We start from the raw sequence: 61,157 nt of genomic DNA, 5'->3' as shown, positions 1-61,157 counted from the left end.
CACCCGCAGCCCCTGGGTATCCACAGAGGATGCAGAGATCCACCCGCAGCCCGTGGGGATCCACGGGGGATGCAGAGATCCACCCGCAGCCCCTGGGGATCCACGGGGGATGCAGAGATCCACCCGCAGCCCGTGGGGATCCACGGGGGATGCAGAGATCCACCCGCAGCCCCTGGGGATCCACGGGGGATGCAGAGATCCACCCGCAGCCCCTGGGGATCCACGGGGGATGCAGAGATCCACCTGCAGCCCCTGGGGATCCATGGGGGATGCAGAGATCCACCCGCAGCCCCTGGAGATCCACGGGGGATGCAGAGATCCACCTGCAGCCCCTGGGGATCCATGGGGGATGCAGAGATCCACCCGCAGCCCGTGGGGATCCATGGGGGATGCAGAGATCCACCCGCAGCCCGTGGGGATCCACGGGGGATGCAGAGATCCACCCGCAGCCCCTGGGGATCCACAGAGGATGCAGAGATCCACCCGCAGCCCCTGGGGATCCACGGGGGATGCAGAGATCCACCCGCAGCCCGTGGGGATCCACGGGGGATGCAGAGATCCACCCGCAGCCCCTGGGGATCCACAGAGGATGCAGAGATCCACCCGCAGCCCCTGGGGATCCACGGGGGATGCAGAGATCCACCCGCAGCCCGTGGGGATCCATGGGGGATGCAGAGATCCACCCGCAGCCCCTGGGGATCCATGGGGGATGCAGAGATCCACCCGCAGCCCGTGGGGATCCATGGGGGATGCAGAGATCCACCCGCAGCCCGTGGGGATCCACGGGGGATGCAGAGATCCACCCGCAGCCCCTGGGGATCCATGGGGGATGCAGAGATCCACCCGCAGCCCCTGGGGATCCATGGGGGATGCAGAGATCCACCCGCAGCCCGTGGGGGAGGTGCCCATGCTGGAGCAGATGGATGCCTGGAGGGGGCTGTGATCCAGTGGGAGACCCGGTGGAGAGAGAAGGCCCCGCTTCCAGGCTGGAGCAGCCTGTCCTTGGAGCACTGCACCCCGTGGAAGAGAGACCCACGGTGCAGCAGTTTTGGGAGGGCTGTGTGCCCGGGGGAGGGGCTCACGCTGCAGCAGGGGCGGTGGGGCTGCTGCTCCTGACAGTGGACTCACGCCGGGGAGGTTCACGGAGAACTGTCTGTCTCCTGTGGGAGGGAGCCCACGGCCTCACAGGGGAACATTCCTCTCCCGGAGCAGCGGGAGGAAATCTCGGTGATGGACTGACCAAACCCCCGTGCCCAGTCTCCCTGCGCTGTCGGTGGGAGGGAGGAAGGGGCTGGGGGAAAAGGTGTTCTAAGGGCTTATTTTACTTTCTCATGATCCTCCTCTGACGCTGTTAGTAATAAATTCACTCTGCAACTTTAAGTTAAGCCTGTTTTGCCCTTGAAGTATTTTCTTCTGGTCCTTATCTCAACTAATGAAGCCTTTGTTAATTTTTTTTTTTCTGTCTCTCCTCTGCCCAGCTGTGGCAGGGGAAGGTGAATGGATGGCTCTTGTGGGTGCCCGGTGCTGGGCCAGTGTCAAATCACGACACCCTGCTTCCACTGAAATGACTGTCAGCTGCTATTGACTTCAGGAGAATGAGAACGAAGTCCCATGTGACAAATATTAAAATTATAGTAGTCCTAGACTTCTGAGCTTTATGGGAATGCAATTATCTTAAATATGGGCTGTTACTACCACCACAAAAAAACCCCCCAAAAAAACCAAACCAAAAAAGGGGAGGGATGCAATTACCCAGAGAGCAAGTGGCATGCTTTTCATTGATTAGACTGTCCTGTTTGATTACATTCCTCAGTATTTTTAATTTTCTAGCCCTAATTGCTGCCTTACATTTTTCTTGGGTCCCTTTGTTCTAATTCATCTGCTTTCAGGTCCAGATTTATTTTTTCAATCCTTTCAGATTCTCCACAAACTTATCCTGTCATTATGTGTTTTGTCTCTTCCTGCAGATGGTTATTTGACAGAAAGTTTCCATTGACTCCAGAGAATGAGTCCTGTGGTTCTCAGATGGAGAAGTTGCAAAATGGAATTGATTAAAAGGTCAAAAAACATTACTGTTGCAATGTCTGAATTGCTCCATCAAAATGTTAGTGGGACAAATGTGTGCAGATCTTTTCATGGGACTAATCTGGATTAAAAAAAAAATTCTATCTTTGAGATCAGCTTTCTGATGTTTCCCAACAAGAGAGACATTTTCTAATTACAGCTAGAAACTAGTCTTTCCTCTTACACTATTGTCAATTAGTAGTAGCTCTGGAGGTAATGAGGTTTCCTTAGTCTGAGTTACAGTAGGATTTAGAGTCATAGTGTTTGATCTGTTTTTAAACTCTGGAAGTTCTAAGTTGTTCAAAGTAGCAGTTTTGAAGACAACAGTTTCATTAGTATATCTAGCTAAGGTGAGAATTCTTGCAGAAAGTGGAAGTTACCAGAGCGTACCTGGGTCTTTCTACATGGGAGTCACTGATGGGGAGCCAGTGAGCATCAGCAATCCCAGCCTTGTTTCTCATATAGTACATGACACAGGAGAAGAGGTGGGTGTATGATGTCTCTTGCTCAGAAAGTCACAGAAGGCCAGCAAAGTCTCAAAGGTGATGATACGAATTTGTAAGGACATCATAGCTGGGGCTTGGCAAAAGGTTAATTCTCAGCTTATTTTCACAGCAGCCTTTACTGTCCTGTTATCTAGCCATCCTACAATAGGATGTACAATCTTTCTGCGCTACTTAAAAAACATCCCACAGATAATTATTGGCTGCTGCATCTTGGCTGTCTGCAGTGAATCTCCATGGAGACAACATAATTGTAGTTTTTATTGCCAGCTAGGTAAGCCCCACATGGTGCCTCCTCCTTCTGATTTTTCTAGCAGCAAAATGTCACTGAGCTGAATTGTGCAGTCCATGGTAAAACACAAACCTTTACTCCATGATGAAAGCAAAGCCTCAGTGTGTATAACCTCTGTGTCTCTCTACTCACTGGAGAGCAGAGAGAGTTAATTTATGTCTGTCTGCAACATCATTCATGAACTGAGCACTTGAATTAAGTCTCAAGACCCTAAGCAGGGAATTGTTTCTATCTTTCTTATGTGCTCTTGTAAGAGAAGAACTTGTTTTGGGATGTAGTAAGTCATTTTGTCCCACTCCTGGTTTAGATGGGCAATCAATGAGCATCAAGATTGTACACAAATTCTTTGTAGAGTTTGTATGTGTCTTGGGTGGATTTCAGAATGGACTTAAAGTTTCCTTCAAATTCTCATTGCAGATTCACAGAAGGATTGAGTCTGGAAGGGACCTGTGGAGGTCATCTGGCCCAGCTTCCCTACTCAAGCAGAGCCAGTTGCCCAGGACCATGTCCAGAAGGCTTCCAAGTATCTCCAGTGAGGGAGGCTCCACAACCTCTCTTGGTAACCTGTGCCAGCGCTCAGTCACCCTCAGAGTACAGAAGTATTTCCTGACGTTCAGAGGGAGCCTCCTGTGTTTCAGTTTGTGCCTGTGGCCTCCTGTCCTTAACTGGGCACCACTGGAAACTCCTTGGCTCCACCTCCTTTGTGTCCTCCCTACAGGTATTTATACACATTGTTGAGGTCCTTATCAAAACAGTTCCTGTCAAAACAATTTCAAAGGAAATACATTTTTTGAGGAAAATAATTTTGCCTATGGGTTTTAACAAAGCTGTTTTTGCATGAATCCTGGGAGTACCTCTATCTGTAGGATGTGTCATTGGTGCCTAACCTCCACTCTGTCATCTGGAACCACCTGCAGACCTGCCTTTCGATCACAAAGGAGCTCTTTGCTGCATGGACAGCAGGGCTGGCAGACACATGCATAGTTTGAGGCATAAATCTGAGGCATATTGTCACATAGAGGGTGAAGGGAAAGATGGTTAGAGCAGCCACCAAGCACTGAAGTAGTTTATGTGATTAGAAAGTGGTGATGTGCCAGATGAACTGGTGTGGTGGGCAGATGGCAGCCCATAAGCCTGGGGTCTTATTGAACCAGACATGCGACCTTGTTTCTTGAATAGTGAGAAGTACTCAACACGTTCTCTGGAAACATTTAGGGGTCGCTGGTGTTATTGCAGTTTATCTAAACTATTTGGATAACAAAAAGTATTTCCAGATAAATGTGACTTTGCATAATCTTAAAGCACTGTATAGAGACAGTAGAAATACTGCAGTTCAGTGGAACAGGAAAACTAAATTGTAAATGGCAGGACAGTCCACTTCTGTATTTTGCAGTGTCTAACGAAATGATAGATTTTAAATGTCAAAGGTAGAACACACTACTATACAATCCTCTAAAACACTTCTAGTTTGTCATTAGAATTAATTCACCGTTCTTTACCAGACTATTATTTCATAGCAACACTTGTGATTTCTCATATAATGCTGTTGCTTCAACGAAAGCTCCTTTGGATGAGTGTAGGCTGCAAAGTAGCACATTGCCAAGTTAGGAAATAGATCTTTTTCAAAATAAAGTCCTATAACAGGAGAAAATAAACACACAATGTTAAGGAGCCATAGAGGTCCCCCGAATTCTGTCACCACTGGAGAGGGAGAGAAATCTTTGTCTTTTGTTTTTCCTGGCTAGCAAGAGGAGCTGCACACAAAAGCTTCCCCCGATCCCTTTGGTCTGCTCTCACACTGCTGTGCACTGGTGTCAGGTCTGCTCTTACCTGGTGGGCTGTACATGCACACTAACTCCTGGCTTGGTGCCTGGCTGGTCTTGAAAAAAAATCAGGGTCTGCCCAATTGATGGACAGTGTTCCTGCATGTGTTCTTAAGGTGCAAGTCCTTACCTTCTTTAACTCTGTTTCATGTTCCTGCTTGAATTTAAATCTGCTCCCTTGGTCATGTGAGAACCTGAACATGGGAAAGAAAAATACAAGCAGGTAAACAGGCAGTGCTGTGTAATCTGGGTGCTGAAGCATGGCTGTCATCCATCCAGTTCACCTTCAGAAACAGCTCTGCTGGCTCTCAGGTGCCACACATGGCTGTCATGGCTTTGCCAGCAGTGTTGGTCCGCTCTGGCACTATTCACGTTCTGCTGCTGTTTTGGCAGACTTCTCACACTTTACTGAGGAAGGAGCACATACAAGGGAAGAAAAACAATGAATTCAAGAGCATGGGCTGCTGAAAAACAAGGTTCACTGCCCTCTCCCCTGTGATAACAATGCTGTGAGTAAAGCTTCATCACCAGTGTTATGTACAGCTATTGCAGCACAGGGCTGTCAGCTCTCGTTATTTAGAAACTCAGCAAATGGATTGCATTACTTCTTCAAACAGTCTTCTGAAATCAGGCTGTTGAACAGAGCAAGAGGCACCAGTGCAGCTAGAGACTGTCACATGGTTTGAATTGAAGCAATCATCTTTCCTCCACTCCTCCTGCAGCATCAAGGAGTGTCAGTGTTGGTGCACTACCAGGGAATCGAAATGCAAAATAAATGTGCCTTTTTTTTTCTTTTGAGTGGAAGTGTAGAACTGTTCAGTTGGTCCAGGGCTGAAGTAAAATATTCAGTTAAGAATAAGCCTCACAAAGACAAAAATATAAAGGAGACTATAGCATGCAGTGGGAGGTTTAGCCATTTTTTTGGGATTTCACAATGTCATGTGAAAAGTTTGAAGTTTGTGAAAACTCCAGTAGCATCATTGAACCAGTTCAATGGAAATTCCTGCCATTTTGTAGGGCATTTGTAGTAAATTACCAGACTAGGACTACCCACACATTGGGAAATTTAATTCTTATGATGCTCTACTGCCGTTATGGGTCCTTTAATATTTCAGCAATGAATTACCACTTAGAAAATAAAGCAGCAGTAGGATAGAATTCCTTTTGGCCATAAGAGGGCAATGGCTACAGAAACCCATCATTTAGCATATAGAACTAACTTAAGAATGATGAACATACAATGATTTCTGTTTTCATAACTTAACTTTTTGTTAAATGTGTGCTGAACTGCACTAGAATCGCAGTCCCTGAAATATGCTCTGTGTGACCCAAACGCAACACTGTTCATAACCAGTTTTTAAAACCTGTAGATATTTTGCTTCTGTGGGACTTCTGTGGTCAGTAGCACTTACCTCTACTGTTTGTTTTTGGTCTTCTGCTTAGGGATTTTGTAGAGCGCAAAAGATTTAAAAATAAAGTTTAACAGAAAGAATCTATTTGCTAACAGTGCCAGCCTCTCACAGTTCTAATTTATGATTAAAAAGATGAAAAAACCACTCTGAGTATAAAATCCTTTAGTAGCACATTGGTGCCAGTGCTGTCTTCATGCTACCATTTTGAGTTTCTTGTCCAGTTTACAGCTTGGCAGATACAGTTTGTCCTTTCCAGTGGCAGTGACAAGAGGTGGTGGATATGAAATATGACCATGTTTGTGTTTGGAAAAACTCAGGTATTTTCTGCTTAGAAAATGTTCATTTTTTAAGTGAAAATGAGAAGAAAGCTCAGTTAAGAATAATAGAAATAATTCTTGAGTTTTAGAAGACTGCCAAAAATCACTTCTTTTGAGTTACAGAATAAAACCTGAGTATACCTTCATTTTATTGCTCTGATGATGCATAATATGACAATTTCTTTCCCTAATGATACACTTTTGTCCCTACAGTCTTACACTGCTCTGACAATGCATGATGCTGCAATTTCTTTCCCTAAGGACACACTTTTGTCCTTACTTAGTGTTGTGTCTGGCATATTATGATGTAGAATACAGTTTTATATTAATGACTAAAGGTCAAGTTTTAGTTCTTCACATATTGCCTTCTCTGAGGTGTCATGTTCAATCAATAATGCTATGAACAAGTTGCTTCGAGCACATATTATTTTTTTCTAGTATTATTTACTTTTATTTTGGCAAACAAGCTAGACAGAGTGGTCTAAAACTCAAGCATGGATTCATTTTCTGCAGGTCAGCTTGTAATGAAAAAAATGTTTAAACTTGTTAGAGAGAGGCACATCAATGAAAGTTAAGGGGATTCAGAAGTCTAGGGCATTAATTTTATTAATCTAATATGGCATATATATGCTCTTTCACATGAATTTTAGTTTATCCTGTTTCTAAACCAACGAAATACTAATGAGGGGAACAGCAGTGACTTCTGGATGCACTCATTTTGTCTCTTTTCTAAATCATTGCTGTTAGGCAAAAACCCAACAGATATGCAATGCCATTGTAGGCACCAGAGACAACAACTTGAAATGCATAATGAAAATTCTCAGTTTATTAGATTTGTCCTTCTGTGATTAAAACCATATCTTAAACAGCAGACATCTGTTGGACAACTTACATGGTTCCTTTTTGTCTTGGTATGTGAGAAAATCCTGCAGGCTGTATTGCTCAGCCCCGGTATGTTTTGGATGCACAGGAAATTAAGCATATGCTCCGTGGTGGAGCTGTAATAACATGCAAGTTTGGTGTAATCTGTTGAAAAGAAAGAGTGCCATTCCTTGTGCTGTGCCCTATGGAAAGGAAAAGGGGGGAATGCTAGGAGCCTTCTTCCCTTGCCTGATCTCATGTGACACCTCTGGTTGATTGTGAATCAAGTTTGACAGAAAAAATAAGTGTGTGATAAGCAGCATGCTAAAATCAAAATAATCTTGCGTCTACTCCTTCTAAGCCTTGTACTGTGGCCATTGCATGAAAAGATCACTGTAAACAGAACAATGCTATGGAGCAGAGTACCACTCTCACTAATTTTCACAAGTGAAGCTAGACTATTTTTTTTTCCACTCAGTAAACATATGTCCTTCAGGCTTCCTTAAATGGGATACCTCTTTCCTTAGTAAAAGTATTTTTCTTCCTGTGAGCCCAACGAACTCATCTTTTGAATGGTGACTTCTTTGAAGCCAAAAGAGTAAAGTAGCACCATGGGCTGCCAGTATGCAGCAGGTTTTGTTTGTGTGTGCTTTCAAAGCAAGAAACACCTTCACTGTTTTAACAAAGAGTTTCAGAAATATACAGAACCAACTTTGTGTTTTGCAAGTAAGTATGCAATGAAGCCTGTGAGAGAGTCACCAGGGGCATCATATTTATTTGCATGCCCATGGTTCAGCTGAAATTTGAGTGCTACAAAGGTATCAAAAGAGATTAAAAGCTTTATGAGGTAGATTTTCAAAATTGTGAAGATTCATATGAATAAGGGCATATTAGAACTGATGGTAAAGAAGGCTTAAATCTTCATGTTTCAGGACACAAAATAGCCTCTATGGAAGCTTAGGAAGGAACTCACCTTGAGTCTAAAGATACAGTTTCCTGCTGAGACACTGGGGTCTTTGCCCCCAAATCCAAGTCAAAGAAGGACTGTGAAAGATTAGCAGGCTATTTTGATATGCTGTGAAGATTATCACAGAACTGTATCTCCATATACATCGAAGAGGACATACACAAATATATCCTGTCCTTGCTGAAAGCCTGGGAGCTGCCGGAAGTACTGAACCCTTTTTAGAGTGAATATTATTTTATCAAAGCACTAAGATTCAGAAATGGGGCTTTGTGCCTTTCCAGGATGTGGACAACAACTGAGGTTAGGCCTCTAGAGCTCAGGTCTCACATCAAGGTGCTGTGATAATACCAGGAAATGCAGAGATGAAGGTACATGCTGAGCACTTATCAGTCTCCTCAGGACCAATGGTTATTGCTGGAAAAACCAAAGTTAATGAAATACCAAATGAGTGGTGTCTTCTTCATTTCTTGGCCTTCTCAAGTTGACACTGGAGACCTATTGGCAAATCAGAATGCGATGATTCTAGTATCAGAACAGCTGGGTTAATTTTATATGCTCTGGTCTACCTGTTTTAGAGACCATGGAAGCCAAACTGGAGGATTTTATGATGTTTTCTTGTTGTTTATGGTAGGCATGAGAGAGGCCTAAGAGAATGCCCTCCCTAGTGCTTCTGGGCTCCAAAGAGTTAATTTGAACAGGAATTTCAGCTGGATTCACTCTGTTAGCTGTATCTAGTCTGAGTGATAGAGAAATTCCTTAGAGCTAAGCTGTGAGTGTAATGTGAAGAAAAGTCAACACGTGCTATGAGAAATCAGGGATGTCTTTTCCCAGTGTTTTTCTTGGTATGTTGTATGAATGAAGAGTTTTCTTCCTGAGACAGTGCAAGTGGTATGATAGCATGTAAGACAGCTGGCTTTAGAGCTTGGCAAGGAGTGAGTGAAGAAGGTTGAGAAATTCTCATCTGGGAAGTGATGAAGAAGTGACTCATTCCTAGCCAGTTTGGAGAACTTCTGTCTGATTTATAGGCCACAGGATAGGAGCTCCTTTGGGCTGTGTTCTACTGATTTTCATGAACTTAAAGGGGCTTATTTTTTATAAGATTTGGAACTTGTCTTTTACCAAAGTCTTCAAAACAACTGTTTGATAGGTAACCTGCAACTTCTGTAAGTGGGACTGGTATTTTTCCATCTCCAAGATTTCTATTTCCCATGTTTTTGTTTAACTTTCCTGGTGTCTGATTAGGCAGGTAAATTATTTTGTGTATAAGTAGTATATTTTTCCTAAAATGACCTTTGATAATGTTACAGTTCTGACAAATTTAGTAACTGTATATGCTACCTGATGTCAAAACAGTTTACCTTTTTTTTTTTTTTGTAGCTACAGCTAAAGCTGATTTTTATAGCTACTTTAGTCCAAATAAATATTCCTGACTCAGTGGATCAAGATAAAACCACAATCTGTAGTTGCTTCTTTAACAAATACCAGACTGGGACAGTCATTTACCCACTCATGGATTTTCTGACTTCTTTCTTATTAGATGTTAACAAAAAAGTCTAGAAGAAGCTTATGCTTGATTTCAGACCTTGGACAAATCTAACCATAGTCTGATAAGGAAGATTTGAAGTAGCAGGTATGTCCATAAATTTTACATTTTCAGGTAAAGCTGTGGGGATAGACATGACAGTCACACAGCACAGAGGTCTTGCTTTCTGACGTGGTCACAGTAAAGATGAAAATCCCAAAGTCTCTTCTTTTGAGCGACGGAATTTAGAAGGTATCACATAGGAAATCTTCAGTAAAATCGGGAATTGTTCCCACTCCTTCAAACTCTGACTACCATGAAAATGCTTATTTTTGTCTTTACTGCTTGACTAGGTTATTCCAGGGGATTTTCCCGGTGTAAGGAAGAAGTTGATCCTGAACATGTTTTTTGTAGTATCATAATTTCCACTACAGAACTAGAAAGCTCTACCTTTTATTTTTTTCTTTTTCTTTTCTTTTTCTTTTTTTTCCCCCTGTAAGGGGAACTGCCCCCCCCCCCCCCACCTTTTTTTGGTGTGCCTCCTGATTTTTAATAATACCACAGACTTCTTTGCCTTGCAGTGAACCAGTTCCACAAGGAGATTGCCACATCAGATTATGTGAGTTTGCTTCATTTCCAGGCAGTGCTATTTAATATACATCTGCTATGTAATAGATGCAACAAACCGAAATGATTTTCAGTTGGGTTAGTCTTTATTGGATCTGACCTCTGGTCTAGGAGGTGAAGGGAGAGTGGAAAATGAAAGCTGATTTGGTATTAGCCCACTATTCATACTAGAAAAAGTAAATGCTTTTGCGGTTTTCCTTACAGAGGTGTCTTTATTCATTTGACATGCCTTTAATAACTAATTCTAGTTGTCTGGTTGCCAAGATAGATTTCCTACAGGCAGACTTAAAAGTGGTTTTGTCCTCTTTGAATGCATGGCTTCAAATGATCCCAGAACAGCAAACATTAAACTTCCCCCTAGACCTTGAGATTTTCTGAAGCACTGTAATAACATAAAAGGATAAGACTATTAGAAAAAAATAAATAAATGAACTAAGCATGCTTCATATGATATGAGCAGGACAATAAAACTCCTTGTTTTTCCATGCAAACTAGTATCTCTTTTCTACTGTTGGCCATATGCTGTGGATTTCTCACAATTCCCATTTTATGGATTTTGGTATCATCATTCCCATATATATCCCATTGCCTGGGAATGAGAATGTTTTGTAGGCTTCATCTGAAAGCAAGGAGCCAACACAATCCAATTTTTTTTCTTTCACAGATGGCTTTGCCAGTGTTTTTTTCTCACATTATCACAGAGCTTTAAATGTGTATCCAGTGTACGAGTGTCTGTGTAACATGTTTGTCTATGAGCATATGTAAAGCTGGCATGGGAACTGTGAAGTAGGATACCTTCCTTGTCATTTAACTGGGCTATACACATAAAGCAATTAGGAGCAATTTTAAAACTTGGCTTCATACACAGCCAAATTGAGTTTGGGTCTGCTGGTTGCTTAGAGAAAGAACATGAGAAAGAATATTGTCATTTCCAGGCATAAACTCGCATTGCCAAGGGATGTATCTGTAATGGGGCTGTCCCAATGAATTTTGAGTTGCTAGGTCAAAATCTGAAAGCTAGTGTACAAAAAAAATCCACCTTTTCTTTGGGTTACTGAAATCTAATAAGATATTAATCACGGGCAATTACTACAAAGCTTTTTACCTCAGCTGAGTCTTAAATCAGCTTGGTTTGGTAATAAATGGAAGCAACCTTTCAGCTGAGAAGGACTTGGACAAACTTCATTTTTCAGCTGAGGATCTTGGTGTTGTGATAGACAGGTTGTGCTTTCTGACCAGGTCACCTAATTCAGTGTGAGGAGTTTCAGCTCTGTCCTGCATTGTATTGAGCAGACAGACCAGTCCCTACCTCTCCTTGATGTTGAGTTGTTTAATTGTCACCTTCTGAGAAGTGATTTCTTAGGGTGCCACACAGTCTTCCCCCCAGGCCATGCCCACCAGCTATTTCTCCACTGCTCCTTTGACACTCTTTAAGTTGTTGACAAGAACAATATGTTTTGACATAAGAGATCACAGCAATAACTTGTGAAGTGCTCATGCATTTTCATTTCACTATAGAAAATACCTTGTGCATGAGTCTTGGGTCCATCCCATTTAGCTTTTGGAGTGGTTACATCACAGTGACAGCTCAATACCATTATGTGATTGGTTTGAAACATGGATCCATAGAAACATTCCAAGAGGAAATATTTCTGGCAGCTGAAAGCACCGCTAACATCAGAAGTTCTTGTTAATTCTCCTTTAATACATTACATTACATCTGATACAAGACCATTTACTTTCTTTTGGTTGACCTCAGTTAGGGACGTCAAGGCTTTTGACATGTCATTCTGACACTTCTGTACTGCCAGTACCATGGTCATCAGGAAGTTTTGTCAGTACAGTTTCATGTTTTTGTGCTGAAGCCATGGCTGTAAATAACAAACATGCTCAGTCCTGACTGTAAACAACTCCATGAGTGGCCTCCAGTGGAGCTACTAATACTTCTCAGTTACTGCTGTTAGCCTGGTCCCTTTCACTTGGGTGTTTGTTGTGGGGTTTTAGTTTGTTTGGTTTTTGTTTTCCCCCAGTTTTTCTAATAATTTACTCTCTACTGTGGTATTTAATGTGTACAGAAGCACAGACAAGTGAGATTTTTCATCGTCTGGGAGACCTGGTTTATTTTCTAGATGAAGTTGCAAGGTCTGTCTGGATGATCTGCCTTTGGTAAAATCATGTTGCACATTTCCTATATAACTGTAAGTCTATTTGTTTTTCTTAAAAATCTGTGGCTTACTTGGTACCCATGGACTAGTAAAGATCAGGACCACTGTATGACTCAGTTCCCCTGAAAACTCTCAGTGGTGCAAGGGTCCTGTGATATAAATTAAATTTCATTTTTAGAAAAAAAGTCATGCTAGACCTCTCTTGCTGCAAAAGCAGGGTTTTTTTAATGCTAGTGATAAGACGAAATGTTGTTCTAGAAACAGCCTGCAGCTTATAGCATTACCCTGCCAAAATAAAACTGTGAAAGCCAACTTGCACAGTACAAACCTGCTTAAGGAATTGCAATTTTAAAAGCAGAACAGTTGTTTTGAAATGCAAATAAATATTTTGGAAAGTTTCTAATAAGTATTGTGTTATTTTTACAGGACACTGATTCTCACGCCATGCGAGTTATAGCCGTTTAATTGTATTTTATATGGTATCAAACTTTCTGCCAAAATCTGGTGTTGGAATGTTTTTCGTTGTTACGGGTCTATCAACATTACATCATTTACTGACTGCATCATGTGTGACACACATGTCTGTGCTTAACCTTTACAGTTGGGATAGCTGAGCCTGCTTTAATCAAATGTTACACTACCAAATGGGTGTTACTCTTTAAAGCTTCGTTGCTGAGGAAACAGGTCTGAGTTTTTGTATGCCCACCCATTAGAGGTTGCTATCAAATTTAATAGAACTTAACTAGGAACAAATTGGCATTTAGTAGAACCCAAAATTTAGGCTTGGTTACCTTTTTTTCTATTAACTAAACTTTTTATCCTATAGCAGGCATCCAAAAACTATGGACTAGAAGATGCATGTCCATACTCTCAGGAAACCAGTAAGGCCAGGGGCTTCTTGCCAGAAGAAAAACGGAGAAATGCTGGAGTTTTTCAAATGCAAAAATTTCTTCCCTCGTAGAGGTATCTGTGGATACCTCCAACACATTCTGCCTGTTCTCATTGCTATTGATCTAGAGAACAGGCAGCCTCTTCAAACAACCCTTTCAGTGCTGCTGGGGGCAAAGCCTTTGGGGTTGAATTTCACACCCTCAGGATAACTGAGAGCAAGATTTGCTCAGTTGTTGAACATCGCAATGTAGCTACCAGTAACCTGTCCCACAGGGGCCTTTCTTCTGGCATCCCTTGATTAAGCTGAGGGCTATTTCTCCATTCTGGGTCTTAGGTGATAACTTACACTGCAATTTATGCCATCTTTGGGGAAACTCAGATACCTTGGAGAGTTTCTTTGGTGAATGTGACTGTCAGTAGTGTGGGAGGACATAATCTTTACAAGCACCTTTCAGAACAGGAGCAAATAACAACCTGCAAAAGAAAAGCTTTGGCTTAGAATACCCTCTCCTTCCTCTCTCTTTGCTCAGCCTCCCCAGCTGTTTGCCAACTGTGTAAATGTGAAAAACATACACAGAGCAAAAACTCTCCTAAAATGCAGGTTCAAGACTATGGTGGCATTCCCACCAAGTTGCTACTTCCATTGTTTTCAGTAAAATTCAAAAGATAGAGTGTACTGCAAATCCCAGGCCAGGACATGCACATGGGGGTAGCAGCAGCTGTGCTGGAAAGACGTGGAGACACCCCTAGATGTGGCCGTCAGGTGGGCTCGTGTGGGGCAGAGCTCCAAAGGCAACAAAAAGGGCTCTGCAGGGCAACTCCGCCAGAATCCAAAGCAGAAGAATGAAGCTGCTGATCTCAAACTGATTTCACTTGCCTAAAGTAAGTACTATCCATAAGTATGAGGCAGAGTTGGAGCTGAAGGTTTAGTCCTGATGTTGGTGAGACCAGCAGAGTCACTTGCACAGCTTCTTAAACAAAAGCTTCAAATCCTAAGCTCTTTCCCACAAATTCGTGTGCTTCCAGCTTCTACTGCTCTGTCCTAATTGAAATACAGACTTCAGGAAGGTCAGTTCAAATCCGGTGTGATACAAATGAAGACAGTCATTTATTTGCTTGTCTGGATCCTAGAAAATTCTTTGCATCAAAGACAATATAGAGATACCCATCTCAAACTCTGTTTTCCCAGAAAGACAATGAAGACAGGGCATGGGTAAACTATTAAGTTAAAGATCCTCTCTGGACTAAGGGTGATTGGTTTAAATAAATACAGATTTTAAGTAACACTCTAAGAAGTATCTTTTGCCAGATTGTGTGTTAATAAATATTAAACATTTATTGAGAAAGACTGTTACCTATGAACCTGGGGGAAGCTAGAAGAATTACTGAAGGGTGGGTTATTGGGGGTTGTCTGGTTTATTGCTTGACTAATCAAAACATTTCTGTGCCATTAATTATTCTCAATGACTAAGCCTGTATATGGGTTAAAGACTTAAAAATTATCTGATTTTCAGCTCTTTTCTATTTCATTTTTTAGGTAGTGTAAGTGATTCTGTGTCATGAGAAAATATATACAACACTGATAAATCCATAAAGTATTTGACCTTTAATCAATCCTAATATTTGCAATCCACAGAGCCTTCTTAAATGCCTGTAACCTTAGCCCTTCCACTCCCATTCATCACAATTACTGTTTGAGCTGTCTGATGCAATGCACAAAGCATTGCATGTTGACATCCAATATTTTATCATTAATAAAATAAAATTTAAAAAAAAAAGAAGTAAGAAACATTCCAAATATTTTTGCTGGTTTGATATTTTCCAGTGCAGTGCCAGGAGAGGAAAAGGGACAGTTGTGATTTATGTTAGTGCTAGCAGACATTGTTAATTAGTGCTTACTGTTAGCAGAATGTAGATGTGGTTGGCTCTCTAAACAAGTTGATTCTTGGAGTTATGCTAATTTTCAGTGATTGTTAACCTTTCCATACTGAGAACACTGTTTGTAAAATACTTAGGTAAACAGTACAAATTGCATTTTAAACAAGAGTTTAAGGAACCTGGAGCAGGAGCATGTATGACTAAAGAGAGCTTTGGACCAAACCATGCAGGTCTCATTCATGCTGTAATACATGAGTTAATGCCAGTAGGATTGTTACAAGAAAATGATCATTTTCTCCTATCCCCCAAGACTTTTATTGTTGTCTTGATCAAAGAACACTGCAGTGATGGATGGAAATACTAACAAGACTTACCCACAGAGAGGTTGGCTTCTGTAGACAGCTGAATGATTCAATGCAGAGAACACTGGACTCTGCACGAAGGAACTTGCAGTTGTGCTGTGCATCCAGGCAGTTGCTTTATTTTTTGGGGGGGCTTCTTACTCTTTGTGAGCCTTTTCAGTAAAAATTTAAAGGTCTTTTTTCTTGGACAGACTCCTTTCACACATGTTTCTGTGTCAAGTACAAAGAATAACACATTAGGATTGAGATAAATATGATAAAAATAAATATCACTGAAATTTCCTCTTGTAGCATTGTGTTTCACATCACCTATGATTCACAACCCCCATGAGGGAGTAGGTGCTGCCCAGGATTTTTGCTGAGAGTGAACTTATATTTCCTTTGCCTTTGGAGTGAAATATGAGTCCTTGGATCTCTTCTATATAAAAGCAACATTTGGATATGTTATCATACTGCTATTTGTCCAATTTCAAACTTAAAATATGCTCCCCAGACTTCTCACACCCAGTACCAAAATACTTTTCCACTGGAATCATAGAAACATTTATGTTGGGAAAGACCCCCATTACCCCAGCACTGCCAAGTCCATCACTAAACATGTCTCCAAGTGCCATATCTACACATCTTTTAAATCCCTCCAGGGATGGTGACTCCACCACTTCCCTGGGCAGCCTGTTCCTGTGCTTGACAACCTTTTCAGTGAAGGAATCTTTCCCAATATCCAATCTGAGAGTATTCTTTACACACACATATATATCTTTGTGTGTACACTTTTATATATATGCATTTATATCTAGATATCTTTCCGAATAAGGAGGTATAATGACTATTTCAACATCAGAAGGTCAAAAGAGCAAAGAAATGGCAACATTAAAATTTTTAGACTTGTAAGTTCCATCTTTGCTGGAAGGGTTTTGTGTTCTCTTTCTCTATCTTAAAGAGTTTTCTTAGCATAGTTTTTATAAGTCTTAATTTATTAGCAGGAATTATACTTTTAATGGAAATCATGAAAAAATGACATGGGAATATGATCTAAGTCCCTGTTCTCCCCCAGTGATATTTCTCTGTTTTTTTTCCAGCTGTTTTGCCAAGGCAAGTAATATGATTATAACTGAGCACTGCTGTGTAAGAATTAGCATGATCTGTCTCTGCGATGCTGGATGGGAGAATGAGTATGATTTCATTTTTACTGCAGTTACCACGCAAACTCTTTCTGCCTCTGCACTTGTTTTTTTTACTGGTGGAATTTTCATAGGAATGCCATGGAAAGATTTACAGACTTTTTGGCCAGGTTGACCACTAGCATCTCTGACATCCTGCCTGTGTTGACAAGACTGTGTGTAAAATCTCAGCCTGATTCAGAGAGCTCAGGGATCACATCATCTGAGTGTGGGAAATACGGGCTGTAGCATTCTTGTACAAGGGGTACTCAAAGACTAAAGCGCCAGACCTTTAGGTCTACATAAAAGAGTCTGAGAGAAAGTTGTAGGTGCAGAGGCTGACAAAGTTAGTTAATCTGCTCTCTTTAGTGGAACTAGAGAATGCTAAAGGAGTTGATAACCTATTCATAAATGAAAACTGTGGCAGCAATTCAATTCTGCTGAGTACTGACTATCCTTAACTCCCAGAAGAAAATTGCTAACCATCAGAACTCATGTGTTCTGCCATTCATGCAGAGAACATAAGGTTCAAGAGGTCCCAAAGAACATCCATTTCCTTGACTTCATCTATGCACGAAAACTCCATTGTGCAGATTTTGCACATTTCTATAAGGCTTAATCAGATAATACATGAAGCTTTGTTTCAACCTGGCATAAAATGGAGTGGCAAAAGTGTTTGTCCCTCTCTATGAGGATAAGGTTTTCCTTGATGGAAAATCTGCAAAGAGGTCACCTTAACAGCAATTCCAGGTATGACACTGAAAATAGCTAAATTTAGGTTGGGAATATTTTCACAGTTTTGTGGAACAATTAGGTCACCTCCACAAAATGATGTAGGATGCTAGAAGTAGTCTCAGGTATTTACCAGCATGCATCTGTTTTCATACAGGGGCTAATTTTATGAATGGTTTAGGACTCCACTTGTGTTTCCATAGACATTTACACATTGCCCTGTGGAGGGAAACACCTAAAAGAAGCTTTTTTATGATGCCACCATACTGCTGGAGAGACTTTGACTGAAGATCTGGCATATTTTGAAGTGCTGTGATCTCTTCCTTCCTCTCTTTGACTTTGCAGACATACACATCTTCTAAGAAACATTTCTGTTAGTCCCATATTTTAGGGAAAAAGCACTGCCAATATTGTGAATGAGTACTATTCCGTAGCTTTTGATTGCCCAGAATCAAAATGTTTTGATTTCCTGCTGAAACTGATTTTTGCTGCTTAACGTCAGAGATGCAATGCTGGTGAGACTTGTCATAGGCCTGAATTCATTGGTGTCATTGTACATTGAACACAGAACTGCTGCTGCAGTGCTTGGTTATTACTGCATGAAATTGTGCCAGCTCTCTGGGAACAGATCTGTGAAAAATGCCACTGGAAGTGTTTATATGGGAAGTAAATGGATGGGGAATGTATCCCACTGTCTGATACAGTCCTCCATACAGACAAATGTTATGACGGTGTATTTGAGCCTCTGCATGTGGCAGCCATTTCCCCCAAAGTCTTCCTTCTTTTAAATCCCTACCCCACTGCACACAGGAACTGCTCAAATTGAGCTGGGGCACCCTTTCTGAGGACATGAAAGTGGTCATAAGTTTGGTCCTCAGACAAGTGTTTGGGATGCTAATAATAGCATTGCCTGAGAAAATGGAGTAAGATTCATCTCTCATACTTGACTCTCTTCTGCCCTGAATGTATTTCCTTAGGGCTTGGAGTCAGTGTCCATTCTCTTCCCATTCTCTGCCTCCTGTTTCCTTTCATACCCGACACTCATTTGTAAGAGCCAGCCATATACAGACACTGGAACTGTTTATCTTTGTAGAGTGTGCATTATCTATGCTGTTCAGCTCTTTGCCTTAAATCTTTTGTGTCTCCTTTTTCTGAACTTGACTCATTTCCTTGAGTCTTGCTGTTTAGCAGCCTTTTAATCCAGATACTAAATTCATAGCAGGCGACCTTCCCCTGTAACCATTTTCTCTTCCAGTCTGAGGTTTCCTGAGTTCACCTTCTTTTTTATTTTTTTCTTAACAAGTCTCTTTTTTGGCAAGTCCTGAACCAACTTTTGGAGGTCAGTGGCCTAGGTTATTTGTAATTGCTCAGGAAATACATCTTCAGGCCAAAGTGTGGTTTCAGATCTGAGAAAAGAAACCGGGTAGCATGGTAACAGTAATCTCTGAAGGTGAGCTGAATCATCTATTACTGCATGAGCTTTCCATAGTTTTATACTGAGTTTTCTCATTGCAGTTCTTTCTTTCAGTCTAAAAGTTTTTACAAGGATCTGATTAAATATTACTGGTTTCATGTATTCTGACTTGGGAGTTTACGGAGTCCCCCTTCCCCTCTTTTCTGCAAAAGGAAGGGAGAGGTAAGAAGGTATATGTGACCTAGCAAGACAGAAGTTTCTTTTGAAGATATTTACAAGTATGTTGTGGTATGTGAAAATCTCCTGAAAATTCCTAAAAATTTGCTTATCAATGTGTCTTGAAAAACTTGGGAACCCTAAAGTAAAAACATAAAAGCTTTTAGTCTGTAGGGTTGCTGGATTTGCCCTGTGAGTTTGACAGTCCAGACCACAACCAAAAGAGCTGTGTGGGTAGTGATACATCACATAGGAAAGACAGTAAAATAAGGAGTTGTAGCTCTCTGCCAGGAATTAGCAATAAAATGGAATTTGCATCCAAGTTTCTGTGAGCAGAATGATACCATTCTTTTCCAATAGATGAGTCTGCAGAGGCATTGTGGTTGTTCACATCCACACATATTCATGTATGGCAGCTTTATAATTGAAATATCAGCAGCTCAGAAACAAATATCAAAGTAAATACATTTCCCTTCATTTTATTTCAGTGAATTGTTAACAGCTGTTGCTTCAACTGCAATGTGGAAATATTCTGTAAAAGGAGAAGAAACTTCATGGTCTGAAGTTCAGTTCCTACATATTCCTTCAGCAGGGGCTTATGACAGTGGCTTGTCCCTATGTGGAGGTGCTTGAATTTCCCCCTGTTAAGCTCACAGGGCTACAGGGAGCCTGGGCTTGTGTGGGTCTGTACCTTATAGTAGTTTTATACTGCTGCCAAGTGACTGTGAAGCTCATCTGTGCATGCAGACCTTTGGAAAAACATGCTGTGGCAGTCAATTACACTTTTGGGGCTCCCACTGTCTGTGTTACATGGTGTTGGGGAGGAATGCTGTGTTTCCCAGGGAGAATTCGGGGTAATGTGGAGGAAGCTGTTTGCCTCCTGTGCCAACCCCATGATGTGTTCAGTGCAGTGGAATCCATTGCACAAGGGTTTCTCTGGGTACAGGGCCATCACTCCCAGCCAGTAGGTGCATTTACCCACCTTTCTCATGTCCCATGGTAGTGGCTTTGTAATTGAGACACTTGATTTTCCAGAACAATTGTCCAAATGATGTGCCATTGTGAGATTTCACACACACACAGAGTCATGAGTTGTGAAAGCATGTATTTCCCTGAGAAACACAGCTTAGCAACCCTATGTCTCCCTCTGTTATAAATACATGAAGCTGTGGCTGACTGTTCTTTTATTTCAAATACAGGTGGAATTAGTTGGAAGGCTATCAAGCTGTTAAGAAGGCATTCAGTAAGATTGTATGAGACTAAGCATTTAGCACTGTTTTCTTGGAAAGCTAGATATTGTATAATTAGTCCCTTTTATTTGTTTTGCTTCGGATGCCTTCAAGTGTGTTTGGGTAATTTTTCCTCATTACCATACAGGATAAAATTTACATTCCTGTAAAGCAATAAAGACAAAACCAAAAAACCTGTTCTTGCTTCCAGAAGCTGAAGATTTTAAAAAAACACCAAACGCTTAAGGCTGTAGTAAAACACTGAGTTGGCAATGCTGCTGCTGCTCTCTTACACCAGGATATATAATACATGCTCCCGCAGAAAGCAACAGTGTTTAGCTTCCAGGGAGCACACCCAGACTTCTCGAGGAAACCCAGAAACCACAGAAAAGAGGCAGATTGAAAGGATCCCCCAATGAGTAAATACATCCAGGGCTTTTAGTTCCCCATCTGCTGTTTTGACAAATGCGTGTGAGCTGTTTTGCCAGCAGATATCACTATGTGTGTCCAAATTACAAGTGAGAATGAGAGAGAAAAAGCATTTCTCTACTTGTAAGCGACAGGCAGATTTAGGAATGTCTGCTGGAGTTTATGTGCATTATTAGGCACCTTTTTAATTCTTGTGTCAACCTCTATTATGAGGTCATTTCACTTCAATGCAAATTAAATCATAATTTTTCACCTTCCAATGTTCTTTTTTTTCATTATATATTTTTTAATGTGTTGTCCTCTAGAACAACATAAAAGCCTTTAACTGTCTGAATTGAACTACTGTGGCCTTTCTTGTCAAAAAGAGCTTTTAGATTTATTTCTGTGTACATTGACACTATAAATTGTTACTTTCTTTTCTCTCTTCTGCAGGCAAAGAGCTATAAAAATCAAGTTTCACTGTCATTTCAACCTTTGTTCTAAAACATTATGATGTGTAGAAAATTGATTATACTGGAATTTAGTATATACAACAAAAGGAAATTTTGTTGAAAACCAGAGGGCCATTTCTGTTCATTTGATAAATGTATTAGTTTCTTTGGTTTCCTGAATTACCAGGTAAAGGGCAACATTTTCCAGATCTAACTAATTTCACTGAAACATACGAAAGACAAATACCAGAAGTCAAATCTAACATATTCTTCCCATGGGCCTTAGAAAACCCCACCCCAAACTCTTTATTTTGAAAAGCTAAAGTAAGAGTTCAAAATTAAATGGATGATTCATGTGAGATAGGTGAACTGAACAACACATCGAGCTGTTGTACCAGCTGATATGGCCTGCTTTTTCTCAGCACTGCTAAAGAAAAGAAATGAGGTGAAAAAATGGATTGCTGTGCTACTCCAGCTACTCAAGCGTTGCTGTATCTCAGGGTTGCAACAAAGCAGACCCTCTACAAGGAGCAACCTGTGCCAGGGCTTTCAGCTTCATGGGTACAGGGCCAAATTTTGCTCCCTTTGTCTCCCCTGGGCATGGGGGAGCTGAGTGCTGGACAGTCCATTGGCAGAGGATGCTGCTCAGCAGTGGTGGCCCTGTGCAGCCTTTGCTCACAGTAGCAGCGCTACTGCTTCCACAGCTGCAGCTCTTTTCCCGTATGTTGTTCCTCCATGAAGCTATTCCCTCCTGCTGGCACCTTCCTGGATGTGGAGCGCAGCAGAAGGCTCCCATCCCATCCCATCCCATCCCATCCCATCCCATCCCATCCCATCCCATCTCATCCCATCCCATCCCAAGGAAATTCTCAGATGTGTATACAACTGCTTTAGAGACTCCTGATCGCACAGTCACAAGCAAAGGGACCTACTGGCTTTTGCCATGAATCTTGCAAGTGTGAGGGATACAGCAGCTTCTGCAGTCAAGCAGCAGGAGAAAAAAGCAGTTCAAACTAATAAAAGTATAGTTATCCATCCACTGGCACAATCACAGTATGTTATATTTCTTACTGAGGGTACTTAAAGAAGAAATCATGTTCTTGTCTGATACAGCAGAATGTAAGCATGGTAAAAATTACAGTACATGCTGCTACTTATTTTTCTTTTTGAATAACAATAGCTTTAAGCAATGGGAAATGTTCCCAACTGGACAAATGAGAATCCTTAATTTAATCTACTATCTGAGAGACACTATAATCCCCAGTAAATATTAACCTCTGCCTCTTGATGCAAAAAAGATCCCTTTTGCCAGTGTCAGTCACATTTATTTCAGTCTAGACAAAATAGCTCCTAGATGTTGTAGGGAGAAACAATGATGTCTGAGTGCCTCCTGGAGAACATTCAAACCTTGAGCGTATTTTGGTTTGTGCTGGAGTTGAACTTGATGTGATAGGTCTGGAAAAATACAGAGCTGACAGTCTGCATGCACAACCAGGTTTTTAGTCCACACGTATAATGAGACCTAAGCACCCAGCCACTTTTTTTTGTGCCACTGTCAATTTAAACTGCATTTTTAAATGAACAGTGGGGTTATTTGGGTCTATTAATTACAGTAATTGTTTCCTGCGTGGAAACCACATGTATGAGATGTGAAAGGCGCGTGTGTGTGAGAAGGAATGCTGGCGTGTGTGACTGGAGCAATTCTCCTTTGAAGATTTTTTTTTTAATCCCTAGAGAGGGAGCTTGTAATGAGCAACAACATTTGCGCTGAGGACTTCAATGCTCCTTGTTGCCTCATCCGCTGCCTTGCCTTTCACATGGAGATTAAAGTCAGTGGTTGAAGCTGCTCCTCCTTTTCCCATGTGACTGATATAAGTTCTACTTCAAATGGAAAGGAGAAAGGGCAGGTTTGGTTGTCAGCAAAAAATGAAGGAGAGGTCTGACAGCAGCAGGAGCAGGGGCTCAGTTCTCATTAATCTGGTGGGCACCAGAAGAGTAAACATAAAACCTTGGGAAGATGCCGACTGCGCCCTTTAAACAAAGAGCCTGTGACTGGCATAAGAGCAGCGCTGATGGGTAAACAGGAAAATGCTTTTCCTAAGGTTCACCTGTTGATGGATATGATGGGAAACTCATGCAGATTTTTATAGTTTGTATAAAATTTGAATGCTTTGGTTTGTGCATTACGCAAGTACAATAATGATCCCGTAGTTCAATTTCTAACCTGTTTTCTATTACAAGTCTCTCCATTTTAACTTTGACAAGGAAGCTGTCTTTCTGACTGGTTATGGTATTTTTCCTAGTGCAGAACAATGCCAAAGAAAAAATGTTTGGGGAAAGTTTGGGATTAATCTCATTAATCTCTTGAAATGCAGAATGTTATGTCCCCTTTTACATCTCCTTTTGCTGCAGTGGCGCATCTCAAATGTGACTCAGCCCATGTGGGTCCCTATAATTTTCCCTGTGGAACAGCTTAGTTTGGAGAGAAGAGGGAAGGGATGAAAAAAATTCAGCAACACATCCTGACAGAGGGCAGCCAGACAGTGTGCCTTTATGAGGGAAGAGCTATACTGGGTAGAGAGACAGTAGATCTGAGACATCTAAGAGCAGATAGCTTGTATGCTGAAGTCATGGCACAGGCATAAATCAGTCCTCAAAGGCAGTAGAGTTCCTAGTTTATATTGTCATGCTCTCAGCTTGATTTTAGCAGCATTTATATATTCTCAAATATTTTTTCTTCTGTGCCGAGGTTCTGTTCCCTGCTCATGCACCCAGAAGATGAGTGGTGGAGACTCTGTTCTGATATACCCAGAAGTATAAAAGCAAGAGGAATAGAGTCAGCGCAAGGTTTTTTATCCAATTCTTCGTTTGGGAAGGTCCCTGTCCATGAACATGGAAAAACTTATTCTTGACACAACTGGGACAATAAACAGTCAGAAATCAAAATTTTAACTACTGTAATCAATCCTGTTTCCCCTCTTTTCTTTCGTTTTCTTTCCTGGGGGAATATTTATAGTTGTTTATACTGGCCCTTTTACCCATTCTCATCTCACCTGAAGATATATGCAAAACATCAAGGTTCAGAGACAAGGCTATGAAATAAAACTCTCTTTGTTAGTTCAGCTAGAAATTTGAACCACCACAGAAGATTATTACAAAGGTTTTAGGCTGGGGGAAACTCTGGTACTTTTTGAACACAGAGTTGAACGTCAGAAAAGATTTATGTCAGCAGCGAGATCCAGCTAAGAGGAAACCACATTTTTCTCTCTCAAAATCCCTGTTGCTACCTCATATTGTTTACTGTCTTAGTGAAACTATTTCAGGATTTTTCCAGAGTTTAATAAGAGGGTTGACGATATTTGAGTCTCTGCTGCTTTTGATGAGTAATGAATGGTTTCTTTGAAGCCACTCTTTTAGTACCAGGTAGCATCAAGTCACATGAGCACTAAATATCCAGCTAGGCCAAATGAAGAAATAGCTGGTCTTAATTCCTGTCCCAGTGACCCTCTTCTCCTTTTTCCAGGAGGTGAATTTTGGAGTTCTGTCCAGTGATCATGCAGTGAGGTCAATGGAAATCTTTCATATTCTCGGCTCCGTTGTTTGTACATCACTTGATGGGATAGGTTTCTCATGGCAGATTTCTTGTGGCAAAGCCAGAACAGAAGGAAATTTGTTCTTAGCTGGGCTTATTCACCAGAACAAGGAGACTCAGCTGGCTTTTGTGATGTGAGCATTCCAGCGGAGAAGTAACTCTGGCAGACGCTCTCATGCTAGTGCATTGATGCACAAAGGGATAAAGTTCTTGTGAGCTCACTAAGTTCTGAGTACCAGAAAATGAAAGTCAGAAAAAGATGAATCTGACAAGGAATCTGTGTTTGATTCTAGCAGGTGTTTTGAGCAAAAGTGAAAAATAAAATATGTTCCTCCTGAAACTTTCATCTATTTTAAAATACTGTATATTTGGAAGTACTTTTTGTGATGACCAAGTAGTCTATGCAAATATTAATATATTAAAATTTAATTAAGATTAAACAGTTCAATTAGTTGTTTTAAATGCAAAATTTAAAATAGTATCTTCATTCAAGTATATAAATAGAATAGTCTGTATAAGTGAACTACATGAGCCTAATGGCTTGCTATATTTTTATTTGCTTTATTAATGAAGAAAAAACCAAACTTCTGCATCAGTTATCTTATGTTTAGGCATGATTAAAGGTTCTCACAGCATCAAGGGATATTAACAGGCAATTATATTTTGAGTTTAAAATAGATTGATTATTCCTTCCCGAGAGAACAGCAATGCACAGACAAACTGCATAGAAATAACATGTCAGTAATGCTCACACTACTGTACAGATTTTAAAGATAAATTTCCATCTGGCAAGCAGATATTCAGGAAGGAACTTTTGTTAATGTGGCTTACACACAAAGTTCGTCAGGGGTAAAACCCGACTTGAAGATTCATTTCTACTTCTCACACATGGTAAATGTTAATATACTCTAGTCATTTCTTAAAGAAATTGAGCACAAATAAGGAAAAGATAAGGGAAACACTGAATTCCTTCTCTTGTTCCACTGGCAGTTTTGGACTATTCAGATAGTTCCCCTAAAAACCAAGAGCCAAACAGAAAAACAAATAGAATTAAAAAAAAAAATGACAACTACAAACCAAGAACAAAAATGCTCTGTAAATATTAATGCTTCACTGAAAACTTAAATGTGCTGAACAAAGAACAGTTCATTTAACCTCTGTGAGGAAAGATAAATAATAAAAACATCCTTCACAAATTAGAGGTCAGGAAGAGAGGCTGAGCATATTGGAATGATATCCCTGCTGACTTCAGTGGTCTTTGCAGAAGGTCTCCTCTCATCTGAGCGAGGTCAGGGCTGCTGACTGCCACAGGATGGAGATGAAAGACAGGTTCTTTCACCCCAATACTAACCCAGCATCACACAAGGTAAGATAATGGAATAATACACAGGTGTTCAGTAGAAAACACACTGAGTTTGTTTCCCTGAGGTACATACCACTGATAAACATGAAGAATTTTTCTCTGTCACTGTAGTACCACTTGACCTGAGCTGTTCAAGGGACTATTTGCAAAACAGGCACTGCATGTTTTGGGAGGAAAGAAAAATTAATCAGACAAAAATGATACTTTTTGTAAGCATACTATAATAGGAAGCTATCTTTGTTCATGGAATTGAAGTCCTGCTATTGAACTGCTACTGGTAAACAAAGTAAATATTAAATCCAGCAGAAGAAATGAATAGAGATGGTTGAAAGACAGAATTTTAAACTGGAACAGTAGCTGGAGTTTCAAAACTTACTGAGCTGAAATGAAGTGTCAGTCTCAGAAATTTATTTAGGGAGAAAAATATTGACAAGGATATTAAAATACGTTCAACTGCATTGAAATTTTAGATGGTGATGAGATCAAGGTTTCATTTTGAAAATATTTTGACATTGTTAATCTATGTTTTGTAAAGGAAGGATAGTTTCCTTAAAGTGTTTGATTGACATTGAATTTTTTTAATAACACTTCATCTTTATAGTTTTTAAGGAATAGATTTGACTGACACATGCTTGGTCACAAGGAAAGATGCAGCTACTGATTCATAAGCACCAGTGGACTTTGTCTTTGAAGGCCAATTGTACAATATTCATTAAGCTTGTTCCACGCTGCTTATTTATCTTGAGATAAATAGTTTAAAACAATGGGGTCTGTAGTCTTTAGGTAACTAATAGGAGCTACCCAAATCTGTCTGAGCAACAGTGATCCTTTTGGATATTTTCATATTTACATTGCATATCGCCTTTCCAATGGCCAGTGTAGATTTGTTGCCCATTTTACAGAAAGCTGATTTATGTGCCCGTTGACTCTCTGTGGTTCCCTGAAATGAAGGCTTGTTTTAAAAGTGAACTATATTGTAACTCAACCTGCTAAGTGTGGGAGACAGCTGTCTGCAGTTCATGTTTTGAAATATTGTTTTAATAATTGTTTCTTTCCTTTTCTTAAGTCAGTGGTAGAATATTGCCATTATGGGATTTTAGGTAAAAACACCCATTTCTTATAAGAGAGACAGACTTGCAGAGCATGAGGCTTGGAGATGGGGCACCTGTTAGTTATTTTCTCAATCAGTCACAAACTGGGGTCTAAATTCAAACAATTCCTCAGATATTGGGATGAATGGAAAAAAGGAGTTAGCTGGTAACAGCCAAATGAGAAAACTGTCTCTGGCTGAGCAATGAGCTTTACAATGGAGGAGAGGAGGAACAAACAGGGCTTATTTTCTCTGTGACAAACAGGGTGAGGCTGGCTGAGATGGAGAAGCCAGGTCGGGCAAGTAGGTCAGAAAATGCAGCTACAAGTCAATGCAGAGGGTGAACAGGTTGGATGCTGAAGTCAAAAGTCATTGGTTTCCGTGCTGGAAGTACTCACTGAGTATAAAATTTAGCCAACCTGCTTGGCAATCTGAGTATACATTAACTTGCCTAATATTAGGTGGCCACGTTTCAACATTTTGACCTAAATCCCATTTATTTTTGCAGTCACCTACAGAATCACTGCAGAGCATAAAGCTCTGAGTTTAACAAATTCTGGGTAAATAAGGACCTTGATTCATCAGTATGTGCCAGATTAAATAATTTGTTAGTACACATCCTTTAGACCCCAAGATTTCTTATGGTCCTGCATAATAAACTGTTTGTGCAATTAGCAATAAATTTGTCACTGTAAGTCACTCTTTAAAGCTGGGAACAAGTATAACATTTATCAGTGTGTTAGAGTTTGCAGTTAAAAATAGCTATCCTGTTTTCATAGGGTCAGGGCACTTCCAGGCTTGTTTTCTCCAGCTCTGTTGATACAGGGAAGGTTACAGAATCAGCATGAGTATGTGATAGAAAATGGTATTCTTTGTACAGAAATAAAGTTTATTTGCTGAAGGAAAATCTGCCAATTTTGGATTCAGTGCATTGCCACCTCTTTCAGCATTGTCTTTTGGGTTTTAATGAATGTTTAACTGTTCCAGTTGCAATAGGCCTTACCTGAAATGTGCAGTCTTGTTGTATTGATGTTAAAATACCCTAAACAAATGTGCAAGGTTAACACACCATGCAAACCCAAGCAGCAGCCGGTACCCAGCATGCTGCTGTAGCACTTAGGAATTAACACACAGAGAAGGACTTTCTTCACATTGGACACTGTAGTCCAGCATGGGCCCCTGTGGTGCCAGGCTGCCAGATGTCCCTGCACAGAACTCCATGGTGAAGGCTGCTGCCTGCAGTGCTACGATTGGCATTCAGACTGTGTAACATGGCATTTACCTTCCATAGCCTTTAGCAGAGCTGGTGGTTATTTATCTGGAAATCTCAGACATAAGGTGTTTTTTGATTTAGGGAGCAGTCTGTGTAAATTAGATATCCCTAAGCTCCTTAGGAGACACCTTAATTAATACCATTTCCTTGATTAGTTGATTCCTAATTAAATTTAGTATGCTGTAGAGATTTATTAAATTTGCTGTATATTTTTATTTCCTTTGGTTTAATTTTGTAATAAATCTTTTAGGCCACTTATCACATGTCTATTAGCTTTACAAAATCAAAACTGATGCAATACACAAGAAAGAGTTAAACTCATTGGAAGCTTCAACCTGTAAGAGGTTGAGGAATCTCTTTTATATCAGTCTGAGAAGAACAATCTGAGCCCCCACAAAAATCATATCTGACCTGTGTATGGAGGGTAGTGCTGGGCAAAGTTGAAGTCTAAGAAGGAAAAGGGGGAGACTTGGGGCAAGAAGGATTCCAAAGAAAGGATTTAATTACATTGGAATTAACTCTAAACCATTCAACTGGACTGAAACAAAATTAATTATAAAGCATTTGTTTGGAAGAAGCTGAGCCAGAAAAAGCAGAATACTGCCAAATAATATTTAATAATTGTATTCAAAAATTAGAAAAAGAACCCTTTGGGACTCTTAGTAAATCATTGAAACCAACTGCTCTTTTGATGAAGCATGTGTCTTTCTCAGATTAAATTACAGGGGCTGTCTCATGTTCTCATGAGATTCTGTAAACCTATATTACATTATTTTAGTAAAAGCAAAGTAAAAAGAATTAATTGGTGATCATAGACTTTCTAAGGAAGGCAGAACAGAATTTTAACGAGCAGTTACTCAGCTGTCTGTTTTGCTGCTTTCCCCCAACCCGAGCCTCTCATTTTCTATGGCACTGGGAGAAACTACTTTTCTTGAACAATTTCACATTTCCTGGCCCTGCTCATGTCTTGCAAGTGATGACGTGTCTTAGAAAATAGGGCAACAGAGAGAGAGAGAGAGTGATGGTTCTTGAGTGAGTTGGGAAAAAAGACAAGGAAACCTGAACAAAGAGAGAAAGTGATGTGTTTACCTTTTGCTTTGACTTCAGCCATGTCTAGACACAGCTTTATGTGCTTAATGGTAACAGCAGGGACCAGGAGAGGGTCATCTCACTCACTAATGCCTCCTTGAGACATTGGCTTCAAGGAGGCATTAGGCAGTGCCACTAAAACTTCCAGTATCAGGTCTAGCAAGACCTGGCGGTGTGATTTTGGCTTCTTGAAAACAAAAATCTTGAGTGCTGTTGATGTGTGCTTCCAAACGCTTCCAGCTCTGGGACAGGCTGTTCACAAGCAATGCAACTCTCCCTTGAAACTTGAATATGGGTGCACATTCACCACTAACTAACTTCAGGCACTACTTCAATGTTTGTGTTGGTTTGATGGATAAGGCTTTCTGAGATGTTCTGCCTAGAGAACTCAAATGTAGTCACAAATGAGAAAAATGTTAATTGGATCAGACAGCTCTGTGTTAGATCTCAGGTGCCCCACAGCTGTGAGCCCTTTTTTCTTTTCAACAGTGTTTTAGTCAAGAAGTGGAATTAACGTTGGGTTTGTCTTAACATTTCTGATTTTTTTTCTGGCTTAACATGGCTCCTTTCTTGCCCGTTTTGAGACTCCCAATGGGAGATAATTGAAGTTCCTCCTGGGAGAGCTTCTGCAGAAAAACTGTGGGGTTTTTTCAGGCTCTTTTTCTGTTTTGCCTCACTTAAAATTGATGGAAATATGGCTGGATGCATTGATCAGTTTTTTACAAGGCTATGGATGACAAAGGCGGGCAGGATGGCTGATGTGCAGTGTTTTCTAATAAAACACAGCTAAGACTCTTGGATTTTTAGGCGTTAGATTTATAATTTTTCTACTGTGTTAGGCAGATCTTCATGTCTTAAGTTTCATAGAAACATTTCTTGACAACATACCCTGTGAAGGGTGGGCTGTGTGTGGAACAGCTTGGAGGATGGAGAGATTAACTTGACACTTTAGGATGTGGGCTTCTTAATGCTCTCCTACCGACTGTCACAGGACTTATCCTCACATGTATGCCTCTCTTTCTCCAGTAGGGAGATTTGTGGTGTCGTTTCCAGCTTTTAGTGAAAGAAAAGCCAGTGTCCTGACTTTGCCTCTACATACAGGTTTTAAGTCTTTGTCCAAAGTTCAAATCAGGAGCTCTGCCTAAATTAAGAGGGATTTGGCAATCTTTCAAGGGTTTTGCAGCTCTCTACTACAACAATGTAGGATTATAGAATTGTTTAGGTTGGAAAAGACCTCTAAGATCAACCCAACACTGCCAAGTTCACCACTGAACCATGGCCCTAAGTGCCATATCTACATGTCTTTTAAACATCTCTGGGGATGGTGACTCCACCACTTCCCTGGACAGCCTGTTTCATTGCTTGACAAGCCTTTTGGTGAAGATATTTTTCTCTAATATCCAACCTAAACCTCCCCATGTGAACCTCATGGTCTTAGAAACCTCATGAAAATAATGCCGTAACAAGGTGAAAAGGAGCAGAAATAAAAATTCACGGCCAGGTTGATAATTGCTGAGTGGCATTTTGTGCATGAGTACTTAGTGATTATCCATGGCCCTGCTCCTGTTGAACAGTTTAATCCGATCTGGGAAAGGCTGTGGATTTACTGGAGACCTGCAACAGGCGCTCTCCCTTAATCACATACAATTTTTTCTTTTTTTTCCCCCCAAATTTAATGTCGTGAATCAGAAATAAAGAACAGCAAAATACAGCTGGGAGCTGAAGGATAAAATGGAGAAACATGAGAAAACTCGTGGGTCGTATCTTGATGGAAGTCCTTGCTTTCCAGGGGAGCAACAGTGTCTCCCTCCAGGTAGGGAACCTGGGGCTCCTTTCTGGCTTTCTGCCATACAACAGGCAGGGCAAAGAGGACATTTCAAGTGTATTTTAAAAAAGCTGTAACTGCTTAGAAAACCTGGTAATTCTTGCACATCTCAAACCATCCCAGCCACTCATAGTGGGCTTGGATAGAGAGCAGATCCCAAATGGCTTCCTCCAGGGAGTGGGGGGCTCTGCTGTGCTCCTCGGGTGGTGCTGTACCATGGGTATGTGCCAGTGGGTAGAATAAATCTATTACTGTGGCCATTGTAATGTCCATGAAGTGGGTATAGAAAGAAAATAACACCACAGCACTGTGGTCTTGCCTTTGAACACATTCTCAAAGATATAATTAAAACCACCAAGCTTATTTCAGCCAAAGTTCGTAAGTGATGGGTCTGGCATCATGCCGATTGCAGGAAGGCTAATTACACCATAAATTAAACTTTTTTTTTCCTAACCAAACATTATGACCTTTAATAAAATTGTTTTTACAACCAGCTGTCAATAAATCATCCAGGAAAGCTAGTGAGAAATGTTCTGTGAACACTCCACTTCTGTGAATTTCATTAGCTGCAGTTTATTTGATTTTTTGTGAGCTATGATGGTTTTTAAATCTCAAATTAAAAGCCCCGAACCATAAAAACTAATTCAAGAACATTAGCATCTTGGTCTCTGAAAATGAGCCTCTCTAATTGCAGAAATTAGTCAAGACTGTATAACGATCAGGAGGTCATTAAAAAAAAGAATAGTGAGTAGGCTGTGCCTGACTCAGCTACAGCAGCTCCAGAAAAGCTTTTTTTTTGAATATGCCCTTAATGGAAGAAAACTGTCTCCTGGTAGATCGATTTGAAAGCACTGAGAAAGCCTTTTAACCCAGAGGTTTGATTTCTGAGACATCACTTTCCTGGCCTTGTTTATTCTCTTAGGCGCATCAGGACTTGAGCTTGGACACGTGCAAGAAGTTTTACTGCGTGTTGTACCCTTGTGTCTGCAGCAGTGAAGTATGAGGTAGTGTCAATAGGCTTTACTTCAGGACCTCTTTTTGTTTTGCATTCTTAAGGCTCCTGTACTACTTCATGGTAATTACAAATATTTGTAAGAAATATACTATACTGCTTGATTTGTGACTTTAAGGTGGACATATTTTAAAGCAAGGCATTTTTATTAGATTGGTACCAGAAAATGAAGCTGTTAACATTCTACTCCTCTGCCTTATAAAGCGCTTCTAAGTAGAGGAGCGGGGTTATTTTGTGTTGTAGAAACATCTAGAAAGCCTTTAAGTTTGAATCTGATAAGACAAGGTGGCAATCCTTATTCTCAGCTCCTTTTTGGATTTGCAGGTTTCTTCACATTTCTGTTTTCCTCTATATATTTTGGCATGATAATTTCAAGCCCTTCTTAACTCTCATTGTTCATCTGACTTTCCAGAGCTCATTTATGTGGAATATGTATTATAAAAGTCGGATACACCTTGCTGAGCCCCACGTAGCTTCCATCAGTCCCTGTTTAACCAGTTGCTGCCATCTCACAGAGACATCTCTATTCCTGCCTTGCGGTGTATATTCAGAAGGTTGCCCAGGAGTTCATCTGTAAAGTGTGCCCAATCCCTCATCATATTTTGTCTTAGGGACCCCAAATGGAATATTTAATTTAAAGGAGAAGATGACACTTTCTAGCACCTACTTTTTACAAGTAAATTCTAAATATTTTCCTGTACTCTCCCTTTTTTTCCCTCCAGACATTTTTTTCCTTTTCCCTGTCTGTTGTCACAAGCATTTATGTGCTGTCTAAACCAAAGGTCTTTTGTCATGTTTATACCAAAAATATGAGAAAACAATGTGAAAAGATTGAGTCTTTATTTATCATTTCAGGTTCCCTGGGAAACCTTTTGGTGTCCATGGGAAGTTTTGAGACATCTACACTCCTCATTCCATGAGCTCTTCTGACTCTCAGTCTGAGACACCAACTTCCCTGCTGCATGTTTTCCTCCTCTGGGCCTCACAAATAGGTCCATACACTTATTTCTTGCCATACATGCATGTATGCTGCCAAAACCAGCCTGTCAAACACAAACACTGTAATGTTGTCACTCACATTGTTCCCCAGCTTCCAGCCCCACGTGCACCAATGTGCCCACGTTTATCTGTGGAATGGTGATGGAGATGTCAGTTTTTATTGCACGATTTGATGTTACAGTGTGGGTTCCCTTAGTCTGCTAATATATTGTAGCCTTATTGTTTCTGAAGCAAACAACTTTCTGCTTATTCCTCGTATCTGATTTTTAGTGAGACTGTTATTATAGCTTTTCTGATGATCTTTCATGTTTTAAGAATTTCAGTTAAAACGGTGGGGTTTTTTTCTGCAGGTATTTATGACATTTTCCCATACCTGTATGAGATGGAACTGACATTTAAATGTCTTGGCAAAACAGTTTGAACTACCATCCCACCCCAATTAAATACTGAAACAGAAACTGTAAACTCTCCTGTGAGTAAAAAAAATCAATTATAAATTAGCAAGATGTAGGCTACCGATGAGGGCAAGAGAAATCAGAATGAATAAATATGAGTTACTTGAACTCCATGCAACACACACACACACACACACACACACACACACGTCTGCATGCGCACACACGCATAACGTTAAACTTGATCTGGACTTTTTCCTTCTGGCTTCATTAATCAACTGGCCAGTTAATCTGAAATATTTCACGTCAGCTTCACAGATCTGTTTTATGTATATACATTTTTCAGCTTTTATTTTGTTTGAGGTTTTTTAATATTACTTGGCTTGCCCTTCCATTATTCTTGAACATTTAAGGTTGAAAAAAAAGTAAATTACAGACCCCCATGGACTGATGCAACACAAGAAGGCAGATGTTTTTCGCTCTTCTCAGGTCACACATTGTTTCTAAACTGAATGTAGTGAGTCCAATAAATTGCTTTACAATATAGTAGGAGGCATCCCATTCTGCAACCGTGTTTATGTGGAAGTCATAGGCACTTCAGATGAACAGCCCCTACTTAGTTCCTATTAAGTCCTAAGTTGAATTGGTACAGCTTTATCCACACAGAATATGTATCATAAGTGTCAAAATTGCCTAGGTGAGCAGTATATAGTTTCCACAAGTTCTCTACCTACTGGTCTATAAATCTTTCTTTGGATTTATTTATTTATCTATACATTTATTCAAATAACAAACAACTGACTTCTGAAAAGGTACTATACTTCTCAGAAAAGACTTTTTTCCATACTGGTTTAACAGGTAATTTAATAAAGAGTACTTTCTTCACACATTTTCACCACAGGTGAAAATGGAAACTCTGGCAACTGAGAGAAGAGTGTCAGTCCGTGAGACTCTTGCTCTGTGATATGACCTGCTTGTTAGGATTTTGTATCAAACTACTGCTGCTTTTTTGTTTTATTTTTCTTTTTTTTTCCCCCCTTAGCCTCCTTAGCATTAGCAGGACTACTTTTTTCATTACAACTGGGTCTTATTGCTTGGCTTTGTCTTGCAGCATGACTCAAAGTTCCTACAAGAGACATTATAAATACTAATTATATCAACAGAGGGCTACATCTGAGGGATACAAAATGTTTCCAGCTGCAATATTTTGATCAAGTTGGCATCAGGATTTTCAACTTTGGAATGAAGTTTTTAAACTGAGGTCTTGTACCAGGAGTGGATACACTCAGCATTTTCAGTGAATATGTGATTCCCAGCAGCCCTAGGCTCATCATCAATTGTCCAATTTTAAAGTCATTGCCACGAGATTTTTCTGAGTTTTTGAACTGTTGTCCTTTTATTGGATTTTACTTGGGCAGGATATAAAAGAAAAGTATTACTTTTGTGGATAAAGTTTTTGGTTATTGAGTGTGTACCCATTACTCTATACTCACTCTGCTATTTGCCTTCAATTCTGAAGTGAAAGTAAGAGGCTTTTTAGACTGCTGAAAAAGTCCCTGGATTGTGGGAATGCTCAGGGAAAGCCAAGATACCAAACACCTGTTTTTCACTACACTTGAGGATGTTGGGTAGGTCAAGAGGGGAGCTGTGGGTTAGCTCATTCCACTGTAAAGCAATGAAAGCCATAAAATATTATGAGCAAAAAGCCACCTGTTCTTGAATTAGTGCTTGCCATCTACCTTTGTGGTTTAAATTGAAAGTTCAGTATCTAGGCAGCCTGTTTTCCTTTTGCTGTGACTTAACCACAGTGTATCAATTTATACAGTGACTTCCCAATCAGCTCCATCTCAAAGCCCTTTGCAAACCGTAAACGCAGGTGCACACAGGCACCCCTTCCTCTCCCAGGCACAGCATGCTAACAGGAAAGCAAACAAAGCATAACAAATAGGTGAGTATCAGAAACTACATTCAGTACCAAAGTACTAGAGATGAATTTCAGAAAGATAAATCTATCATGATGGATGGCTGTAAGACCATACCTTGATTTACTCCAGGTGCTGGATTTTACAAAAGTAAATGCTTTCCAAGCAGCAGCTCTCCTCTAGCAGCTTCACAGTCCTCTTTTGTTGGACAGAAAACTTGATGGTCTTGATTTGTTGAGATTTAAAAAGTAAGTGTGGGAGAAAAGAGCTGATCTTACAGAGGAGCCATGTACCTGACAGAGGTACTCTAGTCTGAAGAAGCCTTGCTATCCCGTTATTACATTGACCAAAAGACAGCTGGCTGAAGGCAAGAAAATCAGCTTGAGAGAGTTTTACCATGAGGTGCCTCAGGAGGTGGTAGCCTAAACAGATTTACTCTGTCCTGCTCTAAAGGTAGTGTCAGAGCAGCTGTCTCTCAGGGACTAAATGCCATACAGGTATGTTTATTTCAGGTTTCAGTATGAATCCTTTGACTATTGTTCTAGAAAATGTTTGCTGTTACTGAGCTCAGTGATTCCTCTGTGCCTGTTTTTCTTGTGGCATAGGCTATTTAGCCTGTTGTATTTCCTTGGTGTGCATGCCCTGCACTGGGCTCTGGAAGATGAGCCTGGGGTGGCCATGTTATGCTCTCAGGAGAAACTGTATTTTCATGAAGTCCATGGCTTTTAGGACATTTGGGACAACAGTTATTTGCTGTAATTAATTTACCTATGATGCCTAAGTGAGAGCTATGCTCATCCTCCCCTTCCCATATTGTCAGTGAAGAGAGAGTGCAATCTTGAGGTAGTGATTCAGGTATCACATGGGCTGAGGCATCATTTCTGGCAATGCATCTTCTCTTCTCTTCTCTTCTCTTCTCTTCTCTTCTCTTCTCTTCTCTTCTCTTCTCTTCTCTTCTCTTCTCTTCTCTTCTCTTCTCTTCTCGTGCAGCCAAGCTCAGTCCAGGGTCTTTACTGTTAACATATATTTGCCAAGCAACAAAATTCCCAGAAGTTCAGCTTGCTTGTGTTTCAGTGGTTTGATATTTTCACATTTCTCTGTGGTTTGGTTTGTTTTAAAAAAATATTGTCCAAAGGAAAACATTCCCTCAGAAAATGCTGTAAATTGTAATCTAGCTCTGATTCTTCTTATTTTGTTATCTCTGGCTTATTTATACTCCAAGATCAAGTAAGACAAGTTTAGTTTTGCAAGCAATCAAATAGCTAAGGATGTTAGAAAAATGGCAAGAAGTCATGTCAGTCTCTAAGAACTACACACTGATTAACTGATGGATTTTAAGGCCAGTATTTCAAAGTTAGCTTGTATGACTTTTGTTAGAAATACTTTAGAAAACCCTTAAAAATCATTAAAAGATGAATGAAGTGTCTACTTGATTTAGTATTCATACAGACTGCTATTTACCAAAAGAAAAACCTCATAGTCTGTTCTGCATACTCCAAATTCACTTCCTAAGTTTCTGAGCCTGTGCTACCAACTATTTCTAAAGCTCTACGGTAGCACCATTATTAATTCTTTTGATATTCTTTTCTCTAATAAACATAAATCATCATGCACTCATTTGGTATGAGCATGGATATCATAAGGCTTTCTATGGTATTCCATCACTTTATAGAAACACTCAGGTGTGGATCTGACTAAAACTCAAGCAACATTGCTGTGGATGAAAACTTGAAGGAATCCCATCTCATGTTGTGAGTATGGGTGTCACTGTGCACTCTGATGTGAATTTTGTCTGGATTGCAGCAAGTGACACCATGAGGGAGATGCAAGACCGATTCCTGTCTCCTCTGAGCTTGGAGAAGACTCTCTGCAGCATCCCAGGAAAACAGTGGGGCTCCAGGCATTAGGCCCAGGGTGCAAACCCTCCTGTGCACAAAGGCAAGGCCAGTGTAGCTGGTCCTGTTCTTTTGCTTCCCTCTTTTGGTTGTTCAGGTTAGGGATGGCAAAGGAGTCTCCTCCTTGGATGCGGCTGCTGGCTGCAGAGCTGGGCTGCTGCTGTCGAGTCTTTATTTCTTGTAAAGCTTCATCTCTCAGAGCTGAGATGGGGTATGAGGCTCTGATGCTGTCAGGACTTGGGTTGTTTCTGTGAACAAGCCTGAAGTTGAAAGAGGAGCAAGAAGATCCTCCTGAGATGGCTTTTCAGCTAGTGTAAGTTGTTGTTGCTCTATGACAATCCAAGGATAATTTCCAGACGTGAAGGTTTGCCTGCTTTGGCTTTTAAACAGACCTCCTCATTGATCTCAGTTGGAATTCTGCTTATACTTCATAGCATGGGGCAGTGCCAGACATGCAGTACCTGTGGGGACAGGTGAGGTGATGGGCAAATATGTATGCAGTATCACAGCATACTCATTGCCTTTTGCAGGAGGAAAAAAGACAGGCTTGAAAAACTTAAGAGGACCAGGATTTCCTGTTCTAACTTTGAATTAGGTTTAGTACATGGCTCTGCTGGTCTGTATGGTGAAAACTAAGCACTGCCATAGATTAGAATGAGATAAAATTATATTGTTACTTCAGTCCAGTAGGAGCTATAAAGATGAATTGAAGAAAAAAGTAGAATGACTCACCTGGCATGGCAAAATGGAAACCCTTCTCTTCACCAACCAGACATGTCTCTCCATATTCACCTCAGAAATAAAGTCTGTGTTGAAATTGCTGACAGACAGTTTAAACTCTGCACGTGATTCATACCATGCCTTTACACTGACATTTTAAGTCAGGTTTTTCTGATACATTTTGGGTTTGCTTTTTGGAGGGTTAGTTATCTACGTTCAGACTGGGAAGGCAGAAGACAGGCTGGTTCAGAAGCTCCACATGGCTGACCATTTTTTTGTATGGTGGACTATTAATTTGGCAGTAACTGCAAATGATCTTTGAACTTCAAAGGTATAAAATGTCACATTCTCAACATCTATTCAAAGTAAAGAAATATGCCAGCTTCTTAATGAGCCCAAATGCTGGTCTGCATGATGTGATTGAGGTAAATTACATCCTTTTAGGACTCAAACAATAGTAATAGTAATAATAATTTTTTTTTTCTGTTCGCCTTTTTACTGTGGTTAAATGCTTTTTCCTAAACAGCTTCTTCTAATATCTTTAATTTGCAGTATTTTTACTGATGCCAGTTGTTCTGCTAAAGCTTTGCAAAGGATTTAAACCACAGTGGTTTGTTCATTGCCTTAGATGCCTACAGATTTCTTTTTGTCTGTAACTGTGCTGTATGATTTTTATGTGAAATTGATTCTGTACAACTGTAACTAACAGGATTCTCCTGGAAACAATCCGAACATCTTGTACCAATGTTTACAATAAATATATAAGAAGAAATTGATAGCTATCTAACAGTTTCCAGGAAGATGGGAATTAATACAAAGCCAGCCTCTGAGTGTTTTTCAAAGAGAAAGATTGGGGTTTATTTTATTTCTATTGAAACTTGTCATGTTATTTGAATTCCCTTGACATTTTTTCATACTTCAGAGCCTTTTTAACATTGTCCAAGCATCGAACATTCTGGCCTTGTGTGGTGCCTGGGAAATGTTAATTGAGCAATCCTGAGTTGAACCCTTCCTTCAAATACTTTGTGAAAATACAGCTGTTAATAACGTTTATTTGGCTTCAATTTAGATATGAAAAAAATCCATTTCAGGAGGTTACTGAAAAAAGGTTTAGACTTAATATGTGTTCCCCACATATTAAGAGCAATGGCATGTGCTGTAAAGAATAAAAACCACAACACACAGACATCAGTCCTCATGGGCTAATGGAAATCTAGACCTGATTAAAAACCCATTTCAGGACTTTTTTATTGCAGGGGTGGGTTTGATAGCTGTCAGTGTACAGGAAAATAGCACATCTGGAATCTTACTGTGTACTTGTGCTGGCTGGTATAACTCAACCTGTGTGTCAGATTTTTTTTTTTAATAGCCAAGATTTATTTGGTTTCTATTAATTTTTTAAAAGTCCTTGGTAAGTATGCTTATTAAGTACTAAATTTTTACCATCCACAAATTAAAAGCTATATTTTAGTAGTGAGCAGTTTCCTTCAGAGAAAAGTAGGAAAGCCAGAAATAGGCATTAGTAATGTAGAGAGTTATTTGATTACAAACATACCCCAGTGGCTTCTCAGGGATGATTATTTTGCAGCTTGTTTAATGAAAGTTGCATTTTTCTTGTGACTTTTCTATCTAGTTATGAGAAGTCTAAAAGGAGAAATTAAACAAGTAGTAGGCTCTGACTACTATCATATCAAGAGTTATTTTCCTATTAGGAAATGGTATATGTCTAGGAAATTGTAACTATTGTTTAAAAACCACTTGGATTTGCTTATAAAACACAAAACTTCAGTAAAGAAGAGGCTTTTTTTCCTAAGCAATGTCTTGGAGAAAATTGAACAGTCACCTACAGATCAAGAACTTCAGTGTTGTTTTAACATTTCACATGTAACCATAATATTAATTAAATAAGTGAATTTGTAACCATCCTTATGTTAAAAGCAAGAACAGAGCAATAAAAATCTTTTGATGGTTCCCCACAGCCTGAGATTTATTGTCTAGTTAAAATTTTAATAGTGCAGTTCCAGAACTTTTATATTTTAATTGCTCTAGAGATTTGTACAGCTGAAATATTTAATGTATTTTCATATATTCAAATCATGGTCTAAAATCAATAACGACCTGGATGGTGCCTGTCTTGGATGGTCCTAAAAATCTCTAAAAATTGAACTATGCATATGAGTTATTAATGTTTTGGCAGTGTCATTTTAGTCCTGTTCTACTTGGCAAAACCACAATATTTTGAATTTCTTGCAGGTTAGAGTTACCAGGGGAAACTGTAATTCTTCAGTGGGAAGAGAGCCAGAAAGGGATAAATTTTAGTCACATTCTATTATCTTCAAGATGGCAATGTTTTTGAAGCAAATTATATACTATTTATTCCATTTATATACAGTATAGATGGACATATATTTAAATGTCACTCCAGTATTCAAATAACCAGTTATAAAAGTCATAATAAAGGACCTCTAGAATGTCACTACAAAGTGCCCCAAAAATAATTCATTTTGGCTGAGCTAATTCATTTTGGCTGAGGTGGAGGAAAAAAAGCACACCTTTCTAGGGCAGAGTCACCCACAGGAACAATCATTCGTCAGGTAGTCATAATCTTGACACAGCAGAGTGTCCATCAATTTTATTTTCACCGAAGTCAGGTGAAATACTTGTGCATGAGAAATTTGGGAATTTTGTGCGATACCCTAATTTTGCTCCCAAATGCCAGTATTTTCAGCTTCTCAAAGGGTTTAGAGCAGGGTTCATTAGTGACTTCTCAGAAAATTATTTATGCTTTAGAAAATGTACTACATGCATTTCCCAATACTTGAGAAAGTATTATGTGGGAGAACAAACTGTACTTGTTGAAATATACAAGCAAAGCCTATGTCATAAAGCAGTAGCTTGGCTTTTGCTTTCCTTATTAAACAGCCATTTTCAGAAAATACTTGATTTTAGAACGTTGTGATTCATGGGTGGTCAGTGGGATATTCTGGGCTTTTTTTTTTTTTGGTAAAAATCCAGAAGTTGAATGATCCTGGCTTTTACTGGGCTCTCTCATGGGCTCTTGCACTGGGTTCCCACCTTATATTCCTGATTAATCTTCAGAGGTGTAAAGCCAGGGACAGAAAATTATTGATTAGCAAAGTCTGCTTTGCCAGAAAAGATCCCTCACATTTTAAGTCTCTAAGCAAACTGAGCAAGCTGTGAAGTTACTGAACAGGAGTCTGCAGTTAGAAATTATAGAGAGGTACACTTTTTTTTGCCTTGTGTAAGAAGAGGCTTCTCTGATTTTGATAAGTAACAACAATTTGTAGTTGTGCATGAATGGACAATTACTATTAAAGGTGTGACAATACTCTCACAGGACTGCAGCTCTTGCATCGATTCCTGGATTTCAAGAGAGAGGACAGATCCTAACAGTGACTTAACCATTTCTGCCAGCCATTCTCACATTGAGCTTGTAGACCTGAATTCAACCAAATCTTATTTTTTTAGGAAGACATTTGGTTTTGCTATTAAGTTTTCAAGTGACAGGGAATATATTATGTCTAGTAGACTATTTTAGTGCTAATTTACCTACCTAGTAAGAATGCACATTATTTTCAGTCTGATTTTGTCTGTTCTAGCCATTGGACTTTTTCATATCCTTGTCTCCAAGCTTAAAGCAGACTTGATGATTTATAGGATGGGAAATATTTTTGGCATGGAGGAGCTTATAAACTATGATCAAGCCAAGCATTCAAATTACCTTGGATAAGTTTGAATCTATAGAGTCTTTCAGGAAAAAAACTGGTTTTCCAGCCGCAGCCCCATTCCTGTGATCCTTTTCTGAGCTATTCCCAGTTTCTGAAAATCCCTTACAAGTAAAAGTCAGCTGGAGAGCTCAAGCTCAGAGATTCAGCTTGTCTCATGCTCTTTTATTACTCAAAGTAATTTACCCTGTGATCCTAAGATGCCCGGAGTAAAAACCAATTTTTCTTTAAGAAACTGTGAGCTTTATGAACCTTACAGAGCTCTCTTTCAGGATGGTAATTCTGAAATTTCAGCTGTCACACTGTATTTACTGCTGTCACTGTTTTCTGTAAAAATAATGAAGTGAAACAATGCCCTCAATTGTTAACATCATCCTGGGTATGAAATGTTCATGTTTCCTAGCAGACCCTAAACCAGAGAGAAGTAAACTGAGGAGGAAACCTTTGGCAACCCTGAAAACCATGAGCAGAAGGTTGCTGCCTAGAGCCTGTAAAAGGAGATAGGACACAAGGACGACAAATGGGAGTTTGTGTGGGTGCCTCAGGGCACGGCTATGAAAAGCTCTTGGGTAGGGTGGGATTTTCCTGCATCCCAGCATGGAAAGTTTGAGTGCAAGAGCCAGAAGTGCAGGAACTGCTTGGCAAAATACCATTGGAAGAAGGAACATTTTCAACCCCCTCTCAGATGCACCAGGGCTTCTGCTTCTGAAAATGACATAAGAAGTCCTACAACAGCCATGTTTGTCACCGTATTAGCTCTGCCACAACCTGGTAGATATTGGGTGTTGGCCTGTTGGTGTTAGCTCTGATCATGCTTGAAGACTTACTTATTTTTAGCATTCACAGTACCTCCATTATTGTGCATCTTTATTAAATTTTATATTCTGTAGAAACTTCTTCCCTTGTTATTTACAGGAAAAGATTTTTTTGTCTGCTTGGAGTAAGGGATCTTTCCAGCCATGGACCTTAGAAGACTGAGGAAACAGGAGCTGATGTGAAAACTCCATGGAGGTTTTAAACCTGACCTGTTTCTGTGGGTAGAAGATAGCCCTTTCTGAATGGACCATACCTAGCAAGGAGCTCTAGTGACATGAGAGTAAAAGCAAAGTCTTCTGCTCCAGTTAGGTTTCAGAACACCACACTTTAGTTCTAGTTAAAGGTAATTTTTTAATTGAGTGATTTTATTCTACACGGTTTTCTAGTCCTGCTCCCAACTTTAGCTCATTATCCTTTTGCTGGCTTCATTATTTCCTCAAATCCCCCATATTTTTGACTTTCCCAGGACTTCCCACTCACCTATATCAACAACTAAATGTATGGGTGTAGCAGAAAGTTAATTCAAAATGGCTCTGTTACTGCTCAGGTGAATATTCTAAAATATACCAAAAACCAAAACAAATAAAAAACCAAACAAAAAAAGAGGATGCTTCAGTGTAAAAATTATGGTGATGGGAATGTTCTGAGCTTGCAGCAAACATGCAGATTGCTGCCAGAAGGGGTAATTGTAAAAATGCCTCTAATTAGCTGTAGAGTTTCATTGAGTAGAAATTTGAAAGCTGAAACAAATATTTTCTTCCAGAAAATATCAGTTTGTGACATTCGAAGCTGGAAAATACTATCCCTAGTTTATAAAAGGGGAAATGAAGTCCAGAGATGATTACATGATTTGCCTAATATTCCAGAGATGTGTGGAAAAAAGCTCAAGTGTGACAACAGTCCCAAGGAGAAATGATACCACCAGTGTAAGCAGACAGCATACAGCTCCTCGATGCCTACGAGTCCTACACTTCTGCACTTAGTGGCTGTGGAAAACATCAGTCAAAATGTCACCATTTAGTGTGTGTTCACTTTTCATGGGTGCAAATGAAAACACCAGATGGGACCCAAAATGTGGCTGACTGTGGATACTTTAATGGCTGTCTCAGGCACTCTTTTCTTAGGAGGACTTAGATCTACTGCTACTTCTCTTAGCAGAAAGGGTCACTGAAAGAGTTCAAATGATGGTGCTTTTCTAACTGCTCTGAGAGAACTGGCTGCACTAAAATTCTTCTTGACTTGTGTTACCACAAAAATTGTAAAAAGTTTTACAAGCTGTTGTGCTTTAGTGCAAAACAAACACATTAAAAACATTTAATGACCACTGCTTCTTGCATCTTCCTGTTAATTTATGTAATTTAGCCCTATAAAAGAATTAAGAGCTGTTCGGTTGGAGCAGCTTAAGATGTTTATTAATATTTGTTGGTTGTGCTGTAGTTGCAATGTGAGCCTAGACAGGAACACAGAGCTCTCAGCGCTGTGCTGGTGAAAGAAGTTAACTTTGTATTTGCATAAGCATGTAGGAAATTAACCAGTTATGATACAGTGGAATGCAGTTAAGCTTTTTCTACTGGATCATTAACAGGAATTTCATATTCTGGTGATGTTCATCTCAGACTCTGAGCCTAAGGGACCTCGTACCTCCGTGGGCCTTCCAAAGCTGTGTGATAGGCGCCTGATTAGAGGGTGATTTGTGATGTTATGGATGCGTTATGGGCTTGATTGGAGCATGATTGGGGAGTGATAAGAAAGGGGTGGGCACGGGATGGGCGTGGGATGGGTGCAGGATGTGCATGGGATGGGTGTGGGATGTGCGTGGCATAGGCACGTGATGGGCCCACGATGGGCAAGTGATGGCCACTGGTTCCAATTATAGCTCAAGTGCAGCTGCAAAATTCCAATGGCACCCACATCTTAGGCGCAGCTTTCCTGCCTCTCTTCCTGTATCACCGGGTTAATCTGCAGTATATGCAACTGATTTGGCAGATATATGGATTCCAGAATAACTTGGCACCGGCTTTTCATATTATTGGCAATTTTTCAAACCTCTCCGTTCGTGTGGATCTCAAAGCCAGTCTTGCTTCATTTGTAAACTCAGTAATTTGCCCAAGTCATGCATGTTGCCCTGTAATAACGTTATTTCTCCAATAAGCTCAGACCTGTTGGACAGCTTTGTGCTGGAACTAATTATGCTTCCCGACATCTGCTGAGGAGCGACTCCCAATTTGCATATGCTTGCTTTGTATCATAATTCCTGACCTGTCAATTGATCTTGTTCTGTATATTCTGTATAGTCACACTTTACAGTAATGCAGTTTTTCATAAGTCATGTAAGTTATGCATTTTATCATCTGTAGTTTCTTTGTGTCAGAATATTTGTCTGTGCTTTTTTTTTATATCTCAGATACGAATGAAATCCAAAGGTTCAATAAGTGAGGCTTTATGAATACTGCTGAAAGTTTTCGACCATAGGACTTTAAATTACACTCAAAGGACACTATATTTCATGTTTTGAAGTTCTGCTCTAGTGGAGGAGAAAAATGATGAAACAGGAGAGAAAGAAAATGGCTAGTGGTGAGAGAAATGTGAAGGCATGGTATGAAGGAGACTGGGGCATCAATTTCTTTTCTCTCAGCTCTTGCACAGGGTTTGTACCCAGTTCTACACGCTACAGAGTTATATTTGGTGTGGTACTGCAGAAAAAAGAAAAAGTTGGGCATAAATTTTAGGCTGTGTTTTTGTATGAGGCCAATTTCTCCAGGGTTGTTCTCTACCTTTTATTCTCTTCGTCATCAATCATGTCAGCCAGTACTTAACTTTGATAGTTCTACTTTCTTCTCTTGTGAATGGGTCCAGTTCAGGCTGGAATATCAGGTAGAAGCAGGACATGTGAAACTAACTTTAATCATTACATGATACTTTCTGGTGGCCTAGATTTACTAGGGAAAAAATGGGGTTCCTACAGTGAGGTTAAATAGGTCTCCAGGTGAGATTGCTGGAGCAATAACACACCCTCTAATTCACTGAGTGCAGCTTCTGATAGGAATGTGATGTGCCAGCTGGATAGAATCCTGTTAGGAATGGCTATAAAACCTTTTTATTAAAACATGATTCAGCACGGCTTTACTTCCCTCTCCGCTCTAGTTCTCAGAATTGCAATTTCTGTCTTTCTTATGCAGTAGGAAAATAAGGCGAAGAATGAAAGATTTCATCTGGGTTATGAACCTCTTTCCTCAGACCTCCTAAATGGTAATTGTTCCTGGAAAGTTTGGACAGTTCCTTTGTTTCCCTTAATACTTGCAAACACTAAACCACCACAGCAGAAGAGAGATTTGTATTGCCATACACTACTTGGTGATTTTCTTTCCTTTATGACTTCTCCCTGTCTCTTTCCCTGTCTTCTAGTGCACAGCTTGTGGAAATATGTCACATTTCTGTGGTGCAGCAGAGTGGGAGGCAGAAAATCCTGGATCTTATTACAAGTTTGGCCAAGTCTTCCTATGTGAAACATGGGTAAATTATTTATTTCTGCATTCATAATACAGCCATGTTAATCACCTACTTCGCAGGGTGAAGGTGGCTGATCTGTAGCATTCTTGAGTGTTTAAGCAGTTGAGATGGGACTCCTAAAATATGTAAAGTATGTCTTAGTACTGTGTTTGGCTAGTATGGAGACTTCTGGGCAACCTGAAGCTTCTCTGTGGGACAGAACAAGTGGCTACAGCTGCTAATGCTCATTCCACCCAGATGTCCTGGGATGTGGCTGCATGGCAGCCCAGACCTGCTCTTCAACAGCTCCTCAGGTGAGTCACCCTCGTGTTCCATCCTGTTAAGGTTTTGGTATAAAACATGTAGGATTAATGAAGTTGGCTATCACTCCAACGTGAAAATAAAGGAAAATCTGCTGAGCTCTGGTGAGAAGAACTACCAGAGCAGAGCAGGCTGGGAGAGAGCAGGTGGTCCAATCCCTCCTGCCACATGCATCTTTATACCTGCATGTCTGTTTAAGCCATGCTTTAAAATGTGCCACTGATGCACCAAGCTGGTACCAAAGTGCAAATATCAGGATTGATTCATGCTACAATGCACCTTTCAGCCATCTTCTTGTTCTCCAAAATAAATAAGCTGCATGGGTTAAAGAGTGCAGTCTTCCCCACATGTGTCAAAAATCTCTGGCGCACTCTGTTTGCTCAGTTGCTCTGATCCTATAAATTATGTGTACTGTGTTCATCTTGGACTCCTACTGCCTTATTTTCCCACTTACTGCATAGCTTGGCAATGTTAGAAGGGACATATTTCTCCTCCCCTTCCTTCTTTTTGTTTTTCTGGCTGTGCATTTGATTTAACTGGGACTGTAAAATGACAGCATTAATTGCCAGTCTGCCACAAGCTTCACAGTTTATTTGATAGCGGGCACTCCTTACACCATGGTGTAAATGTAGCAAAGAGTCATGCTAACGTACTCCTTCGAGTGCAGCTCGTCTGTGCAGTGTGTGTAAGAAAAAGGCCCACACTTGGCACTGACAGGGGTTGAGAATAGATCTGGCAAAACTTATTCTTCCCTAGAAACTGAACCGAGAGAGTGAGCAACCTCCAGGCTCCCAGGCAGCAGCCGAGTATCGGGCCCGGATTCAAACTCCATGCAAAGCTGATGGATGACACAGTCTAGAAAAAAAGGAAGAGGAGAGAAAGCTCCCTCTTGGTAAACAAGCTATTCCCCAGTTGATTCTGTTTAAGATCCCCATCCAGGAAAGGCTCCTGTGTGCACTTTGTACACTTACGTAATTCCACCAAGCCGGGTGTGACATCCGGGTGCTGCCCAATTAATCTAATGTAAAATTATGTCTGAAGATTAGGTGACTTCCAGGAATGGCTCTTTACTGACAATCTTTGGACCATTTAGAAAAAAAAAGCATCTTTTCAGAGCAATCAAGACACCAGGAGGAGCTCATAATATGAAATATGGACCTGTTTTTCCTAAAAATTTTCTAAAATTAAAGATTCTCAAACATTTTATTATAGTTTTTCACTGCTTAGTCTTCCTTGCTAAACTACACTAAAGATTAAAGCTTTTTGAAGGTGGAGGGGTATATGAACAAGTTCAAAAGCCTTAAAATTGCGTTAGTTGGTAGGGTGTAGCTGGTTTACCAGAGTTACCAAACAATACTTAACTTCCATACAAACACAACATGCAATTAAATGCATTCATCTTGTTCATCAGACTAGAACTGAATCTTCCAGAATTTAACTGTGCTTGATAGCTGCACATAACATGAAATGATCTTGAAAAAGTTTGCCATGATATTTATTTCTGTCTTTTCCTCAATTTACCAGGAACTAAGGCAGCAAATCTGAGGGAGCAGTTTAATAAGAATATGGGGGTAAGTGATGGGAATTTAAAGGAAAAGTCATGGTTATTAAGGTGTTTTGCTTCTGCTGAAAATCACCTTAATTCCTCATGCAAGACTTCTGCAACTTCTGCTTTTGCAAGTAGCTTTGTGGGTCTTCATAGCTGGAAACCTGATGTTGTCTGTGGCCTTCATGGATGAGAGAGCGAGTATGACATGCTCACCTTCTATCGATTTTCCAGATCCAAGAATGCTAATATTTTTCCTATACAATCACAGTGGTGTTTACATTATTTTGGGATTTAAAGTCTGTTTTGATGCTTTATGAAGTCTGACATTGCTTGAATAAACAAATTCTTAATAATTGATTAAAAAGCATAGCTGTACCACTTAATCTGTCTACACAAGAGGCATTTTTCCTCTGGGACAGGACTAACCCAGCATTTAGTTAATCAAGTTTTAAAAGCTGTGAATTTAAGCTCTTTGGGATATATACATTACCAATTGCAGGAAGTTGGGAAATAAAAGGAACTTTTCAAATAAAAAGATGTCAATTTAATAGCAAAGGAGCTGGAAACAGATGTTTCACGCAAAGTATAAGAGTTGTGTCATTCCTTTAGGTTTTCAAAGTCACTTCTTGTCAGATGCATTGGTTAAGAGAGAAAATTAATGAGCTGTGTTAAGTTTTATTACACAATCTTCTGATGTGGGAAAGCTTCCCTGCAGGAACAGCTCTGTGCATGGCTTAACTGATTTAGGCATGCCTGGTGCAGTATTCTCCAGAATGTGTTGGAGATCAAAGTAGGGAGAGTTATTCAGGTTTTATGGCAAGGTAATTAAAAAAATATGGGGATTATTACATATAAATCATACTTGCATAAATTTACTGGTAAAATAAAATCTAGTAAACACATTTAAAAAATGAGATCAAGAAAATATTCAGCCACATATGTTACCATTGCAGATGCAAATCTGCACTCTGAAGTCCACAGAGCTGACCTCCTTCTTCCACCGCAGAGAATTTGGCCCGGTTGCGTTCTACTGGTGTTCTTGTTTTCCTAAAAAAAACAACCCAAAAAGCATGCTGAGCTCTCCTGCTTTGTGACAATGTGAAGATGGCTGCTTTGTACCAGGCACCAAAATGGTCCCAGGTAGAGCAGTCACAAGACATTCCCTTGGCTTCTGAGGTGATTTTCATCTGAAAATTCATTCTCCTAGAAACAGACTTGTGTGTCTGAACATTTGTTAGCATCTGTTAACAGTGCAGACTCTGAGTGAAGAGAAGGTTTTGATCCTTTGACCCTTCTGGTTAAAGGGGTAAAAAAAGCCCTAGAACACTGCAAGGACTTTCTGTTCTCAGGGGAGCGCATACAAGCTCAGGAAAGATTGTAGCTTATCCTTTCTAGGCATGTACAGGAGAAATGGATGCATGCACTATACTCCAAATAGAGCCCAAAAAATCCCAGTCTAGAAAGAGGGAGAGATGATCCAGTTGTAAATGTTTAAGTACTGATCATGAAATGCAGAATACACTTCCCTCTGAGTGGAAGAGAAATGAAGATTATTGTGAAACTTCTGTTTAATCAGAGGAGAGCTTCCACATTTCTGTCACACAAATATGCAGAAAGGATAAGCTTATAGCTTCAGCTGTCCTGAATTCAAGTGGTACCATAATGATGACAGAAACACACATGCACAAGTCTGTATAAATATATACACAGTGGAAGTCAAAATATATAACACTGTCAGGACTGAGCTTTCTCTCTCCAAGGATGGGCATATGCCCTCCTCGGTCTAATTGGGTTTATGACTCTTCATGTGTGTATATGCAAGAGATATGAAATACAAGTACGGTAGCTTTTGATGTGAAATAACATTTTCTTGTACCAGCTACAGGTCCCTGAGAGACTATATGTGAAGTTCACAGCGGAAGCTCTGCAACTGAAGCCCTGGCAACAGAATAAGCAGAACACACTTGGCTGTCATTTCTCCAGTCTTCTCTGCTGCAGTGCTAAATTGAATGAAAGAGGAGCTATTGACTGGCAACTCCATGCAGATGAAACAGTTCAATTTCGACCAGGAAAACCTATGTGAAGTTTCAGTGAAAATCCACACATGCTTTGCTCTTCTGGGTGATGAAATATTTTCCTGAAGAAAACCACCCAACAATGTCAAATGTTTTAAGGTACTTGATTGTGAAATGCTGAAGATCCTGGTGTTTTGGCATGGCTGCTCTCCACTTGTAACCTTTTTCAAAGAATCAATAGATGCTGCATCTAATAATGACAATGAGTGTGTATTACAGATATACTACCTGGACCTGGAAGCTGATGGGCGGACCTGAAAGTATTGCAGAACTAAGTTTTATCTGCATGCTTCCTGAGAAATCAGAGCTGTTAATCACATGTGCACAGTCTTGAAGACAAGGACCAGAAAACTCACTGAGATTTTGAAACAACAATAACGTAAAGCCCGTTGCAAGATTTAATATAAAATCTGAACAGTAAAGAATTCTGTGATGTATCTGGTTCTTGTTTGATGTACTTCTACTGCCACAGTTAATATAGTGTTTGCAGTGCACACATAAAGCAGATATGCCCAGATTCCTCTCTAAAAGAATTAAATTATTTTATAGTCATGCATGCTATCTTTTCTGTTATTTCTCTCCCACAATTTCTATAGGCTTTATTTAGTTATGTAAGTTGTTCTTAACAGCTTTCAACATAATTTGCTTTAAGGTAACGGTAGTGATAGATGGTTATAGAGAAGGCTATAAGGATTCTTCTAAGAAAGTTCTGAGCAAGAAGGACATCCCTCTTTCTTGGGGATTTCCAGAGTCTGAGAGAAAATAATCCTCAAATGAGCTATTCAAAGACAAGATTTTCTACTCTCAGGTGGTAATGATTGTTTATTTCACTACAGCAGAATAAAAATCACCCTCCAACACACCATCAGTCAAATTTTCAAAATATTTCAGCCCCCTGAAAATAGAATTGAAGTAGGATCTAAGCTTTTCTAAAGGCTGGTGCCAGTTCTTCAGACATAAAGTTCACTTTTCAGCCTTACTTACTCTGTATGCTTGAAAACATCAGTGAGCTGAGGATTTTCTTGCTTTCTCTGCAGGCATGCTGCATGCAGGTGTGAATATTTTATGCAGGATCTGCAGAAAGACAGGAACATACAAAGCCTATTGCACAGGCTGTCATGTCTGGCCAAGGTGAGTCTGACTTGAATATTCCCAAAGTATTCCCTTCTTCCCAAAGTCAACATGAACCCTCACTTCAGTTGTGTTAAAGTCAAGGGCTGGGCAAAGCTGACTCCAAGCATTTAGCTGCTTAACATCATTATTTCGCCCTTTGTAAAATGGCATCATCATTGGGAAACTCCTTGAAATTCTTACCTAGAAGCTGCTTTAAAAATTGGAACATTATTACCATTAGGTTACTGTGGAACTGGAAAAAAATTTGCCCTGAACTTTTCTCAAATGTGTTTATGACTAGAAGGCAGCCTACACGAGTCTGTATCTAGACAGATTCATGAGCATAATGTTTCTCAAGGCAAAACTCATTTTAGAGGCTCGCTAGATTTACTTCAGACAGTTCCACCTTCCCTATTTGGAACAGCCTGTTACCAGCCTAACTGCAAGAACTAAGCCATTTATGGACAGAATTTTTTGTTTCTGTGCTAACACCAGTGTCAGCAGGAGAATGATCACTGGAGGTGATGCTAACTGTCAAAAATGTAGTTGCTCTCCTGTAACAGTGACAAAAGGCTCTAAAGGGGAAGCATGACCCTATAAGACCTGCTTCTTCTGATTCTAAAAGGATCAGATAAAATGAGGAACTGGCTCTGGACTGTTAGGATGGTTTTGTGATGAGGTACATGGCTTGGGCAATCTGATTATGGGCCCTCTGCATCTTGTACCTCCTTGAAGGTGAAATTTACTCTTTACCAGCTTTTCCCTTGACGTTGCTCATCTTTTGCTTACAACTATCTACATGGATGAGATTTTAGTAATTTCTTACGTAAGGCAGTGCAATTTAATGGTTTTGCCTAACTAGAACTATACTAGTTTATTTGAAGCAAGGGCATGCCTTTCTGACAAAGTTCTCTCTAAACCATTGAATATGTTGAACTAATGTTTATTTATTTTTTGGTGAGTGCAATGATTTGGTAATCATCTATAAATACTTTTTCTTCCGAGTGTGCAGTGTTTAATGTATGGTTTTATTTATTAAAGAATGGCATGTACTTAGGTTACACCAGTGTATTCTTGTCTGACATCTGCCCCATTGATAAGTTAAATGCACCTTGTATTCAAGCATGGCATCAGTTTGGCTCTCATGCACTGAGGACATTGCTGTTTCAGTTCTGACACAAGTGTCCAAGCAGATATGTAACACTGTCCATTGAGATGGTCAATACAAATTCACTGACATCAGCAAAGCTGCTGTAAGAGTAGGAAACCTTCTTACATTTTTGGAACAAATATTACTGACGGGGAGTGATTTTTAATGGAATTTTCATTGTTGTCAGGGTTGCTATTGTAGATATAACTCAGGTTTCTGATGTCATGATGCAAAGACACAGAGAGTCTGCTTTCCTTCACCTCATGGCGTGCTCAAGAGTTAGGACTTGGGAGGAGTGACAGAGCAGCTTGGCAGGCACCTGGTGTCTAGCCAGTGTCAAACCACCACAATTTAGAGTAGGCTTCATTCAATTATCACATAATCACATAATGATTTACCTTTAACATATACATTTGCAAAATTCTAAGGCACTGTGAGTTTAAAGACAAAGTCCAACACAACAAGGAGTGGAACAACACACTGAAAGTCGAAAAGCGGCCACAAGATGTGCTTTCAAAACATGAAACTGCTCAGTCAGAAGGAGAAACTTCAGTTCTTTGCAATTAACCCTACTTTAGTAATCTTTCTGCAAGAAGGCACAGACATCTGTTTGTCTTTCCATGCAACATGTGCTGTGGCAGGATGAAAATCAGAAGCAGAGCTAGTTGCCCTTCCAGAAACTCCCAGATCTGATGTAAGATTAGAATATTGGGATATAGACTCTTTGAGGTGGCACAAATAACAGCAGAGAACAAAACACAACCCAAATGTCCCTAAATTCCAGTACAAAAATTGTAGTTAAACCTCCCTTGATATCCTTTAAAACCAACTTGCATTATTTTCTGTGCTTATTCCTTGTGTTCGGTGCAGGTAATTGACTGCTTCTAGGCTTTGAACTAATTATCATTCCGGAAAGCGCTTTCCAAACCACAACTGCTTTATGGGCCAGCTCCTGTTCTCAGTGAATCACAGGAGTTCTGCTGGTGACTTTGGTGGGAGAAGGAGCAGTGCTAATGAAGTAGTCATATAAAAGAAAAAAGCAGGGGGAAAAGTAAACTACTTTCCCAGTGCTTTGAGGTTAAGGTTAGAAGTTTGCTATAGTCATTACAGCAAAATGATTTTTCTATAGCTTTTTCTTTAAAATATAAATGCAGCATTGGCTTATTAAGCACATCCTGATCTCTGCCTGTGTACATACTGTTGCTACATATTCTAATTTTGGCAGGAAGCAAATACTGGAGTCTATTTTGCTTTGTATTTGCTAGAGACAACTTTTTTGTCACAGCTCCATGTGACAGATCAGCTATTTCTCCCCTGCTGTTCTCAAAAGAGTTTATAATATCAACCTTAAAAATCACATTTCTTTGGTAAATTTCTCCATGATAAAGTCAGCCATAAAATGGAAGACAAATGCCTTTGGGCTTATGAATTCTTCTTTCTCTCAAGCAGCAAAATGCTGTTATTTTGAGAAGTGTCTGTGTTCATTGTTTCTCTGAAATCTGAACTTTTTCCACTTGGAGACAGCTAACTCCCTGAGAATCTTGCAGAAATGGTATTAGATGTTGATCTCTTTGTAGCAGAGCGGGGGGAAGCAGACAGCCAGACCACATCGATCCGGGCTGCAGGATGTGTTTAGTGAAAAATCTATAGGCTCAGCTTAGGGTGTCAGCTGTCAGTCTGCAGAGCATCTGTCAGAGGAGTATTTGCTGCAGTGCTGCTGAATATGAGTAATGCTTCCACAATATGGCAGGACGATGCTATAGGTTACAGTGGTAATGGAGCACATCCTGAACAGCTGAGCCTGCTCTCTCTCGCTCATTCAACAGCAAGAGCTGCCTCGCTATAAGAGCTTGGGGGATTATGTACTCCAAACAGCTGTCTATAGCACCGTGGATTTATTTGGGCTAAATGAGAACTTGCTTTCTTTAGCTAAATCAAACTTTATCAGACAGTTTTACTGTTGGCAGTTAAAATAAAATGTGTTTGCTGAACAGTAAACACCTTGTTACTGTTAGGAAGGATTATATAAACAAAAGGCACACACAATGAAGTCTTATGCCAGCTGACTTACTGTCAAAATAATATACTGCTGTTAGCGGAATTGTGCTCACTTGAAGGAAATTATAGGCCTAAAAACACATCGTGAATGACAAAGAAGCCATTTTTCCACAAATAATCTTTAAAAAGTTTAATACACTGTGCCTCATAGAAGTGGTTTCAGAGACCTACGATGCTGAATCCTCATACAGGAATGTTAGGAAAAACTGGGTGAACTGCCTGAAAGCTTCAAAGGTTTACTGAATTTGCATAATGCACTGGATCAACTAGATTTAACATTTCCCCCTATGAGATATGCGGGAGTTTTTTTGTCCAGCAAAACTACAAATCCTCCCTTTCAAAATAGGATACACTGTCCTTCTTTCACTTATTACACTATGTAATTTATGCAACTACAGAATGCTCATGAGCAACAAAATATATGTAGCAATCATATTAGACTACTTATGTAGCATAAATCAGCTTCCTTTTACTCCTTGAGAAATTGAAAGTAAGGCGGGTATTCTCTTTTATAATCACAAGGGTAAAGGCAGGTCCAGGCCCAGCAGAGTCACTGAAAGGAGTTATGGTAACTACAATGAGTTTTGGATTATTCTTCAGAGAGATTGAAAATTAATTTATTTTCTTTGTGTTGAAAACTAAAGTCCCAATCCAGGAAAACATAGGGCTAATGTTACCTGCACTTTCTCACTCCGTTCTGAATTTCACTGTGCAAAAAAGATTTGCATTTCTTCCTACAAATGTACAAACCATTTCTTTTAATTTAAGAGTTAAAGCATCAGAATCCATCTGAAATTACCAGGAAATGTCTTCTGCCTGCAGAACCCACTTTGTGACTGTAATATAGACAGGAAAGATTTCTACACTAGGAAAGATGCGCAGTATCTCAAAACTCAAGAGCTGTAACCTGCATTCCAGCTAATGGCTTCTCAAGGATAATTTGAGGAAAGATTTGTTAAGTCTGCAAATTCTTGAATAAAATTCTGTAATTTACACAAATGTGTGTCATGAAACCCAAGTGAAGCATTTATTAGTATATTTAGGTTTATTCCTTACTATGTCTATGTTTGGAAGGCTTATTTTTCTAGGAGGAGAACATGCTGGAGGTTGAAAAGGGGAATTTTAATGGTGCCTTATAAATTTTCCTTCAGCGAAAACTGGCTCCAGGTGAAGTTAAGATGAAGCTTTCCACACATTTCCCAACAGAATGTCTTGCTTCCTTAATGTTATGCCTGACCTTAGAAATGCCCCTTTTCCACATTCTTACTGAAAAGCTTATAAAATATTATTTTGTGGACAAATACAGAAATTTCTTTGCAATTACTTCTTCCAGTTCTTTAGGAAAACTTGAGGACCCGGCACTAATCCCTCTGTGCTGTTTGTCATGACCGTAGTGTACTAAAACGAAGAGAGGCTCTTAAATCCACCTTCTTACATCTTAGAAAAAAAGTCACAAATGAAAAGATTTCTTCTATTTCATCTTTCAGTAACAGAAAAAGATATCTGGTTAATAAATATTGCTGCTGTAAATTTTAGGACAAGGTCTAGAACTACCATTTTGTTATGTTAAGCAAAAATGGGCATTTAGGAGTCTTTCCAGGGGAAATCAAGGGTAAAGTGACTTCATGAGGATTTGTTATTGGTCTTTTTAAAGTATGTATATAATTTATGCTGGTACACAAGTGATTTGCCTGGGCTAATTAATTAGGGTCAAACCCATTATAGGTCCACACTGTTGACCTTTGACATAAACCTGAAGGATCAGGAAAGATGATCACTTATTTTAATTATTTTCTGAATTCAGGTCTTTTTAAAATGAAATTACAGACAGGATATTTTATGGAGAACACGATACCTTAGAATTTAATCCTTCCTTCAAACCAGGCATTAAATGGCTTACTCTTCCAAGAAAAAGTCATTTATGAAACTGCATGCAAATTTTTAGCATGTATCAAATTGCTTTCTCTGGCATGTGATATGGCACAGGCAGAGAACAGTGACAACAGAAGATGCAAAATTAAAGTCAATTCTCCCATGCACTAACATGCTCCAGTGTGAAGCAATTAAAATTTCCTGAACAAGCTGCTCTGTAAAGAACAGGTCAAATGAGGCACAGCTGCCTTCAGATTTATTTCCTTCTGTCCATTGAATTTCTTGGGTTGTAAAATGTCCTGACACTTAGTGAGGAAGATACAACTATTAGGAGCTACTCAGACCCCAACCATCCACTTGGTTCGTGCACACTCTTTGGCCAGATGCCTGCTGCTACACAGAGGGTTTAATTGCACAAGTCTGCCTGCCCTCCTGTCTCAGCTATTGCACTGACCTAGCTACTGATTATCACTGCATTTCTAGGAACTTGGTTATCTCCCTGACCCGTAATCCTTTTTCAAATGTGGTTGACATTTGGGAAAGATTTCCAAAGCTAGAAAGAGATAAAGTGTGTGATTGCACAGGCTCATTTCCTTAGGGAAGAGTAATACACAAATACATCTATATGTATTTGCAGTGATTTATCTGGTAACATATGTATCAAAGCTGTAGGTAATTTGAGATTTTGTGGTAACTATAAATGCTGTGTTCAGAGACTAGCAAAGTGAATTGAACTTTAAAAAGTTGAAACACAAAGGAGCTTGAAAAATTCCTACTTTGGGTCTGCTGCCAGAAACATAAAGTATGTTACCTCTAAAAATAAGAGCCCTGTCTTCCAGATGATGTAAGTTTCACCTTTAAACCAGGATCAAACTCTTTTCTTTGTAAGCAATAAATGCACACCTATACTTTGGTTATTATCTCTCATTAGTCTCCATGGGAATTGGGCTCACAGCCTAAAATTCTCTAGCAGAACTCACCATTGCCTCCAGGTAGCTGCTTTTCTGGACTTTCCTGGCCCGCTTTCACCTAACGTTTAACTGTTAGTTAATTTTAAATTCTCTGCAGGGCTGTCATCAGTCTCAGCCATCTTTCACTACCACACCAATGTCCTCGTTGTCCTTCCTCTTGGTCAACATTAGAGCAATGTCTGGCAGTTTTATTCTGCATTGAAGGGAGTCGGTGGTTTGCAGCTGTTCTGGGTTTCTACCTCTGGCAAGCAGAGGAATGCACATCTTTATTGCTGTTTGCTTTACTGTGTGTTTGGCTGAGCTGTATCTGGTCCATATACCTGCTGCTGTAGTGCTGCCCCTCACTAACAGTGGGGGACTTCTCTTGCAAAGTGGCCTTTTCTGTGATTCAAAGACCTGGCGGTAAGGCCACTCACTAATTCATCAGGTGATTTTAGCCCTCCTATTGCTGCACCTGCAAAAAACACCACCTTGGCTTTGTTGAAAGCAGCATTTACCTTTCTTTCTTAGGTGGTAAAGTCCACAATTGCTGGTCATAGTCTGGCTCCCTGAAACCAGTGTGAAATCAGGGACAGCAAAACACTCAGTTAGATTTGGTTCTGTTAGTTGACTTGAGGTGTTTGCTTCCAAGAGAAAACTTTAGGAAGAAGTTGCTGGCTTGCACACAGAGGAAGGTTGCCCAAGGAAAGAACGTTTCCATCAAAAGGGTTTTTCAGGAAGGCACACAATATCACTTATATTTTCTTTCTGACATGCAAGCAAATTAAGTCATATCAAAGACACTTTATACGTTTTGAATTGCTAAAAGCTCCATAGCTCTTTAAATAATTGCCAGCCAGAATATGGGTTTGCATGTTTTTGGAAATGCACATTAGTCCTGACTCTCCTCCAACTGTAATCAGTGGGAATTTGGCCAACTATATCAAAGGAAACAGCACTGGGACATGGAAGTTTGATGCAGATGACTGATTATTGAAAATTATGTATTTGTATGCATGTGAAATAGGACAGAATAAACCTAGGAATACAACTCCCATTAGATTTAAAGAAATGTTTGGAGTCAATTTTTTTTTTCCAATTCTGCTTCAATAGGTCTCATTTTAAAACTATGAAAATAGCTGCCCTTCTCCATTTCCCACTTTTCAAGATGGCAAAAGTTTCAGGCAAACCAGATTGATCTGAGAGATTACCAGCCCTGTGGAAACTGAGAGCATATCAATATGATTAGGACTTTTCTCATGATTACTGAAATGTCAGACTTTTCCCTTGATTTGGCCTCAGATGTAAACTTTGATCCTGAGCCTAAAATATTTTCTATTCTAATGTAGTTATCTCTAACCTGAACCACAACCGGCATGGTGGAATGTGTGCTCTGGGATCTGCAGTGAGCCCTCTCAGCCACACTATCAGCACAGAAAGGCTTTGAGACTGACTTAAGGCACTGGGAAAGTAGCAGTGCCCTTTGTCTCCCTGTATGTAACATCAAGGAAAACTGGCTAAAAGGGGCTGTGAGCACAGCCTTTGGGCAGTGGGCATCTATATGCACTGGAGAACAAGAGCTGAACTAATATCTGGAGGGATTCCTTCATGTGTAGGGAAACTCCACCAGAAAGATGCATGGCTACATGCAGGGGATGCATTCACTTTTCCTTTCTCCCCCTCTGCCTTCCTACAGAAGCCCGAATCACAAACCATGCCATTTTTGTCCGAAATGATTTTGAGGGGAATGCTGTGGATTTATGCAGATTACTTTATGCCACTCTTGGCAGTGTCAGCAGGTTTGTGTATGTTTCTGTTTGCAGTGTTCATAAAACCTGGACTATCTGCAGTTGCAAAAATGCACAAATAGACCTGGAGGTGTTTGATTTACTTTCTGAGTCTTGACATTCTGCTAATATGGTGATTCTCACTACCTGTATCCTTTAAACTGTCAGAGACAACCCTCAAGGGTTATTAAAAACCTCTTATTAAAAAAAAAAGAGCCTGCACTGCATTGAAACCCCTTAAAATAAATAGAAAACAACCTTTTTTTCCTTACAACGCACTCACATTTGTTCTTTCAAAATTAGGATTCAGCAAATAGTTGGAATACATCTGTACTCAGAGGAATCCACATCAGATCATAAATTTGTTCATGTTAAACACAAACATATGAATGCACTCTTATATCCAAGGACTGTGGAAGGGTTTAGAATTTGCACACTTTACTCTGTGTAATGCCAGGGCAATGTTTCACTCATCTATGTAAATAAAAAGCAGGCTTGTTGCATTAAAGGCATAAGTATCCTTATGCTCTGCATAAACATCACAGGATTCAATTTTAAGAAGGAATCACATAATTTGTCATATCTTTTATTGTGATTGACTTCAGTGACGGGCATACACAAACATGTGATTTTCCACTCAGTGTATCAGTGTATATCTTGGTGTTCATTTGCTGCTGCAATAACAGGAAAAAAGATTAACCTCAGATATGCAAATAAGCTTAATTGAATAAAACAAGACAAATTACCCCTTCACCGGAGCAGTTCCTGGTTTGGCGATGCTGCACACACCACAGGAGCACTGGGAAAGGGCTCGTGTTGCTGCCTCTCATTCCTTCCCTGTTTTTCTGAGGTTCATGGCAGAGCTGTACTGGGGTGACAGTACCTCAGCAAGGTCAAAACTGTAGAATGGCATAAGGGGCCCCAAATGTACTATGTTACCCTGCTGCAGCATAATTTAGAGACGTGAATTTGCTCCCAAAAGCCCCAGTTTGGCAACTCAAAAGAAAATAAAAAACCAACCATCCCTCCCCACCCAAAAAACCCAACCCCAAAACTTCAGCCTTCGCCCTCAAAGTTTATAACCCTTGTCATTGCAAAGAAGAGGCTAAATGTGAAAACAGCTAACACGCAAGGCCCTGGAATGGAGTCTCTGCTAAGATCATTAACCATGTGTTTGTACATTTTCAGTGTTGGCTGTTGTGAGGGGACCTCAGGCTTTTGGCTTGCGTGGGCTGGCAGTGCTGGTGGCATGGGAGGTGCCTTCAGAAGACCTCTCTCATGCCAGCTGGGGCTGCTGGAGGAAGTCAAAAAATCATTTGTAGAGCTTGTCCTCAGGCCCTCTACATTGAGGCTATTTATGTTATACCATAAAAAAGCCCCAACAGGGAATGGTTCAGTATGGTCATACTGTTAAAGAAATGTGTCTTAAAAGCAGCCTCCTACTGATGAGGGAAAGAAATCTAGAGGGTAAAAATCCTTCTTAAAGAAGTATCTTTCATTTGTAACTTTCCCACCCCTGAAGATTCCTTCTTCCTCCCTTCCCTGGTAAAACTGGGGAAAAATAGTGGAGTCTGAAAAAATCAATTCTAAAATGTGTGCCAGATGCATACATATTTTTTTATAGGTTTTGTTAGGCTATCTACTTCTTCTGAGAATTGTCTCCTTTGAGTCTATTATTTATCATCTTTTGCTAAACAGATAAAGAGGATTTCCTACTTCAAAAAATGTGCAGCTTAGGGCCCAGTAATAAAAAACCTTCCT

The 61,157-nt window shown here is 40.0% G+C and overlaps 2 long non-coding RNA genes across 2 annotated transcripts; both read left to right on the top strand.

The window, feature by feature from the left end:
- Positions 1–1,471: 1,471 nt before the first annotated feature.
- On the top strand, positions 1,472–52,085 carry LOC116441223. The gene is made up of 4 exons (XR_004238971.1): positions 1,472–3,577; positions 5,076–5,191; positions 46,438–48,413; positions 50,271–52,085. It is a non-coding gene; the product is annotated as an uncharacterized LOC116441223 (long non-coding RNA).
- LOC116441226 lies at positions 22,147–25,327 on the top strand. Its single transcript, XR_004238973.1, has 2 exons — positions 22,147–24,142; positions 24,819–25,327. It is a non-coding gene; the product is annotated as an uncharacterized LOC116441226 (long non-coding RNA).
- Positions 52,086–61,157: the final 9,072 nt, after the last annotated feature.

Source organism: Corvus moneduloides, chromosome 3 (assembly GCF_009650955.1).
Source record: "Corvus moneduloides isolate bCorMon1 chromosome 3, bCorMon1.pri, whole genome shotgun sequence".
Lineage (NCBI taxonomy): Eukaryota > Metazoa > Chordata > Aves > Passeriformes > Corvidae > Corvus > Corvus moneduloides.
This window is presented reverse-complemented; position numbering and strand designations above follow the sequence as displayed.